This window comes from Eublepharis macularius, chromosome 2, assembly GCF_028583425.1.
Source record: "Eublepharis macularius isolate TG4126 chromosome 2, MPM_Emac_v1.0, whole genome shotgun sequence".
In the NCBI taxonomy this organism is placed as follows: Eukaryota; Metazoa; Chordata; class Lepidosauria; order Squamata; family Eublepharidae; genus Eublepharis; species Eublepharis macularius.
This window is the reverse complement of record NC_072791.1, coordinates 28,314,736-28,386,824: the sequence shown is the minus strand read 5'-3', so window position 1 is coordinate 28,386,824 and position 72,089 is coordinate 28,314,736.

Here is a 72,089-nt window from a genome sequence, read left to right as displayed (position 1 = left end):
TCAGAAAAGCTGCAGAGGAAGGTTTGAGCATGTGCGAAGAGAAGGAGCCTCATGGGATACCATCTCTCATCTGGGAGGAATGAGGAAGAAACACATGCCAGTCCAAGCACGGGATCAAGAACAGCATGGCTGCAGTGTGCGAGTGAATAGGAAAGCAACGGGGTAACTTGTGTAAGTGCATTCTCAGAATCCTGACGGAATCCTGTTGATTGCATTAACTTACACTGTGTAATTCACCTTGAGTCCCAGTGAGAAAGGTGGACTATAAATAATGTAAATAAAGAAAGAAAATGGAGCAAACCTACAGTCATTCTAAAAACTGCTTAGGATGGCAACTGAACTAAACTCCTTTCCTCAGAGTTAGATCCTAGGACTCCCTTTCATCATGTTTTCCTCCAACAGACGACTTCCTTCTAGAAAGAAGAGACATCATTAGAAAAAGCCTTTCTCCACTGAAGTCTTTCTCACTTGAAGAAAAACTTAGCAGAAAAGAGTCATAGGGTCCAACCTACAGAAATTCCCACTGAATTTTATAGGGTGAGAAAAACAAATCATACTATCAGCCCCCACTGCACTGATGACCTTCAAGTCACTTAAGGAACCCCTGCCCGCCAGCCTGTCAGCCCACCTGCCTGTTTATCTATCAATCATATATTTTTTATTATGTCATTCCTCTAAGGAGTTCAGGGTGTCTTCACATCTGGTCACAGGAGGAAGAGAAATTGCTAGAAGTGCCCGTATATTTTAAGCTCCTGCAAGTTCCTTTGCTGAACATTGCTGTTGTGTAGCTAACTGAGAAATAACAGCCATGCAGGATACATGTTGGTAGTTCTCTGAGAAAAACAGTGTGATAGTGTTGTCTGCTATTTTCAGCTTAATTAGTACTTAGGAATTTTATTTGTCACCTTAATCATTCCAGACAGACACTACAGAGATAAAACAGGATATATTTTTAAAAGAAACCTATCCTCTCCATTGCTTTCGGCATGCTTTCATTGTTGTTTAGTTCTGTTGGGTTGAATGCTTGTTCTGAGGTGAAATTTAGGAGTTTTTTCCCCCCAAAAGAAAAGGATATGCATAGGAGTAGGTGTTTGTTGAGACAGATAGCAAAAATGTGAAAAAAATAGTTTAAAGCTGTGGAGGTGCTAATACGAAAAGGTGGGTGAAGGGATTCAGAGGTCCAAAAGGGATTAACTGGAGTTAGCTAATTTTGGCCCATGTTGCTAAAATCATTTAGCTGGATTAAATGGCTCCTCTAGCCCAGCCCTGTATTTAAAAGATACTTACCTCGGAAGCTTTAAAGCCAGAAATTCCCACCCATCTTTTTAGATCCAGAGGAGTTAGCTGTGTTAGTCTGTAGTAGCAAAATCAAAAAGAGTCCAGTAGCACCTTTAAGACTAACCAACTTTATTGTAGCATAAGCTTTCGAGAATCACAGTTCTCTTTGTCAGATGCATGGAGGGCAAGAAGAAACTGGTCAGATATATAGGTGGAGAGGGGAGGGAGGAGTAGATGCAAACAGTAGCTTCTGATATGGAGATCAGTTTGCTTCTGTTAAGGAAGTCAGTTACTTCTGATAATGAGATAACCATTCATAGTCTCTATTCAATCCCAGCCTGACTGAGGGCCAAGCTACAGATGACGAATGACACTTGAACGGCAAGTGGATTGAGTGGAGGGCAAGTGAACAGGGAGAAATACACTTGCCGTTCAAGTGTCATTCGTCATGTGTAGCTTGGCCCTGAGTCAAATTTACATATGAATTCCAATTCAGCAGCTTCCCATTGGATTTTGTTTTTGAAAGGTTTCTGTTGAACTACAGTGACCTTTAAGTCCTTGATGGAATGTTCTGGTAGATTGAAATGTTCTCCCACTGGTTTCTGGATGTTGCCATTTTTAATGTCAGATTTGTGTCCATGCATCTGACGAAGAGAACGTGATTCTCGAAAGCTTATGCTACAATAAACTTGGTTAGTCTTAAAGGTGCTACTGGACTCTTTTTGATTTCACCCATCTTTTTGTTTTTAAGACCTTGTCTACCCAAACAGCAGATGAGGTGGTAAAGCTATTCTTGTATTATTACTTCAGAGTGTAATAATAGAGGAGACGGTTATAGGTTTGAAGCACCTCGCCTCCATCACTACACATAGAAAATTAACATGTTGGACAGAAGTCTGAAAGATCCTTCCAGGTAGCTAGCTGGCTAGTAGCAGCTAAATAACATCTCAGTGAATTTGTTCTCGGCTCTTCTCACAGGTATTTAAGGCCAGGTGGTGCACAGAGGTATGAGCTGAAGTGTCCTTGTTCTTCAGCTCTTAGCCTGAGGGCCATAACCTAGAGCTAGGCAGAAGATCGGCTAGCAGAAAGATAGAAGAGTTTGTTGGCACTCAGATGCCTTCTTTCTTTTCCTGTTTGTTTCTGTTGTATTTTTTCCCCATATCATAAGCTACTTTGGGTCCTCAATAGAGGAGAAACAAATCTTTGCTGGAGCCCACAACTTCTAGCTTATCCATTAAAATATTTATACCCTGTTTTTCCACAACAGACTCAAGGTACTTATGTTGCTTCATTAAAACCACAACAAAGTCACATAAGCTCACCCCTACACAATATATATTTTTTAAAATCCATAGTCACAATGCTTTTCAGCACTTTCTGAAGGTAGGGTTGCCATCTTTGGGTTAGGGAATTCCTGGATATTTGGGGGATGGAGCCTGGAGTTTGAGAAGGGGAGGGACCTCAGCAGGATATAATGTCATTGAGTGACCATTTTCTCAAGGGAAACTGATCTCTGTCCTCTGGAGAGAAGTTGTAATTCTGAGAGCCACCACCTGGAAACTTCACCCCTATCTGAAGGCCTTCAGTAAAACTGCCCTCCGTACCTCTTCCAGGAGCCCAGTCCATAAAGAAGGCACTACCACTGAGAGTGAAGCTACAAGTGACGCCTTACACAGGTTGGACACTTGTCAGCTTCCCTCAAGTTTTGATGGGAAATGTAGGCTTCCTGGTTTTACAGCTTGGCTCTCCATTACAGCTGCAAGACCAGGATGCCTACATTTCCCATCAAAACTTGAGGGAAACTGACAAATGTCCAACCTGTGTCAGGCGTCACTTGTAGCTTGGCTCTGAGAAGGACCAGGCTCAGTGGGTAGCAAGTGGATAGCCTGAGTGGGGGAAACTGCTAGAAAAAGCTAGCCTGTTCAATGCTATGGGTAAATGGGAACTTATGGAGAAAAAAATGGTAAAGTGAGGGTCTCAAGCTGCGGAGGGATTTAAAGGTAACAACCAGCATATAGAATTGAAGTTTTTAACACCAACACGGTTGCTAGCTCTGGCTTGGGAAATTCCTGGAAATTTGGGGGTAGTGCCTGGGGAGGGTCGGAGAGACCTTAGTGGAATGTGATGATTCTTCAGGAATTCTATTTTTCTTTTTCTTTCGTTTAATTAAATAAATTACAGAGAGGAAAAAAATCATAAAATTAAACCATAGAAAGCAGTAAAAGAAACTACACTTCACAATCTGTTACAAACCCAAGAATCACAATGGACAAACATTTAAACTTTTTTTCATTGAAGGAATTACACCGTTAGCATCTATAAAATCGAGAGCTGGTTTCCATATTTTATTGTACTCGAATAAAGGAACTACCATACGTAGGTCCCAAAGAACGGATTATGCATAATCTTGCCCATTAAATATTGCTCCCAGATTTTCCATTTTTTGAGCAATGGTCCCGTGAGGGATTACCAATTCCTAGCGATAACCAGGTGAGCAGAGGCAACCAATATCGAAATCAGAGATTTAGAATTTTTATCAAGCAAGGAATTTTATTTTTCTTAGACTTTGTTGAATACTGTGTTGGCAGAGTTCAGGAAATAATCCAATCCATGTTTTGGAATTTGCTTTCAATTAATTTACTGAAACAGGATTTTTGCAAAAGGCAGTAAGTCTTTAATGCAACAGAGAGGCCTTCAGAGTACAAGCACTAACACATACTGACACACAGCAGAGAGAAAAAAACAAGACGTAGGCTGAACTTCAAGAGAAAACATTCAATAAACCTTAATAGAGAATGCTCCACAGCTCCCCCTAGGGTACAAGTGGACTAACTACTTTTCAGCAGTATTTACAGTAACTGAACTCTTAGCAGGCTGTCACTTCTCCAACATACCATAGAGTCCATGCACTAAAGCTGTTATTTCCTCTAGGGTAATCTGCAATCTAGAGATCAACTTTAATTCTAGGAGAATTCCAAGCCTTACTTGTTCATTGCCAACCATAGACAGACATGATCTAGATTGTCCCAGTGGCTATCCCCAACATTAACTGGGCTCCTACTTTCAATGTGGAAGGATTTTTTAAAAAGAGGGATATTCCTCCCTGTTATTGTTCATCTCCCTGCAGGATGAAGTGGTACAGTCCTGGAGTACCAGTACATCACTTCTTCAACTGCACAACCTCCTATGCTGGCTGAACCATTGTTATTATAGCTATACATCTTAATTTGTACCCCAATTAAGAACCTGCTAGTTGATCTTGGTCTATTGTCCCCAGAAGCAAATGCCTCATATTAACCCAAGGCCTGAAAAACGCTGTTTCTGTTAGTAAAGCAGTGGTGACTGTTTGCATCTCCTCTCTGAGCTGGGGTCTTGGGCTTGCTGATTTCCATCTTCAACTTTAGCAAAATATGAAGGGCTGTAAAATAAATTCCTACATTGTGCCTTTGTGCTCCACATTCTTCTCCCGGAACAAAAAGCTAGATGATGGGACCAGAGAAGGAAGCTTCTCATCCCTTAATAGTATTTTCACCCAGCAGCACAGCGCTGGTTTCCTTTCCTAGCCTTACTTGTTCAAGAATTCCAAGCCTTACTTGTTCATTGCCAACCATAGACAGACATGATCTAGATTGTCCCAGTGGCTATCCCCAACATTAACTGGGCTCCTACTTTCAATGTGGAAGGATTTTTTAAAAAGAGGGATATTCCTCCCTGTTATTGTTCATCTCCCTGCAGGATGAAGTGGTACAGTCCTGGAGTACCAGTACATCACTTCTTCAACTGCACAACCTCCTATGCTGGCTGAACCATTGTTATTATAGCTATACATCTTAATTTGTACCCCAATTAAGAACCTGCTAGTTGATCTTGGTCTATTGTCCCCAGAAGCAAATGCCTCATATTAACCCAAGGCCTGAAAAACGCTGTTTCTGTTAGTAAAGCAGTGGTGACTGTTTGCATCTCCTCTCTGAGCTGGGGTCTTGGGCTTGCTGATTTCCATCTTCAACTTTAGCAAAATATGAAGGGCTGTAAAATAAATTCCTACATTGTGCCTTTGTGCTCCACATTCTTCTCCCGGAACAAAAAGCTAGATGATGGGACCAGAGAAGGAAGCTTCTCATCCCTTAATAGTATTTTCACCCAGCAGCACAGCGCTGGTTTCCTTTCCTAGCGGTCCTTCCCACTATTGTTTGTTCCATTGATGTTTCTCATCTCTCTTCTGTCTTCAAACAACTTCTGATGTGCCATGTTCTCAAGTTGTTCCAGATTTTTTCTACTGCTGCTCTAGCTACTCTTACACACTGTCCTTGTGGCTCCCCTATTCTACCACCACCCCCGCCTCCAGAAGCTCCATGTCAAATCATTTTGTACTGCAACAGAAAAGGATAGGTAAGAAAGTCAGGCTCCACCGATGGAAATCCTTCACCCAGCAGAGACTTTCAGTGGGATCCAAGCCAATCCCCCAAAGTACAGCCACTTATCGCCTACAGACTTCTTTCTGTAAACAGAAAAGAAACTTGGAAAGAAAGAAAAATCAAAGGGAAGAGATTACAAAGAAATGAGCAGGAAAGCCATTCCTGAATAAGAGGTAGGACAAATCAGTGGCCTACCTTACCATATTTTTCATCCCATAGGAGCCAATAAACTCAGTGTAGATGGAAGGGGGGGGGGCAAGGAGAAGCTGTGGGGCAGATAGCTGTACCTGGATCTTGGAATAAATGATACTGACATTTGATGACTCCTACCCTTCTCCTTGAGGAAGGATCTCAGATAGGAGGAAAATGAAAATGGAGCTCTTGATTCCTTTTATTGGTATGAATGTACAGGCACATACAATTGTAACAATAACTGATAAAGTTCTGATGCCATGTTTGTACAGGGGTCACTGTTCCAGATCCGTTCCTACAGATGCATTAACAGAAGCAACAAGACTTGCAGTAGTATTGGGCAGCTGCCTTCGAGCCATTCGCTACCATCCTGATCACCCTTCTAAGTCCATCGACTTCAATGGCCTGAGCAGGGTGTAACTTTGCTTAAGACGGTACTGCTAGCTCTCAGATTAAAACAGTGCAATTTAGGCTGCGTTGAGTTGCTCTTCAAGCATCATATCTGCTTTTTGGGAGCACATAGCTCGGCATCACGTTTCTGCAGCAATGCAACCATTGTACGTTGAAAATTTTCCACTCCAAACAGGGACCGTGAGCCTCTCCTGCCAGCCACTGTTACAATCTGACTGATCCACAGGATGCCAACACTTGACAGAGAGAGCCTCTCCATCCTCCTGTTCCTTGCCAAAAACACTGAGAGTAGTGACAACCGAGCTCTCTCAACATGTGACATCTGTCAACTCCCTGGATGCCTTACATTTGGGCTTCAGACCAGAGCACAGCTTGGAGATAGACCTCGTAGCACTAAAAGATGACCTCCACTTGGCAGTTTGATAAAAGCTATATTGCAAGCGCCCATACAACTTGATTTCTTCTCTCCAGGTTTTAATTAAAACTGATAAAAAAGAAATTTGGGGGAGAGAGAGATGTACGAGTCCAGGCCCATCCAGATATATCCAAAGCCCAAGAGGGAAATTAAATGAGAAGCTCCCTTGGCCTAGAAACGGTATATCCCTGTATTTATAGGCATCGTGGCACTGGGGCTGGGGCTTCCTTTAATGTGAAAATGAGGGCATACAGTTCCGGATGAATCATGTCCATCCCTACGATGAACCCGTTTATTACATACACCTTCCTTGATTTTAGAAGAAAAAGTGATACTGTCAAAATAATAGCTTGTGTTTTAAATCCTTATATTTTAAAGGAACTATAAGAACAAGCAAAGAAAAAAATAACTGATTATAAGAAGCAAAAGAATTTGATGCTAGACCTCCACACTCACGACCCACACATGTGTTGAATCAAGGCATGTAGATAGGGCTACCAGTCCCCCAGTGGAGGATCCCCTGCTCCCAGCCTCTGCCCCCTGCTGCCACTCACGTGGCCAGCTGCCACTCACCTGGCCAGCAGGGGGGAAGTGTCCAGGGAATGGATCCGGGAGGCAAAAAACCTACACGGACAGGTTGCAGCAAGCATGGTCCCACCGGGCACAATGTCACTTTATCAAGTGATGTTATCACACCTGTTTGTGGGCATGCCCTTGAGAAGCATGGGGCCATGCCTGGCACCAGGCTCAATAACATCATTCCCAGAAATGACATCATTGTGCCTGCTGGGAGTGCAGACATGCAAATTGTGCATGCAAGGTAAGTGCCAGGTCTCCTCCCACCAGGAGGGTAAGGGGACCTGGCAACCCTACACATAGAGGAGGATTGGGTACGAACATCTTAGCAAATGTATGGTTACACGAGTAGAGGTGGGCATGAATCCAATTACGACCCCCAAAAATGCATGAACCAGGCTAGTTCATGGTTCGCGAACCACGGATCATGGAAGCTCCTTTCTACAAACTTCCATGAACTGGTTACTGGTTCAGGTTTGTTTGAGTCAAATTGGGAAAGGGACAGTTTAAATGGCCAGTTCCCTGAGGAAATGGCCATTTAAACTTTTCCTACAGGTTGCAAGTGGCAGGTCCCTTTAAACTATCAGCTGGAAGGCGGCATGGCCCTTTAAATGGCCCACAAACCCCAGCCCTCTCCTCCAAGCTGAACAGAAACAGATGCAATCCTTTTGATGTCTGCATTTCAAAAGGGAGAGGAGAAAGGTTTCTTTCTCCCCCCACCTAAGCTGGCACTGCAAAAGAAAGAGAAGAAAGAGCTCCTTTCTCTTCTTTTTTCTGAAGCCCAAGCCAATAGTTTGGGAAGGGAGAAGAAAAAGGAAATCAGCTGGACTTGCTGCTTGTAAGCAAGTCTGGAACGCAACATAGTTTTCAGGGTGGAAGATTAAAAGATCTGGATTTGCAGCGGATTAGCTGGGCATTGCCTCCCAGTTCCCCTCCCTAAAACACTTTGCTGGGTACAGAGCAAAATTTCTATAGCAGGAGATTAGAAACTGACTCCCAGCTGATTCCTCATCAGCGGAATCAGTTACTGATGGCTTCAAGTAGCCTGTTCAGCAAATGTGGGGAAACAGATTGCAAACAGCCCCTCTATTATGTGGCTGCCTAATCCCCTCCAGAGAATGGGAAATGTGCTGAGCCAGCTGAGATTTGAGCATTCCAAGAAATCTGCTGTCTGGTAAAAGATCTATCATCAGCCATTTGTAGTCCCGCCATCCTTATTGTTTATATATTTGAACTACCTTGGATCATAATTTTTTGTATAAATGGCAGAAGGTCTAAGTGAGCAAATATTTTGAGCATTGTCTTTGGACACCTTAGGCTGATGTATGACTTGCATGGTAACAAGTAGACATGGGCACGAACCAAAAAAAATTAACGAACCAGCGGATCGTGGTTCGGTGCAGACCATGATCCCAAATTCCTGAAATGCAACGAACATCTCCCATTGCTGAACCGAACCGGATCGTGGTTCGTGGAGGCCAAAGTGGCAAGCAAGAGCTCTGTCCCACTCCACTGCTCGCAGAAAGTGAAACCCAGCTTGAGAGACCATGGCTATTTATAAGAATGGGTCCCATTCAGCAACACAGGAGGTCTGTGTTTGGCTGTCAGAGCTGCCTATCAGTGTTTGCAGGGATGAGATTGGAGTGCCCATGGCTACAGAACACCCCCTTCCCCCTCCCTCCCCTGGGTGTCTTCTCCCAACTTGTAACTGCTTTGCAGCTCCGTGGTTGGAAGGAAGCCCTGATGATCAAGGAAAGCTGGGCTTCCATTCGGGTTTCCAGGGCGACAGAAGGAGGGCAGACAGAGCTCAGGCATTCCCCTGGCTCCGTTGCCAGGGGAATAGATTGCTGGCGCCTGAGTGTCTGGCTTCCCGAACCATGCCCGAATGCCCCGAACCAGGCCTCTCCCGACAGCTGGTTCATTGGCCGTGGCCAGTCACGATCTGCCTGGTCACGATTGCACGATAGCCATTTTCGTGGGTTTTTGAGGTTCGTAATGTGGTTCGTGCCCATCTCTAGTAACAAGGTCCCTTGTTTTACATACGAACACACAATAGATGAAGCTGCCTTCTGCCCAGTCAGACTATTGGTCATTCTAGCTCAGCCCTGGCAAAAGCATCAGATGGACGAAGGTCTTTCCCCATGCTGATGCCTCAGGTCATATGATTGGAGGTACCAGGAGCTGAATCTGGATGCTTCTGCATGCGAAACAGTTCTACTACACTGAGCCAAGGCCCCTCATCTTAATCTGGAATCACCTTAAATTTATTTCATTTCCCCTACTTTTTAAAGATTAGGATATATTTATGCACCTTTTTGTGGATTCTTTCACTGTTTTAGTTATTTAAATATTTACACATCACCTTTCCCTGCCTTTTAAAAAATGGTGTGACAAGGAATGACTAAAAAAGATTTGTATATTTTCCTGTTTTAGAAACATAGAGTCGAAAGGTGCACCAAGGGTCATCTAGTCCAGCCTCTGCACAATGCATAGAATTCATGCTGCCCCAGTGACCTCCCTGCTATATGCCCAATTTTGTTCATTATTTCTTACACAATTTAAAACTTCTTAAACATTCTTTATTATTTTTCATGGTGTTTGGATGCCATTATTGTTACCAGAACTGCTCTTTTATTATAATGGGGAATTAGTCCCTTGGTCCTCTTCCCCGGTTAAAGCTACTGCTCCTTCCCCTCAGGATCCCTCCCCTTGCTTCCGGGTACGGGCTGCGTCCCTGCGGTCGGTATTGAGAGTGGGGGCCATGATTGGCATAGGTGACTGCACTTATCGGCTCGCTCTCCTTTCTACGAGAGGCCGGGGACTTCACATGGCGGATGGCGCCGGTCTCTCGCAACAGGCCAGCAATGCTCCTGATGCGGGATTCCAGCTCTCCCCATGTAATGCTCCCGGGCTCTACTCCTGCTAGGGCCAGGCGGGTGGTGCTGTTGAGTCCATCTATGACTGCCCTCCTAAATTCTAAGTCGTCGAAGTCCGGCATGTCGCTCAAGTCTAAATCCACCTCGTCTGCTAGTTCGGCTAGGAGCTGTTTCCTGGCTAAATATGCCTCTGGATCCTCTCCGGGTTTTTGAGACTCTGCAATATACAGGGCTTTTAAACTCTTGGTGGGCCACAGGAAGGCGCACAACTCTTTCATGGCACCATACTGACTGCGAGTGGCTAGTCTCCGGTTAGAAATATATGCGTTGAGAGAGGTGACTATTTCGGGGCTGGCACAATGGCGAGCCAGCTGAGCTACATCGGAGCCACTGGCGGAGGGTTGGGACATGGTCACGTGAGCAAACCATTGTATAGCTGAGTCTCGGTTCAGGGGTCCCATTCGATCCGCTATGGCTTGGAGCTCATCGGGCCTCCAATTGCGGGTCTCCTTAACTATTCGGTCTGTCTTCCTGCCATCATCGTCTGTGGTGACAATTTCTTTGGTAGCTATCGGATGGAGGGGCTGTGGAGCTTCCTCGGGCTGGGACGAAGGGGGTGACCAACTGTCGGTACTACCTTCGGGGAGGGCCAAGAGGGCTGAGGGGTGCACGGCGGAAATTACGGCCTGTTGCATCCCCAAGTGTTGCTTCAGGGCCTCTAGCTCCCTCTTACAAGCTGAATGGTCCGCGGCTGTGGTTTTAGACTGGTTGTGGTCCGCCATGAACCGGGCGGCATGGGTGAGCTTAGTAATCTCCTCTTGTCCCTCAGTTAATGCGTGCTCAGCCATATCGGCACGAGCGGTGGCCGCTTCAGCCTTGTGCTGGGCGTCCTGGAGGGCGGTAGTTAATCCTTGCTTTTCTAGTATGAAATTGACGCGTTCGGCGCGCCACTCAACTGCCTTTTCCTCATGTTCTTTCTCCTGTTCGGTTAGCTTGGTCCTGAGAGTCTGGATTTCTAGGCGCAAGGCGTCCTGTTCTCGTTTGGACCTCTCCTCTAGCTCCTCCTGCGTGGTTTGTAACTTACTAATTAGGGACACGCTGTCCTGCAGGGCAGTGAAAAGTGCCCAGGCTCCATATCTGTCCTTTTTGCTAGACCTAGGTTTCTCCTTGTCACAGAAGTCCTGGAAGGCGCTTCTGACTATCTGGAGCGGGTCGGGTCCCTTGAAGGAACCGGCTTCCCAAGGGCAATCTCCCTTCTTAACTAGCCACTTCTCCAGGCGGGGCACGGTGGGGTTTGCCCGGTACATTTTTACTTTCGTTTAAGGCTGATCTCGGGGGAGGTTAAAGAGTAGATCAGCGATACCAGGGGTGGGGCGATTAAAGCTGCTCAAGGGTTTTAACAACTTCTTCCTCTCTATGTCCCTTTTGGGAGGTTTATCCTTCCCTCAGGTCCTCAAGGGTTTTTACCAGGGGGTTTTAAGGTTCTACTTTTAGGTTCAAAGGGTATTTTTAAGGGTTCTACACTCGGTTCTCCTCCACCGGGGGAGAAGGAAAATTCCTATTCCCGTTTCAAGCTTGCCTACAAGCCACGGGACTAGGAAAGCTTACTGGCTTAGAAGGTGCTCTCAAGCTCTCTAAGCCCAAGAACAAAAACGCTCAGTGCTCCCAAGCCTCTGCTCAGAAGCCAAAGCTCAGGGGTCTCCCAAGCCTATGCTCAGGCAACCAGAAATGCTTCCAAGCCTCTGCTCAGAAGCTGCAAATGCTCTCAAGCTCTCTGCCCAAGAACTATACTCAAAAGTGTCCCCAGGCCTCGTGCTCAGAGACAAACGGTTAAACTGTCTCCAAGCCTCGACCAAAAGACTAAAAGCGCTCAAGGACTGCCTCTGCACGTCCCCAAGCAAAAGTGCTCAGGAGTAAATTTACTGTACTCCCAAGCGGAAAAGCGCTCAAGAGTTCTAACAACTCCCAAGCAAAAGTGTGCCCAAGAGTCCCACTGACTCCCAAGTGAGGTGTGCCCACGAGTCTGACTTAAAACTCGCAAGCGGAAAGGCGCCCAAGAGTCTATCTTAAAACTCTTAAGCACGGTGCGGCCGGCTGCCGCGGGGCTTCAGGAACCTGGCTTCAGATTCCCAAAGCTAAACTGACTGAACAACCAAACGGACTATCGATCCCTTCACGTTTCCTCCGGAGCGGGGATTGAAGCCTAAGTGCTGGCAGGAACGGGGTATGGACGGACTTAGGAGAGACGGGGGAGGGTGGAAGAGAGTTTTATATGTGCTGCTTCAGGATATATATATATCTATAGAGCCTACTTCTGGGATCCCACCCACATAGACGCGTTTAGGCGGCCCGGAAGGTGGCCAGGAACTTCACCAGTTCAGAGGTCCTCACCCACAGTACACCGGTTATAACGGCTGGAGGGCCTCGCGGTGCACCACAAAAGGCAAGTAGTCCAAAGCTGGCTGAAGGAGGAAATGGGGGAAAAGCCAACCCACAAGATAGAAATGCTCGCTAGAGCCACACACAATCACACTTTTAATTCCCTGAGCTAAATTGCGCTCTTTACACTGAGGTCTGGAAAATTTTCCTCTAAGTCAGTTCGCTGAAGACACGCGTGTCGACTCACGTGTATTCACACGAACTGGGTTATGCCCGCATTCTCCACCAGTAAACTGTTACCAGAACTGCTCTTTTATTATAATGGGGAATTAGCTGTAGCAGTCTGTAACTATTAATATTAAGCGAGGATCATAACCTATGTTTACGGAGGTCCCGATCCCAGACACTCTAGTGAAAAAGAGGCAGACAAGGAGTAAGGTCCAAACACGTGTATTGAGTGTAGCGTAAGCCTAGCTTGCACAATCATACAAGGAACATACAAGGTCTAAGAAATACAGAGTAGGAAATACAGAGACGTTCGCATTAGCTGGTTCCCAACGATGATAGGGGGAATACTCACTTATCCTGGAGCGAAGCAGAGACGCAGCAGCGAGGGTGGCCCAATGCCAGCACTGGGACCACAGACGGACAGCAAGGAGGTCTGGATAGGGAATGGCCTGAGCACCGAGTGGTCTGAGAGACCAGCTTAAATACCCCAAAACGTACCCTGGGGCTGGTGCTGTACTTGGTGGTTCTCACAGTTTAAAACAAAGGGTCTAATGGGCTACTGAATGGCTTGGATGGGCCACTTTGGTAATCAGATTGTGATAAGTGACACCTCAGGAAGAGGGGACAAAAGAGGGAGGGGGAAATCCAAGTGGGCTGAAAGGATGTTCCAGCGGACAGGGCTTGTCCTGATGTCATCAGCTTCTGGAATGCGGAGGTTCCTTTGAGATGCATTCTCTAAGTGCTTGGGATGGTCAGCACTTAGCTCTTCTCCGGGGCGGCTCCTAAGATATGCAGAGCGGGGCGAGGGGCTCTCGCTGCGGACGTGGTGTGCCCGCTTCGCCGAAATGGCTTCTCAAAGCAGTCTTCTTCCCAGGGTCTTCTGGCTGCCTGAGAACATGGATGCCGGCTGGGCATGGCTGGGGCTGGATAGCAGGCTGCCCGGTAGCGAGGGCAAGCTCGGGGACCGACCCGCGGGAGGCTCCAGGCGGGAACTGACCAGGGAGCGCCTAGCCAGGCTCGCTGGAGGTTTCCCCGGCTGGCGCCCGGCTGCTAGCAGCGGCTTGGGCCCATATGAGGCAGGCTTCCATGGAGGCAGGGGAACCAACACTTTAAAACACAGTCCAAAGCAGGGAACAGGCACGGTCCGTGGCAGATGGCAATGCAGGCACGGGGCACACTTGTAACACAGTCCAAACGCACACTAGGAAGTCCAGATACAGGTCAGGGCAGGGCTGCCCAGAAAGAGAGTCCTTTGTGCAGTCACCCAAACATGGAGTCAGTAAACTACACAGTCTATTACAGCAGCAGGGTAATTTGACACGCAGGCAGGAAACTGACACGTGTATTAGGACACACACGTGCTAAGCAGTCTTTGGTGTAGCAGTGAAACAGCAACGCAGGAAACTTTAGCACAGTTCATGGCAGGCTTCAAAGCAGGGGAGGGGGCCTACTTGGCAACAATTCCCCCCCTCGGAGACCCCGGGACGTCAGGCGCGCGGGTCTCCGAACTTGACTTCAAAGGCGAGGTGGTCGGCAATGTCCGGTGGTCGAGCTTCGAGCGGAAGGGGAGTGGGAAGGGAAGGAGGGGGAGGCGTCACTCAAAAAAATTTAGTTTGGAGAACCACCTAACCGAATAAGTGCAATTTAGATCAGCCAATGGGCTGCAGGTCTCTGGGTTCACACCAGGGGGTGTGCTAAGTGCAATTGTCAGAATAAATAGTAATAATTCATAGCAATAGTAATTCATAGTAATAAGCAGCAATGATCAATTCATGCATATAAATAGCAATAATTCATAATTGTGTACATTGATTAATTCATGATTGAAGGTAATTCATACGGAATTCATGATGGGTTAAAAGCACTAAAAACCAGGAGCAATTAATATACATGGATCAATTCATGGATAGTTAAAATCATAAATAGATACATAGGATTAAAAGCAGGGACAATTAAAAGCAATTCATACAGGGTAAAGTGAAATGTGCAAGCATGGCATAATTCATCAAGGGTAGAGTAATTCATAAATGGCTAAAATCATAAATACATATATGTGATTAAAAGCAATAGTTCATGAAGTCAAAAGCAGCAAGAATAAAAGCAAGTGCGTGGAAACAATTCATGAGGGGTAGGCGGCGGAAGGGCTCATGGGGGCAGAAAAATACACTCTGCAATTAAAAACCAAATCAATATGGCTGGATTAAAATCAAATTCATAGACTAGAACTGCCTCGGCGGAGGGAGTCAGGTTAAAAAGGCAATTCAAAAGGTTAAAATCAAATTCATAGGGATAAAGTTCATGGGCGCACTTGCAGTGGATAGAGGGAGGGACTAGTTCGGGGCTAAATTCATGGGAGTTAAAATTCATAAAAGCAATGGAAAGAAATTCATAAAACCATAGAGTAACAAAGATCACAGACGGCTCAGTCCGCAGTACAGCTGCTGGACTGGGTTGCATATTTACAGGAACAAGCAAACTTAGTCCATGTGTTCCAAAACACACTTCCACCCCCCCTTGCTGTCTGCGTCAATCCGCAGGGCAGGGTCGGCAGGCGGCGAGAAGGGCTTCAGACACACAGTTCTAGTCCTCATGGAGGTAGTTCCGTTGGCGGTCATTCGCAGGCGGGCCGTGGGCTGGGAGGCGGGAGAATACGTCCCCCCCTAGTCCACAAGAGGGCCTCGGAGCGGTGTCCGGCAGCAGAGCGTCCATGGGGCCGGTGCAGGATCCGTACACATAGTAATAAACATAATCATAGTCCATACCGGCACAAGCAATAAAACAAACAAGGGTTAAAGGAGGGCGCCAAGAATAACCATTAGGGCAAGAGGAGGTCTGGATTGTATCGATCCATGCGGTGAGACAGCTGGAGTTGCTGGAGCTGTCGGCGGCTCCAACAGCCCAAATAAAACAGTGAGGCACACAACAAAATTTGGAAGGCCAAAATAACGATGATCGGGTGCAAAGCCAAATTGTAAATTCGAGTGGCGGTGGGGCTCCAGCCAAAGAGGGTTTCCCACCACGAGTGCTCACCGGTGGTCTTAATCCGCTGGACAAGATCCAAAATCTCCTTGCCGTTGTGGGACACAACCAAAGCAGTGGTATCCCCGTCCCTCTGGATGCTCTGGAGGGTGCGGTGGAGCTGCGGGTGTGCCAGGAGCTCGTGGATTAGCTCCAGACCGATGCCAAGGGAGATGGGCTTCACATGTCGATAGATGGAGGGTGCCACCAGGATCTCTTCTTGGGTCCAGACCGGTACCGTGTAAGTGAAGTTGCAGGCTGCCACCGAAGGACAGGTTGCAAAAGCAGCGATTGACTCCCGGGATCACGGGCTTGAGCTGGAACGAGTTCAGGATCACAAAGTCGCAGGCCGTTCGCACGCAGGCACATCCTTTCCCAAGGTAGACCACAGCGGAGCTGTTCTCCCGGATGACCCTCGAAAGAGCATTCATTGAGGGCGTCGACTTGCGGGGCTACACAGGGGTGATGAGGTGCAAAGGCTTGGTCTTGGCAAATGAAGCCGGTCTGGTCTCGATGCTGGCACCCTTGGGAGGCTGACGAGCTGCCATCCGGTCGGGGTGAAGCGGGCCAATGGTCGGGGTGTCTGGCGTAGAGGACTTTGGTGTCGCTGACTTGGAGTCCCAGAGGCACAACTGGATACACGTGGAATGACTCGTGCGCACTGCCGTTAATAAAAATAATTTAAGCTCCTGGGTGGTCAGTGAGAATGAGGAATTTACGAGAGACCACCAGGATTCAAGCTCCAGTTCAATGGGTGACAATTTGGGCATAATCAATCTTTTAATTTCCAGGGGCAAGTGCCCGTCCGTGGCTTGCCGAATTAGCCCCATGGCCACAGCCTGGTTTAATTGTTGGGCTTGCATACATGCCATGGCTATTGACACGTTGCGTTCAAAGACTGTGTCCCTTTGAGCAGCAGAGAAAAATCTCTTTCGATTTGACTCTCCCAGTTAACTAAAATGGAGCTGATCTCGTGTTGCCCATTTGAAATGGAATTTAGGGACTGCACCACCGGTTTACCTAAGTCAGAGATGCTAGTCGTAACATGGGCAAACTTATTAGCGAGAGTCTCAATGTTGACCGAATCCATGATTGCTAGGCCTCCGGCTGCAGGAGCAGTCCAGTCGGCAATGCTTCGTCTGGCACGCGAGAGAGAGGGGGAGGGATCGATCCACAGTTGTAGCCATGCATTCCAACCCTTGCTACCGGCCTCCAGATAGGGAGCGCACTGCGGCAGCCTCTGGGTTACATTTAGCTCAGCTAAGTCTATGCGGATCTCTTTTAAAGACATTTGCGGGCGGACTAGAACTCTCTCTCGAATGTCAGTTTTCAAAACATGGGAGCCCACTATATGCGTGCCGCCTTGGCTTAATTGTTCATTGCTGGCAATCAAAGGGTCAATTTGGATGGTGTGGGTCTCCTGGGTCCAGATCAGCAGGGAATAATTGCCTGGTTCGTGAGTCAAGTTTACAAAGAGCAGCCCAAGCCGGTGAAATTTCTCTACTAGGGGCTTAGTTTGGCATTCGGGCGTCTGTTGAACCAGTATCCAATCAGGTGGGCCATGTTTGGCTAGGTCTTCTTCTTTTACAATCCAGGTCAGGTTCTCCCAGCGTTCTATAGCAAAGGAGAGAACTGCACCTGAAGGGGGCGTGATAGTGACTGATGCAGATTCAGTTGTAGTAGTGCCTAGTAGGATGGTCATTCTAAAGGGGTCTCCTGCCTTCCATACTGCGGCCGACACTAAAATAACTTCACAGTATGGTCCGAAATCCTCAGTGACAAAGGGCGAGGTTTCGACATTGGCAGGGGTGGTATATTTGTCTACCACCGGGACTGTGGTGGGGGCTGGCCTTATACGGGGAAGAAACATACATGGAATCGGAGCAAGAGGTGACACTGTGTCAGTAGGTGAATAGCATACTAATTCTTGGGACATGGTTTTTACTCCCACACATAAAATAACAAGCTCTGGGGGTCGGATCCACTGCTCTTCACAACTGCGGAAGTTTGTGCGATCCGTGGGGGTGGTCATATTGCTCTGCTGCACAACCTTGCAGACCATCATTTCATTTCCTGCCAGTGTATTGATACATCTCCAGTGGGGGTAGGGCATTAATTTGGACGGGCGTCCCTCTATTAGGGTGCCTGCCAGTACGAGCAAACACAGAGTAGCCAGGTGCCTCATCTCCTGGCCTTCTTTTTCCTTTTGTGGCGAAAATAGGCGAAAATATCCTGGGGAGACCTGCGGATATAAGTACAGGTCCCCTGAGTTTATTGCAGCAAAAATAAAATAAAGTAAAGCGGGGAAAAAGGAGGGCGTTTTTCTGCCAGCACTGTCTATTAGGTGGGGCTCGAACGAGAAGTCCCGGAGCACTAAGCGAGCCTTCCAGCTTGTTGCTCTGGGGAACTCCTGTGCGGGGGCTTCTCCTTAAAGCATGTATATTTCAGAGGGTAAACGTCTTTACGTCGAGCAAGGGTCGGCTGAACGTTAGGCGGGATTATGCAAACTTGCCCCAGGGGTCCCTGGGTGCCTAGACTATGTGGCCTTCAGGTGCCCCTTGCTCGGTGGTGAGCTATTTTTATTTTGCGGGCTGAGAGCTATCGGTCCGGCTCGGCCTGGCCTTGCCGTTTTGAAAGGAAAAAAAACTAGAGCGCGGTTTCCATTAACTATAAGGGTTGCTGCAGACGGGGGCCCTCGCTTTAATTTTCAAAAATAGGCCTTTGTCATATATTTGCAGGACAACCAATTTTTGGAGGGACTCCCTCGGGAGGCCCCGTTTTCTGGTTTAAAAAAGGATACACTGAGCAAGAAAAATGCACTGAGCAAAAAGAAAAATACACAGAGCAGAAGCTCCTGGGTGTGGGATGCTTTTAGGTTGCCCTTACTTGGGGTGTCTGGCAGGGCTTCATTATAACTTCAATATGTCTCCCCCCCTTCTTTTCCCTTGTACGGTACGGGCAAGGGAAAAGATTACGTGGGGCGGGCGGCTGCTGGCGGAAAGGGCCGAAGTGGAGCCGAGGGCGCTCGGCGGCGTTTATCGAAAAGCGGCGGAGACGGCCGAGATCTGCCGGCGCCACTGGGTCTGGGTTATTCGGGGGTCATCTTGGCGCAGGGGATCCTGGCTATGTAAATGAGGCACGCTGCCCCTTGTGCGTGGCGAACGCACCTCAATAACACATTCCAGGGGTAACATATTTACAAAATACTGGCGGGTCTTTTACCTTTGCACTAAAGCGTACTAGATGGTGGTGCCATATAGCAACTCACCATGACGAATATGAACATGAGTAAAAGAGGGATGTTGGGCTATCTGGGGGTCCTTTTCCAGGGGAGGCACGGCCCTCAAAGCCAAAGCCGACCATCATGCGAAAGCGTGGGTCTGGCAGGTGAGACCCCGAATCTACGTAGATGCGGGATCTTTACCAGCACGGCGGGTGAAATGTTTTCAAATACAGAGATCACCTTTATTGGTGTGTCTCCAATATTGGAAATGCATTCACTCTTGGGCTAAAGCCTCTCCAAACACTTTCACACACAGCAAATCTCTTTTGCCTGTGCAATTTTTTCCCGAACATGCGGCTTACAATCCAATTACGAATCACTCTCGGTGGTGGTCCTATTTGGCTTTGGTTGCCGTGTCTTCCCCAAGGGTCCCAACTGTGGGGCCCGCCTAATGAAGTTAAAGAATAGAACTGGAAAAACTTTTGACATTCACACCTATATCTACATATTCTACTGTTTCTTTTATACTAAGGCTAAAAAGGTCTGGTCTAAGGGGACACAGGGTATCTCTGGCCCAGGGTGAAGGGATATCTGGCGAATCACTGGGCAGAGGGGGGCTGGGCTGGTGGCGGCTCCCCCAGGATCATACACAGGAGGGGCAGTTTGCAGCGGCTTCCCTTTCCATTCTTTTAACTGAGAGGCGTGAAAGTATTTTAACCAAGTGCCTCCTGTCTTTCTCTGGATAGCTACCTGATAGACGGCTGGGGAGACTCTTTTCGTGATGGGGACTGGGCCCTGCCATTTGGCTGCTAGTGAATGCGCCTTTTGTGAGAACTTCCTGTACAGAACGAGCTGTCCTTCCTCCCACTGCCTGGGGTTCCTGACCCATCCTAATTTGCGGTCCATATCTTTCTGAGCGGTGCCCAACTTCTGGGCCACTTGCATGTGGACAGCGTGTATGGATGAGAGCAGATCCTGGACCCAGGCGTCATTAATCACTACGGGCTGCATATCAGAAGGGAGCTGCGTATCTAGCCAGAAGGCTTCCGGGAGCTGCATTCTTCGCCCTGTCATTACCATATGGGGGGTGAGCCCGTGAACTGCGGTGGTGCCTCTGATGGCCATTAGGATTATGGGGAGTTTTTCATCCCAGTCTCTCCCGGAGGAGCGAACCATTTTGCGGAGAGCCTCCTTGAGGGTCCGGTTGGTTCTTTCTATGGCGCCCGAGGCTTGAGGGTGGCCGGCTATGTGGAAGCGCTGCTGGATGCCTAGCGCCTTGCAAAGCTCCTGGGTGACTTCTCCGATGAAGTGTGAGCCTAAATCAGAGTCCATGACCCTCACAATGCCCCATCGCGAAAAGACATTGTTGAACAATAGTTTGGCTGTGGTGGCTGCATTGTTGCGCTTGCACGGAAACGCTTCGACCCATTTGCTAAAGGGGTCTATGACAGTGAGACAGTAGCGATTGCCGCGTGGAGTGGGGGGAAGGGGGCCGATAAAGTCAATCTGTATGCGAGCCCAGGGTCCGTTAATTCTCTGATGCTGGAGGGGAGCTCTAGGTCCGGTGGGGTCTGCATTGACCATAGCGCAGGACAGACAGTTGTCTACCCATTGCGCTACTTCGGTGCGCATGCCAGGCCACCATCCAACCTCTTTTACCCTTTCCAGAGTCAGGTCCTTGCCTCGGTGTCCCTGCTCGTGGACAAACTGAATCAGGTCGGCCCTGACTTCCAGTGGCACTACCCAGTGGCGTTCGCCGGCTGCATCTACTGCCCAAACTATGCCTTCCTCTTCTCGGATCATTAGTCTTCCTGTCTGATCTCTTCCTGCGGTTAGGAGGTCAGCTACCTCTGGGTCAGATAGCTGCAGTTGCGCTAGGTCTAGTGTTCCCGTAGTTCCCTGAGCCTGGCTGCGGGCTTGTGCTCGAGTGGTGACAGGGTGTAAGGGGCAATCGGTAGCTGGTTCCGGTAGGGGAGCATTTTCAGTGGCGGCTGCCTTGGCTGCGAGGTCTGCCTGGTCATTCCAATAAGCGGTCTCTGAGTTTGTCTTCTGGTGTCCCTTGACATGGGTAACCTGCGTTGGGCCTGAGCGGGACTGAAGGAGTGCTGCTACTTGCTGCCATAGCTGTAGGTGGGCTACGGGTTTCCCATCACTAGCTCTCCACCCCTGATTCTGCCATACCGGGAGCCAGACCGTGGCGGCTTTGGCCGTCCAATCCGAGTCTGTGTAAATGGCCAGCGGGCTTTCTGGGGGCTCAAACTCAAGCACTGCCAGAAGCGCTTGCACCTCAGCCGCTTGGCTGGAATGGGGGCGGGCTGGACCTTTGAGAGTATGGGCGTCGCTCACTCGCACGGCGCCGTAGCCTGTCCGGGGGGAGCCTCCAACGTGGAAGGAGGAGCCGTCACAGAACCAGCATGTGAAGCCGTTCTGTCGGGCTTCCTCTAGCGGGACTCCCCAAGTGACTGGCCAGACAACCTGCGGTGGCGGGTCCAGGGGGCACTCGTGCTCGGTTCCAGTTACTAACAGGCCATAGGGGGCTGGTGGCTCGGTGGCTTCCTTTTTAAATTCTACTCCGCGGTTGACTAGGGCCAGGGTCCACTGCGCTATGCGGGCGTTTGAGACTTGTCCATCTTGTATTTTTCCCGACAGGATATATTTGAGAGGCGTGTGAGTGGTTTGAACTATTGTGCGTGACCCTCCTATGATAAATTCCCAATGGGTCAGACTCCAAACTAGAGCGAGGCAAGTCTTTTCGCATGGGCTAAACTTGGTCTCTACTGAAGTTAGATTGCGAGAGGCATAGGCTACTACTCTAGCGGTTCCCGCTTGCTGCTGGGTGAGCGTGGCTCCTATGCTCTTGTCTGACACTGCTAACTGAATAAAGAATGGCTGGGTGACATCTGGATGGGCTAGGGCCGGGGCTGCGGCCAGACTGCGCTTCAGCTCGGCTAAGGCTGTCTGTTGCTCCGGTCCCCACTCCCAGGGAGTGTTCTTCTTGAGGAGGGCGTAAAGGGGGCGAGCCTTGTCTGCAAAGGACTCGATGAAGTCTCGGGAAAAGTTAAAAGTTCCTAGAAGGGCTCTGAGGGAGGGGACATCGGTGGGTGCAGGCAGCTTGGAAATGACCTCCATTCGCTGGGCATCCGGGGTGCGACCCTCGGGTCCCAGGGTCAGACCCAGGTACTTGACGCTGGTCTGAACCAATTGGGCCTTTTCCCTGCTTGCCTTGAACCCAGTCTCGCGGAGGAGTTCCAGGACTTCCCTGGTGATTTGGCGGGCTAATTCTTCCGTGGGGGCGTGGACTAAAATGTCATCCACGTAGCTCAGTACGTGGGGCCTCGAGGAGGGTTGGAGGTGTTCCCACATCTGAACTACATGGGCATGACAAATGCTGGGGCTGGAGTGGAATCCCTGGGGTGTCCGTTTGAATGCGTATTGCTGGCCGCGGAAAGTGAACGCGAACTTGTACCAGCAAGACTCATGCAACCGGATGGAGTGGAAAGCGTTGGCCAGGTCTATGACCGAGTAGAACCGGGACCCAGCGGCAATGGCCGTTAGGATCTCATTGTACTTGGCCACAACCGGGGCAACTGGAGGGGTGGTGGCATTCAGGGCACGGAAGTCGACCGTCATTCTCCAGGTCACTCCATCTGCTTTTAGAACTGGCCACAATGGGGCGTTGCAGATGGACTGCATCGGGAGTATGACGTCCCACTCAAGGAGTCCTTCTATAGTTTTGGCTATCCCTGCCTCAGCTTCCGCTGGGTACTTGTACTGTTGTTGGGGAGGGGGGTCCTTTCCTTCAATCAGGACGCAGGCGCCCTTCACTATCCCACACTCGGCCTTGTCTGTCACCCACACTTCGGGAAAGTCCTGAACCCAGGGATCTCCTGTGAGGAAGGGGGGCCTTAAGGGCTGCGCACCGATGGATTGCATTGACGAAGTCTGGGCCTCCTGGGATGCGCCACAGGAGCCCATTTGCTAGGTCAATGGTCAGTCCCTCGGCACGGAAAAATGGCATGCCCAAAAGTCCATCATCTTCTCCCCGGTTTGCGCATGCCGAAATCCTGGTGGCCAGGTTCCCAACGGAGAGGGGGATATCCTGCCAGACCGGGGATTCCTGCATGCCGCCTCCAAAACCGGCGAGTTGCATGGTTGTGGGGGTCTGGGTGCCCTTCGTGACTAAGGTGGGCCGGAGTATATTAAGTGAAGCCCCGGTATCTATGAGGAGAGTGGCAGGCTTCTTCTTTTCCCCGGGAGCCTTTACTGTCGGTCTCCCCCATGTGTCCGGCTTTAGTTTGGCAACTATGCCCACGGAGGGAGACTGGGACTCGGGGCAACCCTATTCTGATCCTGCACACTGGTCGGTGGAAGCAGCGCTCCCTCTAAAGGGGTTGTTGGGGCTCGGTCGTTCCCGGACCGCAGCTATCGGGGGACTCGAGAAGGGAGGGTCTGGCGGTAAAGGGGGCGCTGACGGAGGTACTGGGGGCTGTTGCTGGTCTTCCCACTCCATGATCGCCTTCATTAGAACGGACGTGGGCTTCCCATCGAATAGCTCCATGTTCGCTCCAATGTTTTTGAGGCGCATCCATAGTTCCCAACGGAGGGAGTCCCTGGACTGGGGCGTGCTGCCGCGGTCCCGGTAGCCCTCGTGGTCGCCCTGCGATGCTCCCCAAGCGTTAGACTGATCTGGAGGCGGGTAGACCTGATGATTGTACGGGTGTGATGCTCGCGAGTGAGAAGGGGCTAGGGGCGCCTCCTGTAATCGGGGCTCGTGGGGTCCCTGCTGGGAGGAAGAGCCGTAACTCGGGGTGGGCGCAAAGGAAACTCCCGGGCGGTAGTCCCTTGGTCCTCTTCCCCGGTTAAAGCTACTGCTCCTTCCCCTCAGGATCCCTCCCCTTGCCTCCGGGTACGGGCTGCGTCCCTGCAGTCGGTATTGAGAGTGGGGGCCATGATTGGCATAGGTGACTGCACTTATCGGCTCGCTCTCCTTTCTACGAGAGGCCGGGGACTTCACATGGCGGATGGCGCCGGTCTCTCGCAACAGGCCAGCAATGCTCCTGATGCGGGATTCCAGCTCTCCCCATGTAATGCTCCCGGGCTCTACTCCTGCTAGGGCCAGGCGGGTGGTGCTGTTGAGTCCATCTATGACTGCCCTCCTAAATTCTAAGTCGTCGAAGTCCGGCATGTCGCTCAAGTCTAAATCCACCTCGTCTGCTAGTTCGGCTAGGAGCTGTTTCCTGGCTAAATATGCCTCTGGATCCTCTCCGGGTTTTTGAGACTCTGCAATATACAGGGCTTTTAAACTCTTGGTGGGCCACAGGAAGGCGCACAACTCTTTCATGGCACCATACTGACTGCGAGTGGCTAGTCTCCGGTTAGAAATATATGCGTTGAGAGAGGTGACTATTTCGGGGCTGGCACAATGGCGAGCCAGCTGAGCTACATCGGAGCCACTGGCGGAGGGTTGGGACATGGTCACGTGAGCAAACCATTGTATAGCTGAGTCTCGGTTCAGGGGTCCCATTCGATCCGCTATGGCTTGGAGCTCATCGGGCCTCCAATTGCGGGTCTCCTTAACTATTCGGTCTGTCTTCCTGCCATCATCGTCTGTGGTGACAATTTCTTTGGTAGCTATCGGATGGAGGGGCTGTGGAGCTTCCTCGGGCTGGGACGAAGGGGGTGACCAACTGTCGGTACTACCTTCGGGGAGGGCCAAGAGGGCTGAGGGGTGCACGGCGGAAATTACGGCCTGTTGCATCCCCAAGTGTCGCTTCAGGGCCTCTAGCTCCCTCTTACAAGCTGAATGGTCCGCGGCTGCGGTTTTAGACTGGTTGTGGTCCGCCATGAACCGGGCGGCATGGGTGAGCTTAGTAATCTCCTCTTGTCCCTCAGTTAATGCGTGCTCAGCCATATCGGCACGAGCGGTGGCCGCTTCAGCCTTGTGCTGGGCGTCCTGGAGGGCGGTAGTTAATCCTTGCTTTTCTAGTATGAAATTGACGCGTTCGGCGCGCCACTCAACTGCCTTTTCCTCATGTTCTTTCTCCTGTTCGGTTAGCTTGGTCCTGAGAGTCTGGATTTCTAGGCGCAAGGCGTCCTGTTCTCGTTTGGACCTCTCCTCTAGCTCCTCCTGCGTGGTTTGTAACTTACTAATTAGGGACACGCTGTCCTGCAGGGCAGTGAAAAGTGCCCAGGCTCCATATCTGTCCTTTTTGCTAGACCTAGGTTTCTCCTTGTCACAGAAGTCCTGGAAGGCGCTTCTGACTATCTGGAGCGGGTCGGGTCCCTTGAAGGAACCGGCTTCCCAAGGGCAATCTCCCTTCTTAACTAGCCACTTCTCCAGGCGGGGCACGGTGGGGTTTGCCCGGTACATTTTTACTTTCGTTTAAGGCTGATCTCGGGGGAGGTTAAAGAGTAGATCAGCGATACCAGGGGTGGGGCGATTAAAGCTGCTCAAGGGTTTTAACAACTTCTTCCTCTCTATGTCCCTTTTGGGAGGTTTATCCTTCCCTCAGGTCCTCAAGGGTTTTTACCAGGGGGTTTTAAGGTTCTACTTTTAGGTTCAAAGGGTATTTTTAAGGGTTCTACACTCGGTTCTCCTCCACCGGGGGAGAAGGAAAATTCCTATTCCCGTTTCAAGCTTGCCTACAAGCCACGGGACTAGGAAAGCTTACTGGCTTAGAAGGTGCTCTCAAGCTCTCTAAGCCCAAGAACAAAAACGCTCAGTGCTCCCAAGCCTCTGCTCAGAAGCCAAAGCTCAGGGGTCTCCCAAGCCTATGCTCAGGCAACCAGAAATGCTTCCAAGCCTCTGCTCAGAAGCTGCAAATGCTCTCAAGCTCTCTGCCCAAGAACTATACTCAAAAGTGTCCCCAGGCCTCGTGCTCAGAGACAAACGGTTAAACTGTCTCCAAGCCTCGACCAAAAGACTAAAAGCGCTCAAGGACTGCCTCTGCACGTCCCCAAGCAAAAGTGCTCAGGAGTAAATTTACTGTACTCCCAAGCGGAAAAGCGCTCAAGAGTTCTAACAACTCCCAAGCAAAAGTGTGCCCAAGAGTCCCACTGACTCCCAAGTGAGGTGTGCCCACGAGTCTGACTTAAAACTCGCAAGCGGAAAGGCGCCCAAGAGTCTATCTTAAAACTCTTAAGCACGGTGCGGCCGGCTGCCGCGGGGCTTCAGGAACCTGGCTTCAGATTCCCAAAGCTAAACTGACTGAACAACCAAACGGACTATCGATCCCTTCACGTTTCCTCCGGAGCGGGGATTGAAGCCTAAGTGCTGGCAGGAACGGGGTATGGACGGACTTAGGAGAGACGGGGGAGGGTGGAAGAGAGTTTTATATGTGCTGCTTCAGGATATATATATATCTATAGAGCCTACTTCTGGGATCCCACCCACATAGACGCGTTTAGGCGGCCCGGAAGGTGGCCAGGAACTTCACCAGTTCAGAGGTCCTCACCCACAGTACACCGGTTATAACGGCTGGAGGGCCTCGCGGTGCACCACAAAAGGCAAGTAGTCCAAAGCTGGCTGAAGGAGGAAATGGGGGAAAAGCCAACCCACAAGATAGAAATGCTCGCTAGAGCCACACACAATCACACTTTTAATTCCCTGAGCTAAATTGCGCTCTTTACACTGAGGTCTGGAAAATTTTCCTCTAAGTCAGTTCGCTGAAGACACGCGTGTCGACTCACGTGTATTCACACGAACTGGGTTATGCCCGCATTCTCCACCAGTAAACTGTTACCAGAACTGCTCTTTTATTATAATGGGGAATTAGCTGTAGCAGTCTGTAACTATTAATATTAAGCGAGGATCATAACCTATGTTTACGGAGGTCCCGATCCCAGACACTCTAGTGAAAAAGAGGCAGACAAGGAGTAAGGTCCAAACACGTGTATTGAGTGTAGCGTAAGCCTAGCTTGCACAATCATACAAGGAACATACAAGGTCTAAGAAATACAGAGTAGGAAATACAGAGACGTTCGCATTAGCTGGTTCCCAACGATGATAGGGGGAATACTCACTTATCCTGGAGCGAAGCAGAGACGCAGCAGCGAGGGTGGCCCAATGCCAGCACTGGGACCACAGACGGACAGCAAGGAGGTCTGGATAGGGAATGGCCTGAGCACCGAGTGGTCTGAGAGACCAGCTTAAATACCCCAAAACGTACCCTGGGGCTGGTGCTGTACTTGGTGGTTCTCACAGTTTAAAACAAAGGGTCTAATGGGCTACTGAATGGCTTGGATGGGCCACTTTGGTAATCAGATTGTGATAAGTGACACCTCAGGAAGAGGGGACAAAAGAGGGAGGGGGAAATCCAAGTGGGCTGAAAGGATGTTCCAGCGGACAGGGCTTGTCCTGATGTCATCAGCTTCTGGAATGCGGAGGTTCCTTTGAGATGCATTCTCTAAGTGCTTGGGATGGTCAGCACTTAGCTCTTCTCCGGGGCGGCTCCTAAGATATGCAGAGCGGGGCGAGGGGCTCTCGCTGCGGACGTGGTGTGCCCGCTTCGCCGAAATGGCTTCTCAAAGCAGTCTTCTTCCCAGGGTCTTCTGGCTGCCTGAGAACATGGATGCCGGCTGGGCATGGCTGGGGCTGGATAGCAGGCTGCCCGGTAGCGAGGGCAAGCTCGGGGACCGACCCGCGGGAGGCTCCAGGCGGGAACTGACCAGGGAGCGCCTAGCCAGGCTCGCTGGAGGTTTCCCCGGCTGGCGCCCGGCTGCTAGCAGCGGCTTGGGCCCATATGAGGCAGGCTTCCATGGAGGCAGGGGAACCAACACTTTAAAACACAGTCCAAAGCAGGGAACAGGCACGGTCCGTGGCAGATGGCAATGCAGGCACGGGGCACACTTGTAACACAGTCCAAACGCACACTAGGAAGTCCAGATACAGGTCAGGGCAGGGCTGCCCAGAAAGAGAGTCCTTTGTGCAGTCACCCAAACATGGAGTCAGTAAACTACACAGTCTATTACAGCAGCAGGGTAATTTGACACGCAGGCAGGAAACTGACACGTGTATTAGGACACACACGTGCTAAGCAGTCTTTGGTGTAGCAGTGAAACAGCAACGCAGGAAACTTTAGCACAGTTCATGGCAGGCTTCAAAGCAGGGGAGGGGGCCTACTTGGCAACAATTCCCCCCCTCGGAGACCCCGGGACGTCAGGCGCGCGGGTCTCCGAACTTGACTTCAAAGGCGAGGTGGTCGGCAATGTCCGGTGGTCGAGCTTCGAGCGGAAGGGGAGTGGGAAGGGAAGGAGGGGGAGGCGTCACTCAAAAAAATTTAGTTTGGAGAACCACCTAACCGAATAAGTGCAATTTAGATCAGCCAATGGGCTGCAGGTCTCTGGGTTCACACCAGGGGGTGTGCTAAGTGCAATTGTCAGAATAAATAGTAATAATTCATAGCAATAGTAATTCATAGTAATAAGCAGCAATGATCAATTCATGCATATAAATAGCAATAATTCATAATTGTGTACATTGATTAATTCATGATTGAAGGTAATTCATACGGAATTCATGATGGGTTAAAAGCACTAAAAACCAGGAGCAATTAATATACATGGATCAATTCATGGATAGTTAAAATCATAAATAGATACATAGGATTAAAAGCAGGGACAATTAAAAGCAATTCATACAGGGTAAAGTGAAATGTGCAAGCATGGCATAATTCATCAAGGGTAGAGTAATTCATAAATGGCTAAAATCATAAATACATATATGTGATTAAAAGCAATAGTTCATGAAGTCAAAAGCAGCAAGAATAAAAGCAAGTGCGTGGAAACAATTCATGAGGGGTAGGCGGCGGAAGGGCTCATGGGGGCAGAAAAATACACTCTGCAATTAAAAACCAAATCAATATGGCTGGATTAAAATCAAATTCATAGACTAGAACTGCCTCGGCGGAGGGAGTCAGGTTAAAAAGGCAATTCAAAAGGTTAAAATCAAATTCATAGGGATAAAGTTCATGGGCGCACTTGCAGTGGATAGAGGGAGGGACTAGTTCGGGGCTAAATTCATGGGAGTTAAAATTCATAAAAGCAATGGAAAGAAATTCATAAAACCATAGAGTAACAAAGATCACAGACGGCTCAGTCCGCAGTACAGCTGCTGGACTGGGTTGCATATTTACAGGAACAAGCAAACTTAGTCCATGTGTTCCAAAACACACTTCCACCCCCCCTTGCTGTCTGCGTCAATCCGCAGGGCAGGGTCGGCAGGCGGCGAGAAGGGCTTCAGACACACAGTTCTAGTCCTCATGGAGGTAGTTCCGTTGGCGGTCATTCGCAGGCGGGCCGTGGGCTGGGAGGCGGGAGAATACGTCCCCCCCTAGTCCACAAGAGGGCCTCGGAGCGGTGTCCGGCAGCAGAGCGTCCATGGGGCCGGTGCAGGATCCGTACACATAGTAATAAACATAATCATAGTCCATACCGGCACAAGCAATAAAACAAACAAGGGTTAAAGGAGGGCGCCAAGAATAACCATTAGGGCAAGAGGAGGTCTGGATTGTATCGATCCATGCGGTGAGACAGCTGGAGTTGCTGGAGCTGTCGGCGGCTCCAACAGCCCAAATAAAACAGTGAGGCACACAACAAAATTTGGAAGGCCAAAATAACGATGATCGGGTGCAAAGCCAAATTGTAAATTCCAGTGGCGGTGGGGCTCCAGCCAAAGAGGGTTTCCCACCACGAGTGCTCACCGGTGGTCTTAATCCGCTGGACAAGATCCAAAATCTCCTTGCCGTTGTGGGACACAACCAAAGCAGTGGTATCCCCGTCCCTCTGGATGCTCTGGAGGGTGCGGTGGAGCTGCGGGTGTGCCAGGAGCTCGTGGATTAGCTCCAGACCGATGCCAAGGGAGATGGGCTTCACATGTCGATAGATGGAGGGTGCCACCAGGATCTCTTCTTGGGTCCAGACCGGTACCGTGTAAGTGAAGTTGCAGGCTGCCACCGAAGACAGGTTGCAAAAGCAGCGATTGACTCCCGGGATCACGGGCTTGAGCTGGAACGAGTTCAGGATCACAAAGTCGCAGGCCGTTCGCACGCAGGCACATCCTTTCCCAAGGTAGACCACAGCGGAGCTGTTCTCCCGGATGACCTCGAAAGAGCATTCATTGAGGGCGTCGACTTGCGGGGCTACACAGGGGTGATGAGGTGCAAAGGCTTGGTCTTGGCAAATGAAGCCGGTCTGGTCTCGATGCTGGCACCCTTGGAGGCTGACGAGCTGCCATCCGGTCGGGGTGAAGCGGGCCCAATGGTCGGGGTGTCTGGCGTAGAGGACTTTGGTGTCGCTGACTTGGAGTCCCAGAGGCACAACTGGATACACGTGGAATGACTCGTGCGCACTGGCCGTTAATAAAAATAATTTAAGCTCCTGGGTGGTCAGTGAGAATGAGGAATTTACGAGAGACCACCAGGATTCAAGCTCCAGTTCAATGGGTGACAATTTGGGCATAATCAATCTTTTAATTTCCAGGGGCAAGTGCCCGTCCGTGGCTTGCCGAATTAGCCCCATGGCCACAGCCTGGTTTAATTGTTGGGCTTGCATACATGCCATGGCTATTGACACGTTGCGTTCAAAAGACTGTGTCCCTTTGAGCAGCAGAGAAAAATCTCTTTCGATTTGACTCTCCCAGTTAACTAAAATGGAGCTGATCTCGTGTTGCCCATTTGAAATGGAATTTAGGGACTGCACCACCGGTTTACCTAAGTCAGAGATGCTAGTCGTAACATGGGCAAACTTATTAGCGAGAGTCTCAATGTTGACCGAATCCATGATTGCTAGGCCTCCGGCTGCAGGAGCAGTCCAGTCGGCAATGCTTCGTCTGGCACGCGAGAGAGAGGGGGAGGGATCGATCCACAGTTGTAGCCATGCATTCCAACCCTTGCTACCGGCCTCCAGATAGGGAGCGCACTGCGGCAGCCTCTGGGTTACATTTAGCTCAGCTAAGTCTATGCGGATCTCTTTTAAAGACATTTGCGGGCGGACTAGAACTCTCTCTCGAATGTCAGTTTTCAAAACATGGGAGCCCACTATATGCGTGCCGCCTTGGCTTAATTGTTCATTGCTGGCAATCAAAGGGTCAATTTGGATGGTGTGGGTCTCCTGGGTCCAGATCAGCAGGGAATAATTGCCTGGTTCGTGAGTCAAGTTTACAAAGAGCAGCCCAAGCCGGTGAAATTTCTCTACTAGGGGCTTAGTTTGGCATTCGGGCGTCTGTTGAACCAGTATCCAATCAGGTGGGCCATGTTTGGCTAGGTCTTCTTCTTTTACAATCCAGGTCAGGTTCTCCCAGCGTTCTATAGCAAAGGAGAGAACTGCACCTGAAGGGGGCGTGATAGTGACTGATGCAGATTCAGTTGTAGTAGTGCCTAGTAGGATGGTCATTCTAAAGGGGTCTCCTGCCTTCCATACTGCGGCCGACACTAAAATAACTTCACAGTATGGTCCGAAATCCTCAGTGACAAAGGGCGAGGTTTCGACATTGGCAGGGGTGGTATATTTGTCTACCACCGGGACTGTGGTGGGGGCTGGCCTTATACGGGGAAGAAACATACATGGAATCGGAGCAAGAGGTGACACTGTGTCAGTAGGTGAATAGCATACTAATTCTTGGGACATGGTTTTTACTCCCACACATAAAATAACAAGCTCTGGGGGTCGGATCCACTGCTCTTCACAACTGCGGAAGTTTGTGCGATCCGTGGGGGTGGTCATATTGCTCTGCTGCACAACCTTGCAGACCATCATTTCATTTCCTGCCAGTGTATTGATACATCTCCAGTGGGGGTAGGGCATTAATTTGGACGGGCGTCCCTCTATTAGGGTGCCTGCCAGTACGAGCAAACACAGAGTAGCCAGGTGCCTCATCTCCTGGCCTTCTTTTTCCTTTTGTGGCGAAAATAGGCGAAAATATCCTGGGGAGACCTGCGGATATAAGTACAGGTCCCCTGAGTTTATTGCAGCAAAAATAAAATAAAGTAAAGCGGGGAAAAAGGAGGGCGTTTTTCTGCCAGCACTGTCTATTAGGTGGGGCTCGAACGAGAAGTCCCGGAGCACTAAGCGAGCCTTCCAGCTTGTTGCTCTGGGGAACTCCTGTGCGGGGGCTTCTCCTTAAAGCATGTATATTTCAGAGGGTAAACGTCTTTACGTCGAGCAAGGGTCGGCTGAACGTTAGGCGGGATTATGCAAACTTGCCCCAGGGGTCCCTGGGTGCCTAGACTATGTGGCCTTCAGGTGCCCCTTGCTCGGTGGTGAGCTATTTTTATTTTGCGGGCTGAGAGCTATCGGTCCGGCTCGGCCTGGCCTTGCCGTTTTGAAAGGAAAAAAAACTAGAGCGCGGTTTCCATTAACTATAAGGGTTGCTGCAGACGGGGGCCCTCGCTTTAATTTTCAAAAATAGGCCTTTGTCATATATTTGCAGGACAACCAATTTTTGGAGGGACTCCCTCGGGAGGCCCCGTTTTCTGGTTTAAAAAAGGATACACTGAGCAAGAAAAATGCACTGAGCAAAAAGAAAAATACACAGAGCAGAAGCTCCTGGGTGTGGGATGCTTTTAGGTTGCCCTTACTTGGGGTGTCTGGCAGGGCTTCATTATAACTTCAATATGTCTCCCCCCCTTCTTTTCCCTTGTACGGTACGGGCAAGGGAAAAGATTACGTGGGGCGGGCGGCTGCTGGCGGAAAGGGCCGAAGTGGAGCCGAGGGCGCTCGGCGGCGTTTATCGAAAAGCGGCGGAGACGGCCGAGATCTGCCGGCGCCACTGGGTCTGGGTTATTCGGGGGTCATCTTGGCGCAGGGGATCCTGGCTATGTAAATGAGGCACGCTGCCCCTTGTGCGTGGCGAACGCACCTCAATAACACATTCCAGGGGTAACATATTTACAAAATACTGGCGGGTCTTTTACCTTTGCACTAAAGCGTACTAGATGGTGGTGCCATATAGCAACTCACCATGACGAATATGAACATGAGTAAAAGAGGGATGTTGGGCTATCTGGGGGTCCTTTTCCAGGGGAGGCACGGCCCTCAAAGCCAAAGCCGACCATCATGCGAAAGCGTGGGTCTGGCAGGTGAGACCCCGAATCTACGTAGATGCGGGATCTTTACCAGCACGGCGGGTGAAATGTTTTCAAATACAGAGATCACCTTTATTGGTGTGTCTCCAATATTGGAAATGCATTCACTCTTGGGCTAAAGCCTCTCCAAACACTTTCACACACAGCAAATCTCTTTTGCCTGTGCAATTTTTTCCCGAACATGCGGCTTACAATCCAATTACGAATCACTCTCGGTGGTGGTCCTATTTGGCTTTGGTTGCCGTGTCTTCCCCAAGGGTCCCAACTGTGGGGCCCGCCTAATGAAGTTAAAGAATAGAACTGGAAAAACTTTTGACATTCACACCTATATCTACATATTCTACTGTTTCTTTTATACTAAGGCTAAAAAGGTCTGGTCTAAGGGGACACAGGGTATCTCTGGCCCAGGGTGAAGGGATATCTGGCGAATCACTGGGCAGAGGGGGGCTGGGCTGGTGGCGGCTCCCCCAGGATCATACACAGGAGGGGCAGTTTGCAGCGGCTTCCCTTTCCATTCTTTTAACTGAGAGGCGTGAAAGTATTTTAACCAAGTGCCTCCTGTCTTTCTCTGGATAGCTACCTGATAGACGGCTGGGGAGACTCTTTTCGTGATGGGGACTGGGCCCTGCCATTTGGCTGCTAGTGAATGCGCCTTTTGTGAGAACTTCCTGTACAGAACGAGCTGTCCTTCCTCCCACTGCCTGGGGTTCCTGACCCATCCTAATTTGCGGTCCATATCTTTCTGAGCGGTGCCCAACTTCTGGGCCACTTGCATGTGGACAGCGTGTATGGATGAGAGCAGATCCTGGACCCAGGCGTCATTAATCACTACGGGCTGCATATCAGAAGGGAGCTGCGTATCTAGCCAGAAGGCTTCCGGGAGCTGCATTCTTCGCCCTGTCATTACCATATGGGGGGTGAGCCCGTGAACTGCGGTGGTGCCTCTGATGGCCATTAGGATTATGGGGAGTTTTTCATCCCAGTCTCTCCCGGAGGAGCGAACCATTTTGCGGAGAGCCTCCTTGAGGGTCCGGTTGGTTCTTTCTATGGCGCCCGAGGCTTGAGGGTGGCCGGCTATGTGGAAGCGCTGCTGGATGCCTAGCGCCTTGCAAAGCTCCTGGGTGACTTCTCCGATGAAGTGTGAGCCTAAATCAGAGTCCATGACCCTCACAATGCCCCATCGCGAAAAGACATTGTTGAACAATAGTTTGGCTGTGGTGGCTGCATTGTTGCGCTTGCACGGAAACGCTTCGACCCATTTGCTAAAGGGGTCTATGACAGTGAGACAGTAGCGATTGCCGCGTGGAGTGGGGGGAAGGGGGCCGATAAAGTCAATCTGTATGCGAGCCCAGGGTCCGTTAATTCTCTGATGCTGGAGGGGAGCTCTAGGTCCGGTGGGGTCTGCATTGACCATAGCGCAGGACAGACAGTTGTCTACCCATTGCGCTACTTCGGTGCGCATGCCAGGCCACCATCCAACCTCTTTTACCCTTTCCAGAGTCAGGTCCTTGCCTCGGTGTCCCTGCTCGTGGACAAACTGAATCAGGTCGGCCCTGACTTCCAGTGGCACTACCCAGTGGCGTTCGCCGGCTGCATCTACTGCCCAAACTATGCCTTCCTCTTCTCGGATCATTAGTCTTCCTGTCTGATCTCTTCCTGCGGTTAGGAGGTCAGCTACCTCTGGGTCAGATAGCTGCAGTTGCGCTAGGTCTAGTGTTCCCGTAGTTCCCTGAGCCTGGCTGCGGGCTTGTGCTCGAGTGGTGACAGGGTGTAAGGGGCAATCGGTAGCTGGTTCCGGTAGGGGAGCATTTTCAGTGGCGGCTGCCTTGGCTGCGAGGTCTGCCTGGTCATTCCAATAAGCGGTCTCTGAGTTTGTCTTCTGGTGTCCCTTGACATGGGTAACCTGCGTTGGGCCTGAGCGGGACTGAAGGAGTGCTGCTACTTGCTGCCATAGCTGTAGGTGGGCTACGGGTTTCCCATCACTAGCTCTCCACCCCTGATTCTGCCATACCGGGAGCCAGACCGTGGCGGCTTTGGCCGTCCAATCCGAGTCTGTGTAAATGGCCAGCGGGCTTTCTGGGGGCTCAAACTCAAGCACTGCCAGAAGCGCTTGCACCTCAGCCGCTTGGCTGGAATGGGGGCGGGCTGGACCTTTGAGAGTATGGGCGTCGCTCACTCGCACGGCGCCGTAGCCTGTCCGGGGGGAGCCTCCAACGTGGAAGGAGGAGCCGTCACAGAACCAGCATGTGAAGCCGTTCTGTCGGGCTTCCTCTAGCGGGACTCCCCAAGTGACTGGCCAGACAACCTGCGGTGGCGGGTCCAGGGGGCACTCGTGCTCGGTTCCAGTTACTAACAGGCCATAGGGGGCTGGTGGCTCGGTGGCTTCCTTTTTAAATTCTACTCCGCGGTTGACTAGGGCCAGGGTCCACTGCGCTATGCGGGCGTTTGAGACTTGTCCATCTTGTATTTTTCCCGACAGGATATATTTGAGAGGCGTGTGAGTGGTTTGAACTATTGTGCGTGACCCTCCTATGATAAATTCCCAATGGGTCAGACTCCAAACTAGAGCGAGGCAAGTCTTTTCGCATGGGCTAAACTTGGTCTCTACTGAAGTTAGATTGCGAGAGGCATAGGCTACTACTCTAGCGGTTCCCGCTTGCTGCTGGGTGAGCGTGGCTCCTATGCTCTTGTCTGACACTGCTAACTGAATAAAGAATGGCTGGGTGACATCTGGATGGGCTAGGGCCGGGGCTGCGGCCAGACTGCGCTTCAGCTCGGCTAAGGCTGTCTGTTGCTCCGGTCCCCACTCCCAGGGAGTGTTCTTCTTGAGGAGGGCGTAAAGGGGGCGAGCCTTGTCTGCAAAGGACTCGATGAAGTCTCGGGAAAAGTTAAAAGTTCCTAGAAGGGCTCTGAGGGAGGGGACATCGGTGGGTGCAGGCAGCTTGGAAATGACCTCCATTCGCTGGGCATCCGGGGTGCGACCCTCGGGTCCCAGGGTCAGACCCAGGTACTTGACGCTGGTCTGAACCAATTGGGCCTTTTCCCTGCTTGCCTTGAACCCAGTCTCGCGGAGGAGTTCCAGGACTTCCCTGGTGATTTGGCGGGCTAATTCTTCCGTGGGGGCGTGGACTAAAATGTCATCCACGTAGCTCAGTACGTGGGGCCTCGAGGAGGGTTGGAGGTGTTCCCACATCTGAACTACATGGGCATGACAAATGCTGGGGCTGGAGTGGAATCCCTGGGGTGTCCGTTTGAATGCGTATTGCTGGCCGCGGAAAGTGAACGCGAACTTGTACCAGCAAGACTCATGCAACCGGATGGAGTGGAAAGCGTTGGCCAGGTCTATGACCGAGTAGAACCGGGACCCAGCGGCAATGGCCGTTAGGATCTCATTGTACTTGGCCACAACCGGGGCAACTGGAGGGGTGGTGGCATTCAGGGCACGGAAGTCGACCGTCATTCTCCAGGTCACTCCATCTGCTTTTAGAACTGGCCACAATGGGGCGTTGCAGATGGACTGCATCGGGAGTATGACGTCCCACTCAAGGAGTCCTTCTATAGTTTTGGCTATCCCTGCCTCAGCTTCCGCTGGGTACTTGTACTGTCGTTGGGGAGGGGGGTCCTTTCCTTCAATCAGGACGCAGGCGCCCTTCACTATCCCACACTCGGCCTTGTCTGTCACCCACACTTCGGGAAAGTCCTGAACCCAGGGATCTCCTGTGAGGAAGGGGGGCCTTAAGGGCTGCGCACCGATGGATTGCATTGACGAAGTCTGGGCCTCCTGGGATGCGCCACAGGAGCCCATTTGCTAGGTCAATGGTCAGTCCCTCGGCACGGAAAAATGGCATGCCCAAAAGTCCATCATCTTCTCCCCGGTTTGCGCATGCCGAAATCCTGGTGGCCAGGTTCCCAACGGAGAGGGGGATATCCTGCCAGACCGGGGATTCCTGCATGCCGCCTCCAAAACCGGCGAGTTGCATGGTTGTGGGGGTCTGGGTGCCCTTCGTGACTAAGGTGGGCCGGAGTATATTAAGTGAAGCCCCGGTATCTATGAGGAGAGTGGCAGGCTTCTTCTTTTCCCCGGGAGCCTTTACTGTCGGTCTCCCCCATGTGTCCGGCTTTAGTTTGGCAACTATGCCCACGGAGGGAGACTGGGACTCGGGGCAACCCTATTCTGATCCTGCACACTGGTCGGTGGAAGCAGCGCTCCCTCTAAAGGGGTTGTTGGGGCTCGGTCGTTCCCGGACCGCAGCTATCGGGGGACTCGAGAAGGGAGGGTCTGGCGGTAAAGGGGGCGCTGACGGAGGTACTGGGGGCTGTTGCTGGTCTTCCCACTCCATGATCGCCTTCATTAGAACGGACGTGGGCTTCCCATCGAATAGCTCCATGTTCGCTCCAATGTTTTTGAGGCGCATCCATAGTTCCCAACGGAGGGAGTCCCTGGACTGGGGCGTGCTGCCGCGGTCCCGGTAGCCCTCGTGGTCGCCCTGCGATGCTCCCCAAGCGTTAGACTGATCTGGAGGCGGGTAGACCTGATGATTGTACGGGTGTGATGCTCGCGAGTGAGAAGGGGCTAGGGGCGCCTCCTGTAATCGGGGCTCGTGGGGTCCCTGCTGGGAGGAAGAGCCGTAACTCGGGGTGGGCGCAAAGGAAACTCCCGGGCGGTAGTCCCTTGGTCCTCTTCCCCGGTTAAAGCTACTGCTCCTTCCCCTCAGGATCCCTCCCCTTGCCTCCGGGTACGGGCTGCGTCCCTGCAGTCGGTATTGAGAGTGGGGGCCATGATTGGCATAGGTGACTGCACTTATCGGCTCGCTCTCCTTTCTACGAGAGGCCGGGGACTTCACATGGCGGATGGCGCCGGTCTCTCGCAACAGGCCAGCAATGCTCCTGATGCGGGATTCCAGCTCTCCCCATGTAATGCTCCCGGGCTCTACTCCTGCTAGGGCCAGGCGGGTGGTGCTGTTGAGTCCATCTATGACTGCCCTCCTAAATTCTAAGTCGTCGAAGTCCGGCATGTCGCTCAAGTCTAAATCCACCTCGTCTGCTAGTTCGGCTAGGAGCTGTTTCCTGGCTAAATATGCCTCTGGATCCTCTCCGGGTTTTTGAGACTCTGCAATATACAGGGCTTTTAAACTCTTGGTGGGCCACAGGAAGGCGCACAACTCTTTCATGGCACCATACTGACTGCGAGTGGCTAGTCTCCGGTTAGAAATATATGCGTTGAGAGAGGTGACTATTTCGGGGCTGGCACAATGGCGAGCCAGCTGAGCTACATCGGAGCCACTGGCGGAGGGTTGGGACATGGTCACGTGAGCAAACCATTGTATAGCTGAGTCTCGGTTCAGGGGTCCCATTCGATCCGCTATGGCTTGGAGCTCATCGGGCCTCCAATTGCGGGTCTCCTTAACTATTCGGTCTGTCTTCCTGCCATCATCGTCTGTGGTGACAATTTCTTTGGTAGCTATCGGATGGAGGGGCTGTGGAGCTTCCTCGGGCTGGGACGAAGGGGGTGACCAACTGTCGGTACTACCTTCGGGGAGGGCCAAGAGGGCTGAGGGGTGCACGGCGGAAATTACGGCCTGTTGCATCCCCAAGTGTCGCTTCAGGGCCTCTAGCTCCCTCTTACAAGCTGAATGGTCCGCGGCTGCGGTTTTAGACTGGTTGTGGTCCGCCATGAACCGGGCGGCATGGGTGAGCTTAGTAATCTCCTCTTGTCCCTCAGTTAATGCGTGCTCAGCCATATCGGCACGAGCGGTGGCCGCTTCAGCCTTGTGCTGGGCGTCCTGGAGGGCGGTAGTTAATCCTTGCTTTTCTAGTATGAAATTGACGCGTTCGGCGCGCCACTCAACTGCCTTTTCCTCATGTTCTTTCTCCTGTTCGGTTAGCTTGGTCCTGAGAGTCTGGATTTCTAGGCGCAAGGCGTCCTGTTCTCGTTTGGACCTCTCCTCTAGCTCCTCCTGCGTGGTTTGTAACTTACTAATTAGGGACACGCTGTCCTGCAGGGCAGTGAAAAGTGCCCAGGCTCCATATCTGTCCTTTTTGCTAGACCTAGGTTTCTCCTTGTCACAGAAGTCCTGGAAGGCGCTTCTGACTATCTGGAGCGGGTCGGGTCCCTTGAAGGAACCGGCTTCCCAAGGGCAATCTCCCTTCTTAACTAGCCACTTCTCCAGGCGGGGCACGGTGGGGTTTGCCCGGTACATTTTTACTTTCGTTTAAGGCTGATCTCGGGGGAGGTTAAAGAGTAGATCAGCGATACCAGGGGTGGGGCGATTAAAGCTGCTCAAGGGTTTTAACAACTTCTTCCTCTCTATGTCCCTTTTGGGAGGTTTATCCTTCCCTCAGGTCCTCAAGGGTTTTTACCAGGGGGTTTTAAGGTTCTACTTTTAGGTTCAAAGGGTATTTTTAAGGGTTCTACACTCGGTTCTCCTCCACCGGGGGAGAAGGAAAATTCCTATTCCCGTTTCAAGCTTGCCTACAAGCCACGGGACTAGGAAAGCTTACTGGCTTAGAAGGTGCTCTCAAGCTCTCTAAGCCCAAGAACAAAAACGCTCAGTGCTCCCAAGCCTCTGCTCAGAAGCCAAAGCTCAGGGGTCTCCCAAGCCTATGCTCAGGCAACCAGAAATGCTTCCAAGCCTCTGCTCAGAAGCTGCAAATGCTCTCAAGCTCTCTGCCCAAGAACTATACTCAAAAGTGTCCCCAGGCCTCGTGCTCAGAGACAAACGGTTAAACTGTCTCCAAGCCTCGACCAAAAGACTAAAAGCGCTCAAGGACTGCCTCTGCACGTCCCCAAGCAAAAGTGCTCAGGAGTAAATTTACTGTACTCCCAAGCGGAAAAGCGCTCAAGAGTTCTAACAACTCCCAAGCAAAAGTGTGCCCAAGAGTCCCACTGACTCCCAAGTGAGGTGTGCCCACGAGTCTGACTTAAAACTCGCAAGCGGAAAGGCGCCCAAGAGTCTATCTTAAAACTCTTAAGCACGGTGCGGCCGGCTGCCGCGGGGCTTCAGGAACCTGGCTTCAGATTCCCAAAGCTAAACTGACTGAACAACCAAACGGACTATCGATCCCTTCACGTTTCCTCCGGAGCGGGGATTGAAGCCTAAGTGCTGGCAGGAACGGGGTATGGACGGACTTAGGAGAGACGGGGGAGGGTGGAAGAGAGTTTTATATGTGCTGCTTCAGGATATATATATATCTATAGAGCCTACTTCTGGGATCCCACCCACATAGACGCGTTTAGGCGGCCCGGAAGGTGGCCAGGAACTTCACCAGTTCAGAGGTCCTCACCCACAGTACACCGGTTATAACGGCTGGAGGGCCTCGCGGTGCACCACAAAAGGCAAGTAGTCCAAAGCTGGCTGAAGGAGGAAATGGGGGAAAAGCCAACCCACAAGATAGAAATGCTCGCTAGAGCCACACACAATCACACTTTTAATTCCCTGAGCTAAATTGCGCTCTTTACACTGAGGTCTGGAAAATTTTCCTCTAAGTCAGTTCGCTGAAGACACGCGTGTCGACTCACGTGTATTCACACGAACTGGGTTATGCCCGCATTCTCCACCAGTAAACTGTTACCAGAACTGCTCTTTTATTATAATGGGGAATTAGCTGTAGCAGTCTGTAACTATTAATATTAAGCGAGGATCATAACCTATGTTTACGGAGGTCCCGATCCCAGACACTCTAGTGAAAAAGAGGCAGACAAGGAGTAAGGTCCAAACACGTGTATTGAGTGTAGCGTAAGCCTAGCTTGCACAATCATACAAGGAACATACAAGGTCTAAGAAATACAGAGTAGGAAATACAGAGACGTTCGCATTAGCTGGTTCCCAACGATGATAGGGGGAATACTCACTTATCCTGGAGCGAAGCAGAGACGCAGCAGCGAGGGTGGCCCAATGCCAGCACTGGGACCACAGACGGACAGCAAGGAGGTCTGGATAGGGAATGGCCTGAGCACCGAGTGGTCTGAGAGACCAGCTTAAATACCCCAAAACGTACCCTGGGGCTGGTGCTGTACTTGGTGGTTCTCACAGTTTAAAACAAAGGGTCTAATGGGCTACTGAATGGCTTGGATGGGCCACTTTGGTAATCAGATTGTGATAAGTGACACCTCAGGAAGAGGGGACAAAAGAGGGAGGGGGAAATCCAAGTGGGCTGAAAGGATGTTCCAGCGGACAGGGCTTGTCCTGATGTCATCAGCTTCTGGAATGCGGAGGTTCCTTTGAGATGCATTCTCTAAGTGCTTGGGATGGTCAGCACTTAGCTCTTCTCCGGGGCGGCTCCTAAGATATGCAGAGCGGGGCGAGGGGCTCTCGCTGCGGACGTGGTGTGCCCGCTTCGCCGAAATGGCTTCTCAAAGCAGTCTTCTTCCCAGGGTCTTCTGGCTGCCTGAGAACATGGATGCCGGCTGGGCATGGCTGGGGCTGGATAGCAGGCTGCCCGGTAGCGAGGGCAAGCTCGGGGACCGACCCGCGGGAGGCTCCAGGCGGGAACTGACCAGGGAGCGCCTAGCCAGGCTCGCTGGAGGTTTCCCCGGCTGGCGCCCGGCTGCTAGCAGCGGCTTGGGCCCATATGAGGCAGGCTTCCATGGAGGCAGGGGAACCAACACTTTAAAACACAGTCCAAAGCAGGGAACAGGCACGGTCCGTGGCAGATGGCAATGCAGGCACGGGGCACACTTGTAACACAGTCCAAACGCACACTAGGAAGTCCAGATACAGGTCAGGGCAGGGCTGCCCAGAAAGAGAGTCCTTTGTGCAGTCACCCAAACATGGAGTCAGTAAACTACACAGTCTATTACAGCAGCAGGGTAATTTGACACGCAGGCAGGAAACTGACACGTGTATTAGGACACACACGTGCTAAGCAGTCTTTGGTGTAGCAGTGAAACAGCAACGCAGGAAACTTTAGCACAGTTCATGGCAGGCTTCAAAGCAGGGGAGGGGGCCTACTTGGCAACATTATACTGAAAAAGTGGAAACAATTTGAATGAAATTGTCGAAGGCTTTCACAGCCGGAGAACGATGGTTGTTGTGGGTTTTCTGGGCAGTCTCATTGTGACACTGAGAGATCTCTGTCTTTTGGTGCTACACCTCTGAAGATGCCAGCCACAGCTGCTGGCGAAATGTCAGGAACTACAATGCCAAGACCATGGCAATACAGCCCGGAAAACCCACAACAACCAATTTGAATGAAAATTTGAGTATCAAATTTTGTTATTTTAATCATAAAAAAGTAAGTGCAATTTTGCCCTGAGCACTGAGAAAAACCATAAAACCAGAGGGCCAGTTTGGTGTAGTGGTTAAGAGCAGCGGGACTCTAATCTGGAGAACCGGGTTTGATTCCTCACTCCCCTGCTTGAAGCCAGCTGTGTGACCTTGGGTCAGTCACAGCTTCTCAGAGCTCTCTCAGCCCCACCCACCTCACAGGGTGTTTTGTTGTGGGGGTAATAATAACATACTTTGTAAACCACTCTGAGGGGGTGTTAAGCCATCCTGAAGGAAGGTATATAAATCAAATATTATTATATTATTATAAAAGGAACTCTAATGTTTAAATGAGGTCAGAATGGCCTCCAAATGTAATAATATCCCTGACTGTAACCATGTCTATATCACTGATTCTGTGAAACACTGAGAGCAAGCCTAAGCAGGTCTACTTGGAAGTGTTCTTAGGACTGTAGCCTTATCCCCTTATAACCACGCTTAGGAGACAGTCTTAGGTGCTATCCTAAGCAGAGTTAAGTCCTTTTTAAGCCCACTGGCTTCAATGGACTTAGAATGGTATAACTCTGCTTAGAATCTATTTTATGTGATTTTACTTTTTTAAACTGCTGCAGTTCCAGAGTCGTTGCTGAAGGGGGCTTAAAAGTAAAAATACCATCAAATCATTATCAGTACAAAAAACAAAACAAGCCATTGAAAAAAGAATAGAACTGTTTGGCATCACATCAGATTTCGTAGGCACAGTGCAACAGTCACTCAATGGTATATTGAACAGTTGTATAAGACAGGGAAATCGGCTGCCCCAAAGCACAATCCCATATGGGTAGAAAAGCATTCCCCGTGCATAGGAAAGAAGAGTGCCCCTTTCTGTCTTGCCTAGGTGGTTTGCTCCTTAAGAGAGCTGTGCCTGGATTTCAAGGAAGTTGGTAACCCCACAGTGTCCTCTCCAAGAGATGCCTGCTCTACAGCGGAGCCTAGTACATGCGTGTGGCAGATTGATAAAATACGGTTGCTGTGGGAACAATAGCTCTTGAATTTCTTGACATGTATCCAATGAAAAGTCTTAACATTAATGTTGCATTAGCATAATAGTTGGTGTGGAGGGTTTTTTTCTCTTTTTCCTTTTTTTTTTACATTTAATTAAAAAGAATGATAGAGTGGAATCTGTTGAGGAATTTTAAGCCAATATTTCAACTCGTTTTGCCAGCGTTGAAAATGAGAGAGAAATGCTTGCTTTTGCAGAGCTCATAAGACCCCTCCAACCTACAAGTCTAAGGAGAACCTTAGAGGTTCTGTGTCTTACCCGAGGCTAGCCACCCTTTCCTCTTCCTTGAATGATTCTCTTGCATTTGTCCTGTATGAACAAACTAAATGATCCTCAACCTTGCATTTGTTGCCGAGTTGTTATTTTGTGCAGCCTCCAACCTATGCTCTCTTCTTTTGTGTCCTGAAGAATTTTGTGCAACTATTTGGTATGGGGTCAATGACTTTCTTTTTGCATGTCAGCATGATAAGACAGATAATATGAACCTGAGTATGAATGTTAAAACTGGCAGGAGGAAGCTGTATGCCAACTTTCTTTCACTCTTCTGGGGTGGATATGAAAAACTAGGAAGAAAGCAGTTCTCTGCCACAGGAGGAACTTCTTGGAGGAATAAATTCTCCTGCAACAGAAAGGAGGAAGTTCTGGGACGAACATAGTCCTTTGAAGGAGGAGCTTCTCAGAAGAACTTCTAGGAAGAATGAAACTGGTGCACACCTTTATATCATCAGTCCTCACACACCTGAGTCTCAGCTTGGTCATAGAAATTTTCAGCAATGGTACCATCCCTATGAAATATAGTATGGGATCCAGCATGGTACAATTCCAGGTGAACAGATCTCTGTGGCCCAGAGATCAGTTGTTATTCTGAGAGATCTCCAGCCACCATCTGGAGGCTGGCAACCCTAAGTCACTGTTAGGAGGTCACTCACTCCAACAATTTTGAGGAAGTACGGTAAAACAGTGTTGTTTACAGGGGCTCTTGAAGGATACAAATGAGTCCTTTGTAGCTGCTTACTCCAACCTGCTAGTGGTAACTTCTAAAATATTTGTTGTATTGTAACACTTCATTGCTTTTTTCCTTAATCTGTTCAGAGTCATGCCCATTCTTTTGTGAGTACGCTTTTTATAAGCTGCCTTGAGCTGTCTTTAGGGGTGGGATTTGGCTGGATCATAAATGTACTAAGAAATAAACAAAGCATAGCTTTTAAGAGGGTGGAAAGTGGTTTGGGACAGATATTCGGGTTGGAGCCAGACTAATTCAGGGGGGGGGGGCACACGGACTTCCATGCACTGAATGTGATTGTCTTACCTCCCTGCACCATGATAGCCCCGCCCAAGATTCTGTCCCTTCCACATTTATTTTGCTCCTCTGTCAGCTCTGGTGAAACCAGTGTTTGCAGGTTGTTTGATTACTACAAAAAATTGCAGAAAGTATTTACCTGAATAGAAAGGGAAATGAATTGTTCACACCACAAGAAGGGAATCCTCTTTTAAACCTCATTCAGCTCCCTGAGAGGAAAAACCCTATGGCTGTCTGACTGTAGCCATAGCCCCATAGAAACCATAAATGCCTTTGTATGTGTGTGTGCTTAATCCTTGTTTGGGCATCCTGCTTTTCAGGGGCTCTGTTCCAATGCTGCTGCTAATTTGAGTCTCATTTCTAAGAGGTTACGTTATAAGGTATACACCACTGATAGGTGTTTCACCTTGAAGTGTCCCCCCCCCCCCTTCTCAGGCGCTAAGTGTTCGAGAAGAACTCCTTCTCCGTTTAATCTTCTCTCGGTTCAGTTCAGCTATCAGACAAACAGACATATGGACTGTGCTAAAGTTAGGTACTGTAGATAGGAGAAAGATGTTCAGATGGCACCAGTGTTATTGAGCTTTCTCTCATAACAGAATACCATACTGTTAAAAATGGTCTATTTTTATGTAATTTTCTTCCACTTTATATTGAGATATAAAATTATTAGTCTAAGGTTGGCTCGCATCATCAGAGCTTTTGAATGTTGGCAGCAGCCCTACAGTCTGTTGCAGGCAGTAACTGCCAGGGAAGTTGCCTCGTCGTGAGGAAAAAATAGGCGTTCCTGGCGAACCCTGCTGCGCCACCAATTCGGCAACGTGAGGCAGGATTTCATCCCTTGCCCTTAAGAAAGTTTACAAGATCTTCTCTGGCAGTTGTTATGCCCCCGGTAAGGCAAGGACTGATCAGACAAGAGCCAACTGTGTCTGACTATATCTGAAAGTTGAGAAAGGAGACTTGGCAAGCGCACCCTCCCTTTTAAAAATGTTCTTGCCTATCAATTATATATTCCTACAGCTTCTTTGCTCCAACTCTATGTGGTGCTTGGGGACTGGATGCTGATTTATCCCCCGCCTTCAGATCCACCTGTTGTCTACTGACTGCCTCTTCAGGGTCTTGGGCAGAGGTCCTCTACATTATCTAATTTCTGATCTTTTAAATGTTGGGGATTAAACCTGAGGTATTCTGCATGCCAAACAGATGCTCCACTTCTAAGCCGCAGCCCTTCCCTAAGAAATATGAATGCATAAATCTATGTTATAATAGACCTGTTCATAAGTTACACTGAACGCATGGACAATCAGCATACGGTTTACACCTGATTCTTCTTTATATGTGTGTTGAGTAATTCTTATGTTACATTCAATACATGTAAAGCTGAATGTGGGATTGGAACCCCACATTCATCCAGGTACCGGTCCCCAGTTTTATTTGTAAAGTGAACGCATGTTGGCTATTTCTTAAAGGGGTATGCACGTACGTGCAGACCATACATTTGTTTGCTGTAAGATGTGAACAGGGCTAGTGAGTCAGACCACTGATTCATTTAGCTCATTGTTGTCTACTGATTGTGGTTCTCCAGGGTCTCAGACAGAGATCTTTTACATTAACTACTCATTGATCCTTTTTTAGCTGGAGAAGCCATTATTGGACATAGAACTTCCTATGGGCGAAGTTGGTGTTCTACCACCGTGCCATGGTCTTGTCCCGAAATGTATATAATCGGTCACATTTTTATTTCACCACTCCCCCAAGGAACTCATATACTGTTCTCGCCTTCTCCATTTTACCTTCATAATAACCCCATGACATAGATTAAGCTGACAGAGAATGACTGACCTAAGGTCTTACAGCAGGGCAGAGTGAGAATTTGAACCTGAGTTTGACCATTTCCACACGCTCTTAAAGGGATGGCCCACTCACCGAACACTGGCAGCTATTCTTATTCACTTCACATGTCTCTGATTTCAAAGCGATAGCAGGCTGTTTTGCTTCTGTTTTGCTTCTGGTTTTTTGGCATCTTTTTTAGGGGTGCAGGAAAGTATGGGAAATTGTGTTCTCAGAAAAGGTGCTGAAAAAACGGAAGCCAAACATCCTGCTTCTGTTTTGAAATCAGAGACGTGTGGAGTGAGTAAGAAAAGCCACCAGCATTCAGTGAGTGGGCCATCCTTTTAAGAGCATGAGGGAATGGCCTTTCCCAGATTCTAGTCTGACATTCTTAAGCATTGCACCATACTAGTATTCACATCCCTTCCTTACTGCCATTAGTACACTGGCAGTTAGACAATTTCAGATTTCACATTCTTGTTGTGTTGCTCCAACATCTCCACCATCTCCACTTCTATTTTGCTTTTTCATTGTGGACATCAAATCTATGTTTTTTCCCACATTTTTTTCTGTTTCCTTTCACCACATTTTTACAAATAACATGTGCATTTTTCAATATCATTTGTGCATCAAGAAGCTTGCATTGTACAGTATACTTACATCATAGCCATAAACAATGTACTTGTATGCAGAGACGCTGCAGAAGTAATGCATCGAAACTATATAACATGCTTACACAATACAAACAAATTTACAAAACAAGTTGTGAAAAGTAGAAAACTGGAATTGTTGACAAAAGTATATAAATAGATATCTTAAAAAAATATATTGAAACAAGGAACATTTGTTCATCCTTAACTGATTCTGAGACCAAACTACTTTCCCCCTTTTGTGCTAATTGAATAGTGTTGCCTGTTTTTGGTGATTTTAGCACATTGCAAACTTGTTGGCCTTATTTTGGGCTGTTGTTGATTTGCAGGGAATGAAAGCTGGCAAGGGAAGGGAAAGCTGCACCCTAGAAGAAAGAGGTGAGAGGATGGGGGAAGTAACAGTCAGGGATAGAAGACAGTAAAGGGGACAGTGAGATGGTATTGGGAAAAGTGAAGAATAGCTGCAAGAGGAAGGAAAGTTTATCTGGGGAGAGAGAGGTGAGGGAAAAAGACAACAGAGCACAATTTGGAGCGGCGGGGGGGAGAATTAAGTAGGAATGAAGGCAGTAGTGGCAACCAAGGGTGGATCAAGTGGGATGGACCAGAAGGGGTGGAATAGATTTCCATTGCACATAGACCATGGCCCTTTTCACACTGCTTACCTTGGCCAATTCCGCACGGCTTACCTGAAGCCGGGACGTTGCGGAACATGCCAGGAAAAAAGCGGAAGATTGCGTTTTCTCGCATGAGTTTTGTGCGACATCATGCAAAACTTGTGCGAGAAAACGCAATCTTCCGTGTTTTTTCCGGCATGTTCCGCAACATCCCGGCTTCAGGTAAGCCGTGTGGAATCAGCCCTTGACTTGCAACGATGCAGAACATTGCACTAAAAATGCAGAACATCGCGTTTTCTCGTGCAAGATTTGCACAACGTCGCGCAAATCTCGCGTGAGAAAACACGATGTTCCGCATTTTTAGCGCGATGTTCCATGTCGTTGCGAGTCAAGGTAAGCAGTGTGAAAAGGGCCCATCACAGTTCTGCCTCTTCTTCATCTTTGGGTGACTTCATATATTTCTCCTTGTCCACATTTCCTATATTAATGCTTAAATTAACGTTGTTTTTAAAGACAAAATAGAAAATTTAAATTTCCACCTCACTCCCCTCACTTAGATATATTTTGGACAGATTTTATCAGCTTGGTTTCACTAAAGCACTTTCCCGTTGTATTTAAGACATTTATTTCTAATGAGCCAGTTGTCTAAGTAGCTCTTTTTTCCATCCTCGGCATAAATGTCTATGAAGAGACCGAACATTTTCAGTTGTTTGTTATTCAAATAGTTTATATGAGCATATTGCAGCCTTTGGACTCCTTGCAAATGATTTTCACAGTAAGAAAATAGAGCTTTTTATGAAGGTCAGCTGAACATGGAATTACACGTTTGAAGGAACAAGAAAGGAACACAGAGCTGCCACTTAAAACAGCAGCCCTGTGTCTCTGCTAGAATGTTTAGTACAATTTACCCTGTGCCTCAATGGCATAATTTGATGTAGAGGGGTGGGGCCAACAGGGCACAGATTAAATTGTTATGGGATAGACGGGGGTGACACAGATTTACCATATTCAAGATGTAAGCAGTGCTCCATCCTGACTGGAGTTCCCCTGCTTCCTACCTCCAGTTTGTATTAGGCTGAAAGAAGCCAGGCAGCCTTCCATTTTTGCTTTCCACATATGAGATACAATTAACTAAGTAACCCTACATTGACTAAAATGTACATGTGGCTTTAAAGTGTCTGTTTATTTGTGCTATTTATTTGTACTATTTGTTTTTAATTTATTTACATTATTTATTAGTCCACCTTTCTCACTAAGACTCAAGGCAGATTACATGGTGTAAGCCAATGAGATCAACCAGTGGGAATTCAATAAAAAATACAACAGTGTTAGGACTGCAGAAATTTGAAAACAAGCAGAAATCTGATACAGAGCTGAAACATTTAAACATGACATGCTAAATGATGCAAAAATCACCTCATAGGAGCATACTTACAGCAACAGAGAGTACGCAGTAGTATAGTCTACAGTCCCTATCCCTTTACCAGAACATCTTTCAGAACCATTTCCTTACAATACATTCACCCTACCTATGTAAGAAAGCCCTCTTTTTTAAATTAATCAATTTTATTAGGAAACATATAACTACAAATACAGATGACAAAGTAACAAGAGGAATAAAAAACATTGAACCATAACAGTTACAAAGTTAGATTACAAACAATACCATTCTTTGCATAAAACATTAAATCATTGTGGAGTCAACTATCCAAAACCATCTGATATAAATAATTTGGAGCAGAGATACCCTTACTAGAAATAAATTCCAAGAAGGGCCACCATTTATCATAGAAGGGAGAGGTAAAGGTATGGCCGTCTTCTTGTTGTTTGTTGTATGTTAATTTTTCTAATATGAACTGGTCCCAAACTTTTATGAACCATTGATCTGTATTTGGAAGAATTTTCTGGTTCCATCTAGATGCCAACAAAGTTTTGGCCACCACCAATAAATTGCCAATTAGTTCATGTCTCATAGGAGGTATATTTATATGTTGCCAAAGGTCAAGGAAAAAAAAATACGTGGGTCAGGTTGAAGTTCATAACCTGTGATATCTTTTATTTGGATAAGTATTCCTTCCCAACATTTCATGATTGATGGGCACTGCCACCAGCAAGGTGCATATGTGCCAATCACGCCACACCCTTTCCAACAGGTAGGTAAACTATTTGAATGTATTTTAGAGATTTTTTGAGCTGTAAGATAAAAAACCTTCTTGAATAATTCAGTTTTACATCCTTTGTAGAAAGCTAGTAGAGTGGGAGCCTTCCTAACCTCATCAGGCAGGCCGTTCCATAAAGTGGGGGCCACCACAGAGAAGGCACATGTACAGGCTGTTGTTGATTTTATCTATTTGTGGGGTGGCATCTGCAGAAAGCCCTGTTCAGATAAGCAAAGCTCCCAAGGCAGAGCATAGGGAAAGCAGTGGTCTTGTAGGTGTGAGGGACCAAGGCCACGAGGGGCTTTTATGTGACAGTCAAAACTGTGAATGGAGCCTAGTAACTGATGGGTAGCCAAAGGAGTGTACTAGTTCAGATATTTAGTTTTAGGGACTATTTCTAATTCAAAATTTGCATTTTGAAACATTGAAACATATTTCAATTTATTTTCTCTTCAATAGGGACCTAACTTTCTATTATCCTCCCTTTTATCCTCACAACTACCGTATGAGTAGGTTAGGCCCAGAGGCCGACTGGATCAAGGTCACCCAGTGAACCTTCATGGCAGAGAGGTTCAAATTCCCTCTCTGCCACAATGAGTCTCCCAGATCCTAGTCTAACACTCTAACTGTTACCCCACACTGGGTCTCAAAGCAATGGTATATTTACAAAGACTTTTACAGTGAAATTCTAAGCAGAGTTACTCCAGTCTAAGCCCATTGATTTCATTGGGCTTTGACTGGGGTAACTCTGCTTAGGATTTCACTGTTAGTGATCAAGTACTGTACAGAATCTCAGTGTTTTAATTTCTCAACATATTGCGTGATTTATACTTTTTGAGATTTATTTTTGTTTTCCTCTCATGAAATACTAGAAGTTAATTAATGAAATGTGGAACGCTCCAGTAAATAAATAAAACTAATCCATTTAATGACATTTGAGGGTCACGTCTTCATCTGTTTAACTGGGCAGTTGACTGATGTAACAACCTACACAACTTCTGATGCCTTTTCCGACGCTGAACAGAGCCCAATATGATGTTTTTTGAGCTGCGTTCACTTTGGTAGGCTGCAAATTGTACAGGCCTTCACTACCTTAAACTTCTGAATCACAATTAGCATAAGTGACAATTTCAAGCTTTTAGCCATTCCGATATTTGAAATCCATCACTGAGGTCGTCATGAGGGAGGAATATATCTACACACTAATGTAGGATTAGGCCTATAGTGGGCATGTGTGTGAGGTGGAGTGACTTCAGAAGCAAAGGAAGTTTAAATTGCCATTCCTGTCACCACAGAACAATGCTGTAGCAGTTTTAGGATGTCACCTTTCCTCACTATGTTGCACAGAATCTTTCCAGAATTTGGTAGATGATCATTTTTCAATCAGCTTAATCCATATAAATGTTCCTATTCTTTCCAAGGTCAGCTTTGCACACTTCTGTATAATCTAGCTAGAATTTCTTTGGGAAACACAGAATGTAAACCTTTTCTTCTTTGTCTGATGGGATCATTTTCATGAATATTAGACCAATGGGTAGATTGGAGTGAGCTGGAGGGAAGATCAATAGTAAGACCAGCTCAGACATTTGCAAACTGTAGATGTGGAATTGTATTGGCCAGAGCGTCAGAGTGAATTCAGCCATGTCAAGATAGCCCACTACCTGGCTCTTCACAAAGCTGCTGCTGCACATCGCTACCTAGTGATGATAGATGGAAGCCTTCCTCCAATTGAAATGGCTATTCCATTGGAAGAGGTGTTCTTCAAACTGTGCTGAGTGGAGTGGTAATGTACAAGCCCATATATACTTTGAAGCTTTCATTCTCTGGTTTATTAATTATATTGTATTTGAATAACCCAAGCTAAGTGTTTAATAACACATTCAAGATAGTTACGTTTTGTTAAACCAGGGCCTCTTTTTTGTTGTTGCACACCTGAGAATTTTACAGTGCAATCCTAAACACAGTTAACACCCTTCTGAGCCATTTGACTTCAAAGGACGTTGGCCAGACCAAGTCTACTCATATAGCTGGCCTTTGGCCTCTAGCCTCCAGTGCATCAGTGAAGGGGGAAGAATCAGGTGTATTTCATTGCAGTGACACCACATCATTTCTGATCATGTAACTGCAAGTGATGTCATGATTTCCTGCAAAACTCTATTAATCCCCCAGACCTCTACAGTGCGATGCCTAGCCCTGCGTCCTAAAGCTGAGTGCTGGCAATGTTAACGGACGTAGATAGTATCACTCTGCTTAGGATGCACTATTAGTTGCTTACCCAAGATTTACCTAAATATATATATTAAAAAATTAGGGAAGTATGTCATATAGATATACTTGTCAGAGAGCTGGAACAGGATCCAGTGCCCCATTGATGGCAAACCCAGATTTACTATTGGGTAATATGCAAAATAATTCTTAGAAAAACATTAACAATGGGTACATTTCAACTGAAAAAGGTGTTCTCAGTGTTGCTTGTGAAAATAGGGTAGGGGGTGTGTATTCTAGAATTTCCAAGCTGAAAATAAACACAAACATTGCTATTTTGGGTTCTTACGATGATTTTCTGGAACAGTTATGCAAATCTGAGATTTCTAGGCATTACATAACCCTCCCCCCCAAATACATGTAGTTTTTCATGTTCAAGTGCTTACCATCAGCAACAGCAAGTCCCCCCCTTTGATTCTCTATATTTCCCAGGCAGTGGCATTTCTCTGTTTCAGTTGGATTCAACTGGGTGAGTGCTACCTACCTGAGGGAAGGTGGCTTCTGGCTGGCACAAGCCAGGCACAGAGTCCAGCAGAGCTGTGAATTTGGCTAGCTCCTACTCCTCCCCTCTCTCCTTTGTGGTGCAGGGCCTTTTTCCTCCAATTTTATAGCTCTGCAGGTAAGACGTCTGGGGGCACCTTGTTCAGGATCCTGTAGAATTGGACCTCCTGGGCCAATTTGTCCAAAACTTAAGGGTTCTTTATTGGACAGGCAGCATTAAGTTCTCTGCAACTTTGGTGTCATTTGGTTGAAAAAAAGCCACTCTAGCTCTCCTGAAAAAGTCTCTCTCTATTGGGAATAATGAAACCCAAATAATTTTGGAATCCTGGAAAACCCCAGTCCTGAAAAGAGATGGGCATGAACATAAACATAAAAAATGAACATGAAGTTTGTTGTTTGTTGCCATCCATGAACAGGGACTCACGAACAACCATGAATATGGCCCTGTTCATGAACATGTTCGTGGTTGGCTGTTCGTGGGGACCAGCAGGCTCTCCTCCAGCCATCATCCAAGTCAAGATCCCTACTGCACCACTCCCAGAAACCTTACCTGAGCAGGCAGCAGGAAAGGTACCAATAATAAATAATAGCTTGGGCCCAGAGCCTGGCAGCAGCCCTGGAACCTGAAGGGGTAGATCCCTATCCCACCACACACAAAGAAAATTCAAGCTCCAATGCACTCTTATCAAAATGCCAACAGCAACTGTCTCTCCCTCTCCACTGTCTGCAAAGTCAGAGCTCGGAGCCCCCCTCCCCCCTGCTCTTTGCTCCCTTGTTGTAACAAATTTGGAGCTCCACACTTGAAAGGAAGTGCATATCAAGCTAAATTGGGCTTAGATTGGGGTTTCCAGGGCAACAGCAGGAGTTCAGACAGAGTTCAGACAATCCCTGCCTAAATTGCCAAGGGAATTGATTGCAGGTGCCAGACTGTCTGGCTTGAGGAACAGCAACGAACGAGGCTTGCAATGACCACCTGCTCATTTAGAATGGGACCTCACAAACAGCTTGTTCGCGAACAGCAGATTGGGCTGTTTGTGGCTTTTTTTTTGTTCCTATTGTTGTTCGTGCCCATCTCTAGTCCTGAATCCCAAAATGTTACCAGAGGACCTGAATATTAAACACTGGTATTTGTGCCCTTCCCAAAATCAGAATTGTAAAAAAATACATTTTTTTTTCAAGTGTGCATCCCTAAAATGGTGTAAACTTCATCTGGTGAAAAGAAGACAGACAAGATTGTATCTAGAATTAATGGGCTTAAGTCACAGATAGCTTAATTTCGCTTGAACTTTAGGAGAAGCTTCCTAATGGTAATAGCAATTTGACAGTGGAACCAATGATCAAGCGGGGAAATTAGGCACTCAGTCGCTGTGCCTACTAGCTGTGAGACTAGATGGTCCATAAGGCCTTTTCCAATTCTAAGGCTTTAGATCTCTATTAACCACCATTCTGTCTGCAGATTTGTTCCAATCTTATTCCGTGTTCTCCTCATCCTAAAGCACATGATTACTTTGTTTTGTGGTTTTGTTCTCTGAAGTGCCCATCAAGGATTTGGGAGGAGGGAAGAGGAGGTCAAATGATCGAGGGTTGAACAAGGCTAGATTAATGTGAGTTGAGGAAAAAGCCTCACATCAGATTTTGTTTGTTTCTTTTAGAAATCATACAGATTGGCAGCTATAGATTTGGGTGGGGTGGTGAAATTAGAGTCACTGAAGTGTGCAGAGGAAACCATCAAAATATACATTGTGTGTTGACACTAGAACAAGAAACAGGCAGAAATCTTTTATTTTCCTTAGCTAAATCTTCAGTTTGCAAATGAAGGAAAAAACAGAGAGAGAGGAAGGAAGAAAGAAAGGAGAGAGAAGGAATGAGAATGAAAGAAATGGAGGGGGCAAGAGAAGCTTGTACTAAAACTGCAGTCTGAGCCTTCTAAACCCTCTTGCTTCTCTGATTGATACTTTTCAATTATACCTTCCCATTTCACTGACATTTGAAATGCTATTTTTTTCTCTCCTAGCGATAACTTCAAATGCTTAAGTTCCAACAGCACTGGTAACCCTGTTTAGCTGTAGTAGTAAATTGGTTCCTTGTACAACATAATGGCAGTGACAGGCTTTTGCTAGGGAAATGAGTTCTCCAATGGGACATGCCTATGATAAGACGTCCAGTTTTGAAATTGTATTTCTCTGTATCAGAATTAAATCTGGACTTTATATTTCTTTGCTGCCACTGCTCTCTAGCTGGTCCCTATACAGTACGACCAAAGACTGACAAGTAACGCTTACACAGGAAGCCATTCACTTAAATTGGATTTGTGCTTTTATGTTGCCTCCTATTATTAGCTATTAAAATCTCACCACTTCTTTTTTTTTTTTAAACATCAGTGATAGGGGTTGCCAAAACCTGAAACTCATGCGGGGACTGGAGCTGAGGCGGGGGAAAGAGAGGAGGTGGACTCATTTTAACCGAAGGAATACCGTGACCCAAAAGGTCTACAACAACCTTAAATTGGGTGATGGTGGCATATAATCTGCAGCCTCTGATCTTCCCTATAAAGCAATAGTACCGACACGCATGCTGCCGATGTGTTTTAAACAAAGGCCTTTGGGAGGCTCCACAAAACAACAATGATAAGCTCCATTTTGCATACCTTTATAAAACTTCACTCTCACCCCCACCCCCACCTCTTTTCCCAGCTGTCATCTTGTTTCTTAAGAGCCGTTAATGGTTAAAACAATTGTAAGGCACCTCCTGTGTCTTTAGATTTCCTTTGGTGTTTGACAGTACCACAAGTGTGTGCATTTTAGTTAATGCTGTGATTAACATACACTATAATGGAATATTACAATGGAGGCCACTAGGAGATTACCAGCACATGTAATTTTTCCTTAACCTTAGGTTCATATTATCACTTAAATAACAAAATAATAATCGGACAGGGAAATGAGGGGGGGGGGCTTTCTCTGTTCTCCTTTTGTGTTAAAACTTAACTCAATGTAATCCCTTTGTAGCCCCCCCCTTCCTTTCTTTTTCACCTTTCTTGCTTTCTACAGAGAGTGCCAATATCTCTTGTTAGTTTCTTATTTGCACCCATAGCTAAAAGTTAATATAAATGTAATGTTCAGGATTGGTCAAGATATTTGGGGCAGAAATTTCAAATGGCTCTTTCAACAAACTAATTAACATGAGATACATTCTCTTTATGCATATCCTTAAAGGGATGGCCCACACACCGAATGCAGGCAGCTTCTCCACTTCACTCCTGACGTCTACATTTTCAAAATGCTTGCAGGCTGTTTGGCTTCTATTTTTTGGCACCTTTTCTGGCACCACAGGAAAGTGTGGTTCCAGAAAAGGTGCTAAAAAAGAAAAGCCAAACAGCTGGCAACTGTTTTGAAAACAAAGATGCCTGGAGTGAAATGGAAAAGCTACCTGCGTTCAGTGAGAGGGCCGTCCCTTTAAGGGTGTGTGGAAATGGCCATGATATATGAGGACCATTGCCCTCCTAGGATTGCTATTTGTGTCTGAAGAAGGGAGTTCTGACTCTCGAAAGCTTACACTCTGAAAATCTTGTTGGTCTCGAAGGTGCCACTGGACTAAAATCCTGCTCCTAGGTAGAGTTATGCCCTTCTACATCAACTGAACTCAAGGATGTAACTCTACTCAAGGATGTAACTCTAATTAGGTGCCAATCTGCACACGGGTGAAATCAACAGCAGCCCGCACATGGGCTTTCTCTGTGGTTGCCCCTACCCTGTGGAAAGGCCTACCTGAGGAGGTCAGGAAAGCCCCCACTCTCCTGGCTTTCTCCAAACGATGCAAAACCAAGTTATTCAAAAAGGCTTTTACTCAGATAGGAGGGAAGTATTTTATGGAAGGGGTCTCAGATGCTTCACTAATGAGTTAGGGGCCATAGACTTCACCACTATGTTGCCTTGCTTATTATCTGTTGCTTTGAATATGTACTCCTATATACTACTTGTGCTTCATGTTATCTAATGTCAGTCCTAGAATTGATTATGTTCTGTTTCAGCAGTTCTTCAACTCTGTATGGGATCCTTGCTAATGCTATATCTTTGTAAAAACCTATGACATTGTTTATGGAAATGTCCTTGATATTGTATGGAAATTTCCTTGATACTCATTGTACTGATCTCACAATATGTAATCTGCCTTGAGTCTCAATGAGTCTCAATGACATAAATAAATAAATAATTAAATAAAAATACTTGGGATGGTGCTGGAAGATCCCTGGTAAAATCTTTGCTGAAATGAATAACAATTTTCTGGGAGACTGTCCCCTAAGGATGAGTTCTTTCCATCTCCCAGTTTGCCACCTTTAAGGGCATAAGGAAATGAATAAAGACAAACCTCTTTTGTAGAACCATAGAATCATAGAATCATAGAGTTGGAAGGGGCCATACAGACCATCTAGTCCAACCCCCTGCCCAGAGCAGGATCAGCCTAAAGCATCTCTGTATTTGGTTTTGTTTGCACTTAATGGTATGCCAGACTCGCTGCCAGAAGAAGCTGCTTCACTGTTCTTCATGGCAGGAACTATAAGCCTCTGAGAGAAGATGCAAATAGTTCAGAACTCCAGAAGCAACTTTGGAACAGGGGCATTTTATCTCAAAGGTAAACAAAAATACGATGAATGGGCACACATCTTTCAAAAAAGAAGCCATCTCGGCAATAACACAAATTATATACAGGTCTGAGGTTCCCATTCCATGATCAGTTCCTGGGATCTCATTAGAATGACGCATGATCATTTATTTATTCATTTGAAACCATTTCTATCCTATTTTCCCAAGAGGCTCAGAGAGACTGATAACATCTCTCAAGAGTCAAGAGAGCCTAAGAATGAAACTAAGATTCATTCCGTAACAACATATGCAAACCTTAGCAATTGACAGTTTTACCATGCAACAGATACAATAATAAATATCTCAGTACTCAAAGATCCCTTGGCTCAAGAATTGGCAGCAGGAGACCTTGTAGAATCCCCAAGTTAAACGGCTTTCCTGAAAGACAGGAGAATCTCAGTCTGGAATCTCAGTCAAGGAGGCTGATCCTTAAAAGTTGAGCATCTGTAGAAGAATACCCAGTCTATGGTTGACGTTGACCTTATTATTCAAGAAGGCTGGACTTTCTTCTGTAGCTGCCCCAATTTTAGGAAATAGGCTCCTTGAAATTTATATGCCAGACCCTGACTCTTCTGACTTTCAGAAAAACCTTTTAACCTGGTCATTCTTCAGTTCTTGAATCAAGGGATCTTTGAGCACTGAGATGTTTATTGCCATATCTGTTGAGCGGCAGAGATTGTTGGACTGCCATGAGCACAGGTCTACATACCAGATAACACGCAGATACTGGCAATGGACTGAAACTCAGCAAAGGTTCAGTTAGGGTTGCCAGCCTCTAGGTGAGAACTGGAGTTATCCCAATTACAATTAAATTTAATTTATTAGATTTATATTCCGCCCTCCCCACACCAGCAGGCTCAGGGCGGGTCTCCAGACGACTGATCTCCAGATGACCAAAATCACTTCCCCTGGAGGAAATGGTAGCTTAGGAGGGCAGACTGTATGGCATCACTTCCCTGATGAGCTCCCTCCCCTCTCCAAACTCTGCCCTCCCCCGGCACTATCCTCAAATCCTCAAGAATTTCTCTAGCCCGAGTTGCCAATCTTGGGTCCAATATGGCCCCAGGAATGTGTGTGTATGTGCCTGGGTGAGTGCGCGGGCGCATGGGTATGTGGATTGCCCTTGAGACCTACAAGGACCCCAACATATTGATTTATGCTGCCTAAGTTTAGTGGACAAACAACCTCATGCCAACAGGTCCTCTGACATTCAGGACGGTGGCTTGTAAATTCAAATACACAGTCTATTTACTTAACAAATGAATTGACGTTTATAAATTTATCATTGTTAAAATACTACATACTGAACTAAACAATAAATTTATTTATGTTGCTATTCCACGTACTTAAATAAGGTATATCATCAATTGACAGTACTGTGTGAGTGTGTGGGAAGAGGACCCTCAAGCCATTTTATTTATTTACAATATTTCTTCCACTTTATGCCCTGGGATACTTCTCTGTAACCCTTTATGTACCTGATATATCACTCTTCACAAGAGTTTCCATCATCTCTTTTATAAGACAGGAGATGCTCTAGAATGCTCCATTATGCTCTTCTCAGTCAGCCTTGGTTTTCACCATGCTGAATAATTTTGTGTCATCTGCACAAATGACATGTACACTGCTCACTCCCTGTTCCAGATCACATATGAACAATACTGATCCTTTTGGGACTCCACTGCTTACTTCTCTTCATTACGATAACTGCCCATTTATTTCTACTCTCTGAATCCTGTCGTTTAACCAGTTTGTAATCCATAAGAGGGCCTACCTTTTTATTCCATGACTACTATGCTTATTTGCCCTAACCTGGGCTGTTTTCACACATTGTTAATGACGCACAACATCATGCAATGCTCACGGAATGGTGGTGTCTTCATGGCTTGATTTATGACATCACCCTGTCATGATTCCATTTTTGTGGCACAATGATGTTTGAAATCGCACCATAAAGACGCTAGCATTCTGTGAGTGTTGTGCGATGTTGCACAATGTTAACGACATGCAAAAACAGCCCTGGATAGCCCAGGTGAGCCTGATCTCATCAGATCTCAGAAGCTAAGCAGGGTTGGCCTTGGTTAGTAATTGTATGGGAGACCTCCAGTGAACACCAGGGTTGCAGAGTCAGGCAATGACAAACCACCTCTGACAGTGTCTTGCTAGGACAACCCCACAAGGGTCGCCATAAGTCACCTTTGACTTGAGGGCCCTCCTCACGTGCACACTATGCTTACCCAGGAATCTTGGGTGAGAAACCTTGTCAAAAGACTTTTGAAAGTCTATCTACATGCTTGTTCACTTTCTCAGAACTTCCCTTTGCAGAAGACATGCTGATTTCCCCTGAAAATTGTGGCTGTGGCATGGATACATGCTCCATGCTTCCCACAGTGAATATAAATGCAAATAATTCAATGAACTTCTTTGCCATCTCTCCATCTTCCTGGGAATAAGCTCCATTGAATAAAATAGGACTTATTTCTGAGTATTCCTGCTTAGGATTGCTTTGTTTGAAAGCTACGGTTCAGGTGTGGTGGTAGCAGTCATAGGTGACTTATGGTGACCCCTGGTGGGGTTCTCATGCCAAGAGACTAGCAGAGGTGGTTTGCCTCTGCAAGCTTGGTCTTTGGTGGAGGTCTCCCATAGGTGTGCTGGACCCCTTTTCAGACCAAGGCTACGCAAGGTGGGTAGGAAAGGTTTTATTTTTATTTGTTCATAGTTTCCTTCCATTTCACCTATCAAAATCACCTCCTCCGAAAGTGCTTCTCCTGTTCTGCCTTCCACACCTGACAGAAATGTGTGTTGCAAGATGTAATGAATGACAATAAATAAAATAGTGTGTCTGCTTGTGGAGTGTTTTTTCCCAGCCCTGCGGGGTCCTTCATGTGCCAGAAATTTTACCTTTAATGATGCTGGGAGGTCTATAGTCTTAGTCTCATCTCGTTTGACTGCAAGTTTGGTGGTTCTCCTTGCTATCCTTTGATGTTTCTGATGAGAGGGAGAATGTTCAATTTAAAACTCCTCCTGCTCAAGAATTAAGCACGGCTTTGTAACTGCAGGGGAGGAAATGACCAGCACCCAACTTTACGGCCCTTGTTGGTATTTTCACAATGCCACTAATAATCAGAAATATCGAATACAGAAGGGCAAGTTAAATCCTGTCATTGAAACAGCAAACAGCTTTAGTCAAATGTATTGGCACAGGATTAAAAATGCATCAAGCATGTATTTGTCTTCTCAATAGGAAGTCCTTATTAATAGTTTGAAGAGTGGAAAGCTTAGCCTTATACAATATGCGCTGTAGTGGCATTTTTTTTAAAAAAAATGTTTTAATGTGCAAAATTGCAGGATGCAAAGGTTGCCTTTAATGCTTCTCACCAGTTCCAGTAATTTCCCCACTTAGAATACAATCTTCCCCGTTTACAAAAGAGTGTCTCATAGCGGTCACAGCAGAAATGCTGCGATACCAGGATGAGCCTGGGGTTCGACCAAGTTTAATGACTTTGCTGCTGTCAAAATATTGGGCATAGCAATGAAGGAACATGGCAGCATGGCACTGCTGGGAAATGTCTCTATTGTGATCTTTCTGGTTTGGCTTGCATTGTGAATTTTAAGGGAAAGGCAGAATCCCAGGGGATGTTCTGTGTGTGACAAACTGGTATGGGAACATTAATGCCATCAGCCAATAGGATTCAGGTTGGGATCTTAAGAATACTTATTCAGAAGTAGACACCGCAAAAGCAATGATTTTTTTTTCTTATATTTTAAAATGTATGTTGTTTATAGTCCGCCTTTCTCACTGAGGGCCAAGCTACAAGTCACGAATGACACTTGAACGGCAAGTGTATTTCTCCCTGTTCACTTGCCCTCCACTCAATCCACTTGCCAGGCAAGTGTCTTTCGTCACTTGTAGCTTGGCCCTAAGACTCAAGGAGGATTACACAGTGTGAGATTAGTATAGTCAATATCAAGGACATTTCCATAAACAAAGCCAGAGGGTAAATAAATACAAGTTTACAAAGACATAGCATGAGCAAGAGTCCAATACAGAGTTGAAGAAATGCTGAAGCAGAGCATAAGCAATTCTAGGACTGACATTATGAAGCACAGGAAACTCATAGGAGCACATATTTAAAGCAACAGATAGTATGTAAGGCAACATAGTGGTGAAGTCTATGGTCCCTAACTCATTAGTGAAGCACCTGAGACCCCCTCCCTACAATTCAGCCCTCCTATCTGAGTAAAAAGCCTTTTAAAATAATTCAGTTTTGCACTGATAAGTGTGACTTACTGCAGAAGGCCAAAAGAGTGGGGGCTCTCCTAACCTCCTCAGACAGGCAGTTCCACAGGGTAAGGGGCCATGACAGAGAAAGCCTGTGCATGGGTTGCTGTCGATTTCGCCCATGTGCAAGGTAGCACCTGCAGGAGTTCCTGTTCAGATGAGCAAAACTGCTGTGGAGGAACATAGGGAGGGAAGTGGTACCATAGGTATGCTGGACCAAAGCCGTGAAGAGCTTTGTATGTGATAACCAATGCCTTGAACTGAGCATGGTCACATGGGTTTAGGAATGGGTTGTAGGTACTGTGACAGAAACAGGTTCAGAGCTGTAACAGTGTTTGAAAGCAAGCAAAACCAGATGTAAACAAAACAGATTTATTTTTTACAATGGATACTGTAAGTCACCAACAGTATGATCCTATGCATTTCTACTCAGAAGTTAGTCCCACTATGTTCAATGGTGCTTAATCTCAGGTAAGCATGCAAAGAATTGTATCCAAGGCTGAAATCATAAACACACTTAGTAGTAAGTCCCATTGGGCTCAAAGAAATGAAATGCTTAGGACTGAACTGGGCTTTCTTTTAACCTTCCAGACCATACAGAGTAAGTGGACTGAAAGAGCACAAAATGGAAATACAAACATCTCTCTGCTTAGCTAGAAGGGGTGGCCTTGGGCAGGTCACAATGGCTTGGATCCAGGGATGCAGAAGCAGAAGCATAAACAGACTAAGTTTTACTTAAGCAAGATCTTGTGTAATACTTTTCTTCCCTATACATTATAGTGTTTAGAAATTTGTTAAACAAAATCTTGCACAAGCAGCAATGCTAAAAAGGAAATGCTAAGTGTGACTTGCTGCAAGCAATTACTGCCGTCTTTTTCTTTTGTTTCTGCCTGCACAAGAGCAAGTGGAAATGTTGCTCTGGATTCAACCCTATATGTAGACATTGCCATTTTGACACACTTTGTACCACTAATCTACACTAACATGTAGGAAGACCCTTCTTACTACTTGGCAGGATAACTATACAGATATCTAGTCTATCACAAGGTGAGATAACTAGTTTGCTTGTCTGTATGTGGTCAAGCTTCCAGTCTAATACACCTCATAGTGCTTTTATGAGGGAAAAAATTGGAAAGAACAGGATACAACTATGATAAATACATAAAATATTTCCAAGTGTGCTATAGATCCTCCGAAGTTATCGAAACATGAAGATTTTAGGGTCAAAACAAATCAGAAAACATAGTACACAATAGTTGGCAGATATTAGAGTGAACTTTACCACACAAGCTCCATATGCTGTTGAAAATCAATATGTATCTTGAAAGTGGATATTGTCAGGCCAATCAGAAGCCAAGTTTATGACCTGTGGAAACACCCATGGACTATCCCAGGTGTTTTAAAGGACATGTGTCTCCATTTGTGAAGATAATTGATTTGATATCTTGGGCAATATCTCATCCAAATGTCCAAGTTCTTGATACCTTCCATCTTGCAGCCATTGTAGCAGAGATCTTTCATAAAAAGGAACTCTATTCGCTCTTCCCACATCTCAGTTAATTCATTTCTGGTAGGAATATTTGGTCTGTTGTGAATAAGTCAGTTGGCATACAAGTTTACAGGTTGTCATCGGGGCAATTTGATATTAAATGTTATGATTTCTTGATCTCTTCAGGCATGTAGTAAAATCTTGGCCAATTCACTCATCAGTGGGAATTCTGGACCCTTCTTTATTTTGGAAGGAAATGTGAGGGAATGGAAACTTTACTCAATACTAATACCCTGGTCGGTCAAACTGATTCCCCCCCCCCTCATGGTGCAAGGCATGGTTAAAGGCATGGTTAAAGGCATTTTACAAGTGCCTTTAACCACTGTTCTTAGTACTTCCAATCTGGTGCTGCTCTTTCACAGTAAAGTGGAAGCAGTGGTTCTCCTCAGCTTGAGAACTGTATCCCACTGTGACCTTCTTTGCTAATCTCTTCCTCACAGCTGCCAGCTCTGGTCACATCACTTCTATCACTTGGCCAGATCGGTTCCAATCTGTCACCGTCAGTTCTACTCCAGACCCTTATCTGCGCTTGACCTAGCTGACTAGGTTCTTATCTTGCTCTGAATTCTGAGTCCCAGAGACAGATTTCATCCAGACACTCCATCCCAATGGGACTTTATTATAGGGTCCTGTCACGGCTGATGGAGGATGAAGCGGACCTTTTTTTGGCTAGCTGCACAGGAGTGGACAGGAGCTTTCAGGTTCTCTCCCCCCTTCTCAGGCATTTGTTAAATAAGGCATGACAAGGATAATCTAAAAACAAAGGAGTGACATCTACAACTGAGTGAAGAGAACGGCAAACTTTCTATTGATTCTAATGAATGTGGATAGCTCCTGCAGTTCATAAACTTGAGCTTATACTATCACGACTGTGCTTGTGGGATAATAATAATAAAAAAAACACTTAACGGACAAATATTTCCAGTGATTGTGGTTTATAGTCATTCTTCAACAAAAATATAAGAGATTTTAATCATTTGGCTTGTTATAACATGGAAGTATACTTCAGTGTATTGCACTGTCACATTTTCATGATGTTTGATTTGAGAGTCTTTCCGTTGAAAGGGTTTTTTGGCTGATGTTCCCATTTGCAACATCAGTTTTTCATATTTAAGAAGGCTGCTTTTGGTTGGGCCTCTTTTGGTATAAAAAATGCAATTCCCATGATGCTCTGGGTTCTCCAGCTGCAGCGTGGTATCCCATATCCATGTCTTCTTCCAAGAATGAGCTCTATTTGAATGTGCTCAGAGGTGGGTTGTTCCCCCTTTTGTGCTGTTTGGAATATACTGAATAATGTCATGGCTTCCTCCTTGCCACATTTTTCATTCTATTCCATGGCTCTGACTGGACTGATGGTGGAAAACAGTTTCTTTGATATTTTCAAAAGAACAGAGTTGGGAGAGTAAAAACATCAGAAGAAAAAAAAAATGAATGGCCTATACCTATTCAATGAACTTTTGGACCCATGTATATTTCTCCTCTTCTTTTTCAAAGTTTAGTTTTCTTTGTTTTCCTGTTGTTTGTTATATTTGTTAAATGTTGAAAAAAATCTATGATGTTGTTTGTAAAAATGGGCATGACTTTGTATACATTGTTAGAAGGCATCTATAGGGTTGCCTATAAAACAACCAACCAGCAGGAGGGTTGAGAACAGGGGCAAGGGGGGGCATGTGACATTGCCAATGTCACCAACATCACTATATCACTTCCGGGCAGTGACAAAGACAATGGTAACTCTAGGAATCACTGCAACTCTATGGTTTTACAGTAAAAGTTTTGGCGATTCCTAGAGCCCAGAAGTGACATGCTAGTGACTAGGCTAGAGTCTTTTTTTCTTCATTTTTCTTTAGTCTTCTCCCACAACACTAAGAGAGGCGGTGGACAATGGAGAGAATCCCCAGAAGTTTGCCCTCTATAGGTGGGCAAATAGTAAGTCTGCATATTAAGTAACAGTCCTAGCTGATGCCTCTGAGATATCCATAGGATGACTTCTGCAAATGAAAGCATAAAATACTATGCAGCTTGTAAGATTCTGTGATAGAAATGTTGCAATGTTACCCTCTGATACATGGCCTAGTTATATGTCGGTGATATTTGCCAACCAGGTCAAGTGGGCCATGGAGAACATGAAAGCATCATATGATCATACAATCTTTTTTTTTTTAATAAAATTTTTATTGGAATTAGAATAATATAATTTCACATTACAATCAATTCCCATTTCCCAATTTCTAACCCCCTCCCTTTCCCCCCTTTTCTTTTGACTTCCAACAGTTTTCCAACCCTTTGTCCCTTTTCTCTTACTCATTTTAAATTCATCTATCTAACAAACATGTACTTTCCCTTTAATCTAAGCAATAATTCTTTAACTATTTTTAATACTCTATACCTTATCTTATCTTTAAGTCCCTTCTTCCACATTAGACAAACAATTTGTCCCTTTTTAACATAATTTCGTAGTTTCCTGGTTTCAGATATTTCTATAAGCCTTATACCGTATAACCCATACATTTATATAAGTCAACCAATTTGACTTATATTCCGTACATTACTTTATATAACTATCGTCAAAAGTTATCAATCAATTTAATCCATATATTTCTTCAGGTAGACTTATCAGTTTAACATGTTACACGTTTATACCAGAAACAATATTAATTAGTCGGTCCTTATAGTTAGTTATTTTCTATCCATATTCTATATGTTTTTCTATATATAACTATCTAACAAAATAGCTGCTTAGACATTAGTCACCCCCCTCTACATTTCGTCATATTTCAATAATTCTCGAACTGCCACAGTTCTCTTCCCACCTCCCATTTCTTCAGCACATATTGCTTCAACTTCCCCCAATCTGTGTTGAACTGTCCTGGGTCCAGATTTCTCAGTTTTCTTGTCATTTTGTCCATTTCGGCCATATACAGCAATTTGTAGGTCCAATCCTCAATAGTTGGCACTTCTTGTACTTTCCATTTTTGCGCATACAAAAGTCTGGCCGCTGCTGTCATGTAAAATAACAATGTTCTATGTTGGGCTGGAATGTTCTCCATTCCCAAGTTCAGTAGCAGGAGTTCTGGGTTCTTATTAATTTGAAATTGTAGAATCTCACTTATTACTTTTATTATTTCTCGCCAGTACTGCCTGGCTACCTCACACGTCCACCACATATGATACAGAGAGCCCTCATGTTTTTTACATTTCCAGCATTTATTAGAAGTGTTCAAATTCCCTAGCGCAATCTTCTTTGGTGTCATGTACCAATGATAGATCATTTTGTAAACGTTCTCTTTGATATTAGTACACGTTGTAATCTTCATTGTGTTTTTCCACAAGTATTCCCATGCCTCCATTGTTATCTCTTTATTAAAATTTATGGCCCACTTCACCATTTGTACTTTAACTATTTCATCTTCAGTATACCATTTCAACAGTACTTGATATACCTTGGAAATTTCCTTCTTATCCTCTTTCAAAAGTGTCTGCTCTAGTTCCGAATTCTCTGTTCTTATGCCTCCCTTTACACAATCCGAATTGTAGAGATCTCTGATCTGCCTGTACTGGAACCAATCGTAGTTGGGAGATAACTCGTCCTGTGTCTTTATTTTAAGTTTAGAAGATTCTATTCGGGTTATCTCCTTATATGTTAAACACTGTTGCTCAGTATAGACAGCTCTCGGATCTATTACTTCATACGGAACTACCCACATGGGGGTTCCTTCTTGTAGGAAGTCTCTATACTTCTTCCAGGTTGCATATAGGCTTTTCCGTATATAATGGTGTAGGAACATAGAGTTCACTTTTACTTTGCCATACCATAGGTATGCATGCCATCCAAATATTTTTTTATATCCCTCTAGGGCCAATAATTTCTTATTCTTCAACGTCATCCAATCTTTCAGCCACACTAGGCAAATTGCGTCATAGTAAAGTCTTAAATTGGGTAGTTGCATTCCGCCTCTTTGCTTTGCATCTTGTAAAACTTTCATTTTCACTCGAGGCTTCTTACCTGCCCAAACAAAATCTGATATTTTCCTCTGCCATTTTTCAAACTGCTTAGAGTCTCGGATAATTGGTATTGTCTGTAACAAAAACATTACTCTTGGTAACACATTCATTTTAACTGCTGCAATCCTTCCCAGCCATGACAAATTCAGTCTATTCCATTTGATCAAATCTTGCTCAATCTGAGTCCATAATTTTTCATAATTGTTTTTTAATAGATCTATATTCTTTGCAGTCAGTTCAATTTCCAGATATTTCACCTTAGTTGTTACTTCACAATCCGTTATTTCCATTAACAGTTGTTGTTTTTGCTTAGTCATATTTTTACATAATATCTTTGACTTCTTTTTGTTGATATAAAACCCTGCCAAATCTCCAAACTCTTTAATCTTCTCTATCACTTTTGGCATATTCTCCATTGGATCTTCCACAATTAACATTATGTCGTCCGCAAATGCTCTAATTTTATAAGAAAAGTCCTTTATTTTTATTCCGCGGATTTCTTCATCTTGTCGTATTTGTATCATCAAAATCTCCAGTACCAAAATGAATAGCAGCGGAGACAACGGGCAACCTTGTCTTGTTCCTTTACTTATAGTCAATTTCTTGGTAGTCTCGTCATTGACCACAATTGCTGCATTCTGGTCTCTATAAATTTCTTTAACTGCTCTTATGAATTTTTCTCCCATTTGTAGCTTTTCCATAGTGGCAAACATAAAGTCCCAGTTCAAGTTGTCAAACGCTTTCTCTGCATCAACAAAGAAGAAACCAACCTCTTTGTCACAACACTTATCATAATACTCAATAGCATTAATCACTGTCCTTAAATTGTCTCTGATTTGTCTACCAGGTAAAAAACCTGCTTGTTCCTCCTCAATAATTTCCGAAAGCCACCCCTTCACTCTCTCTGCCAGTATCTTCGCAAAGATTTTGTAGTCATTGTTAAGTAAGGATATAGGCCTGTAATTTTTCACATTAGTTGGATCTTGGCCCTCTTTAGGGATCAGTGAAATGTTGGCTTCCTTCCAGGTATCTGGAATCTGTTGATCCTTTAATACTCCATTGATCACTTCTTTTAGGAATGGTACCAGTTCATTGGCCATTGTCTTATAAAATTTAGCTGTAAGTCCATCTGGCCCTGGTGCCTTTCCCAAATTTGTTGATTGTATTGCCATTTTTATTTCCTCATCCGTTACTTCATTGTTCAGTCTGTCTCTCCACGCTTCCGAGATTACTGGGAGCTTCATTTTCTCCAAATATGTCGCTATTGATTCTTTATTGACCTCTTTCTTATTATACAATTTAGCATAAAATTTATAGAAGGCTCTACTAATGGATGTCTGTTCCAAATACGTTTTATTATCTTCACATATTTTGTTTATTATTTTCTTTTCCTTTCTCTTTTTCAATTGCCATGCCAAATATTTCTCGGGTTTGTTTGCACCTTCAAGCCCTTTTTGCTTCAGTCTTTTAAGATTCCACTCCAGCTCTTTATTGTTCATTGCTGTTAGCTGTTCTTGTAATATTTTAATGTCCTGGTAAATTTTCTTTTTCCCCGGTCTCTTCTTTAACTGTATTTCTTTGGCTTTTATTTTTTCCATAATCTCCTGTCTCTTCTCCTCTTTCTTTTTTCTGGCTCTTCCATTTAAGTCCATTAGTATGCCCCTAATTACCGCCTTGTAAGTGTCCCAAACTTTGTTGGTTGGTACTTCTTTATTCATGTTGTATTGTATGAAGAACTTTGTTTCTCTTCTAAGCATCTCCATATTCTCTCCCTCTTGAAGTAAGTCCTCATTTATTCTCCATCCTTTCCTTTTGCGCTTTCTCCCCAATTTCCACATAATTGGATTATGATCCGAGCCTACCATCGGCATTATTTCCACTTCCTTAGTCCATAACGCTAAGTCTTTTGAGGCCCAGATCATATCAATTCTCGATAATGTAAAGTGTCTTGCGGAGTAAAACGTAAATTGTCTACTTTTCGGATTTTGTCTTCTCCATACATCTTCTAAGGTTTCCTGTTATATCAGTTCAAAAAACAACTTTGGTAGCAATCCTCTTTTCTTTTGTGCAGTTGATGATTTTTTGTCTAACTCCAAATTTGTCACTCCATTGAAGTCTCCAGCCAGTATTATCTGATCATATGAAAGTTCATCTAGTTGCTTCCTTAAGTCCTCAAAGAAGCTTTCTTTTGCTCCATTAGGTGCATAAATTCCAACTACCAGCACTTTCTTTAAATTCCATACGCATTCCACTGCTATAAATCTGGCTTCCACATCTTTCATTACAAACTTTGGCTGCAGCTCCTCTTTAATGTAAAGCACTACTCCTCTTTTTTTCTTATTAGAGGCCGCTGCAAAATCATTGCCCAATTTTTTTAATTTTAAATACTTTACATCTTGTTTTCGAATATGGGTCTCTTGCAAACAAACAATATCACATTTTTGTTTTAATAGCCAGTGAAAAATGCTTTTTCTCTTGTTCGGTGAATTAAGTCCATTTACATTCCAAGATATAACTTTACACTCCATAATCATAATCTTGTTGCTGGTAAGTCTTTTTCATTGTCTCTTATAAATCGCTCCATCTCTCGTTCCGATCTGATGCGTCTTTTGGCCCCTCCAAATTCAAAGGACACTCCCTCTGGTAGTTCCCATCTGTACCTGATTTTCATGTCCTTCAAAATCTGAATCAGCGCCTTATATTTTTTCCGGTCCAGTAACACCGATCTGGGTATTTCCTTCATAATGATAATCGTCTTGCCGTCAATCTCCAATGGATCTTGAAACTGTTTAGTCACAATCTTCTCTTTCATATTTCAGGTCGTGAATTGCACAATCACATCTCTTGGTAGTTTCCTCTGGGTCGCAATTCTTGAATTTACACGATATACCACGTCCAGGATAGCCACAACTTCCTCCTCCTCCTTCCCCAGGTATTCAGCTAACACCTCCGTCATCTGTTCTTGCGCTGTTTTTCCTTCCACTTCCGGCAAACCGCGAAATCTTAGCTGCTTCTCCATGTGTTGGCTTTCCGCAACCACCATTCTCCCCTTCATCAGCCTCATCTCTGTTTGTTGCGTGTCAGTTAAGTTCTCCACCGCGCCTTCTACTGCTTTAACTCTCTGCTGTGTTCCTTGCAGTTCATTTTGCATTATTTCCATACCTTTCTTTACTTCTGACAGCTCACTTTTCACTGTCTGTTTAACCTCTTTGATCAGCTCCGGTTTAATGTCCTTAAGTTCTTTGATCACTTCTAAGAGTTTTTTGTCTAGATTCTCTATTGCCGATTGCCACTCTATTTTCGACATCGTGGGGCTTGCCTTGGCTCGCTCCCACGAGTCCGCCCTCTTCCTTAACTCCGTGGCGTGAAATTAAGCATCTTTTTAATTTTTAATTTAAATGTCCCAGTCTTTTTGCAAAGAAAAAACTTTTAAAGAATCCAAAATGTCGGGCGTCTTTTCTCTATAGTTCTTCTATGGTTTTTGTAATTCAAAATGGCTTACTTCCTCTTCCGCTGAAGCCGCGGCTTTTCCCCTTTCAAAGATGGCGATTCCCTTCTTCCTGCCCTCCGGCAGGGGCCGCTTCTCTCCAGCAGCAACTCTATTGTTATTACGTACTTCCTGTTTCCCGACTTCCCGCAGTAGCTCTCGCGATGGCAGAATTTTCTCACAGCTCCATAACCGCAAGTATTCAAAACAATAGTCCTAATTCTTTAATAACTTCTTTAAACTTAGTCTTTTTTCTGTTTCGACTCTTGCCAAGTCTTCTCCCCGTTATAATTAGCCTGTTGCAGTTTTAAAATCAACTTTTAATCTTCTTTACTTTTAACAATCTGTCCTGTATCAGGAGATAGTGATCTTTACCTTCCCATTCACTTTCCGTGGGTTGTAATCACTGTTTCAATCTTCGTTTCTCCTCCACTCCTCTTTCCCCTGTTGAAGCTTGGGTACGTAGGTCTTATGCCAACCGCATTGGCCCCGAAACTGCCGCAGAGATCTTTGCCGACCTGTCACAGGGTGGGACCTCAAGGGTCGTGAGGGGGCCCGTCGCGTGGAGCCCCCCCTCGCCCGAGATCAACGCGCCCTGAGGTCTTGAGCATTCTTTGCCTACTCTCCGCCTGAGAGCAGTCGGCCGCGGGCTGTTTTGCCCCCGCCGGCCGGTTAAAACGGCAGTCCGGTCAGCTCCGCAGTTGGAGCTGCGTCAGACCTCCATAAATCCCAAACCGGAAGTCTATGATCATACAATCTTAATGGCTCATACATATCTCATCTATGCTTTTCTGTTCTGCAAAGTGAAGAGGAGATCTTTTTTTTAGCCTTTGTATATCTTGGTAACTAAAGATTTGTTTAGAGGTTTGCACAAAAGGCAAAGCAAGCCTTTTAATGTTTTTAATGTTCTGATGTTCACCACTTATGGGACCCTGTACTGAGTAGAAAGGTGGCATAGAAATGTTTTAAATAAATTGATAAATAATGGGCACTCATAGTCAACAGATGTACCTAGAACTTGAAAGTTAACACAAGCTACACTCTCCTGCAAAGGAGGTACCTAATAGTCTGCCAGAGAGAGTATATACCATTTTAAATAGGGCACAGGAGCTTTGAATCTAGAGAGCCAGATTGATGTAATGGTTAAGAACAACATGACTCTAATCTGGAGAACTGGGTTTGATTCCACTTGTAGCCAGCTGGGTGACCTTGGGTCAGTCACAGCTTTCCTGAGCTCTCTCAGCCCCACCCACCTCACAGGGTGATTGTTGTGGAGATAATAATAACATATTTTGTAAACCTCTCTGAGCGGGCATTAAGTTGTCCTGAAGGGCAGTATATAAATCAAATGTTGCTGCTGTTGTCGTTGTTCTTATAGATCCAATTCAAAATAATCCACAAAATCATCACAAATACATGTTGAGCAGTTTTTAGTGTTTTTCAGAG